Here is a 72089-nt window from a genome sequence, read left to right as displayed (position 1 = left end):
TACTCACCCTCCTGGCGGTCCCTGCTTCTCTGTTGGAGATCGCGGTGTGCGTTCACACCGCGGAGCGTCACTCTGTGAGGCCCACACTGCGCCGGCGCTTGCGCCTGCGCAGTCTATAAAGGCTTCGGACAGAGTGACGCTCCCAGCGTTATATTATAGATGAGCCTATACCCTGCTGTAAGTAAAAAAACAATAATGCATATAAATAACATAGGGCACTTAGGTTAGGACCGTCCCGATTGGGTACACCTTGTTGCTGGTTGGATGACTTTTACAATTTTTTAAATCAAAAACAGTGTTTACTATGTTATTTATATGCACTATTACTTTTTACTTGGTTTCAGCAGAATATATGTTCATTGTGTTTCTATAGTAGGTTTTATCTGTTTAATGGTCAGTGTGAACATGCTCCTAGATGTTGCATGCTGTATTCCAACTTATACTGCAATTCATTTCTTTTGGTTTTGCTATAGAGAATGCCAAATATTTTTTAAAGAGTACACCCAAAATACTTCCATTAGTACATACAGCTGACACGTAAAATTCACAATAGTCCTTATGTGCAGACATCTGCCTGTGACTGGTGACAATCTAAATTTAGCAGCACATAGCCAATGGTTTCTTATTCCTCCAATTCAATTTTGACTCATTTACAGATCTCAGCCAATTTTGACAGTTTCCTGTATCAGTAAGGATGTTTCCATTGAAGAATGAGGAAAGCTGATGTTCTTGACTACATGACACCAACTAATAGACACTCATTCTATTAATTATGCTAAAAGTGTTTATCACATTACTTAAATACGAACTATGTACATCCATCAAGTTGATAGTGTAAGGATATTTAGGTTAAGTGAGTATACACGTTGAGTATTTGCTTTGCTTTGCTTGCAGAAATTTCTGCATCTCTTGGCAGCAAAAACGCTGTGGAAAAATCTGCTGCATTTTTGGTGCGTTTTTGCATGCGTTTTTTTCCTGTGCATTCAATGGGTCAAAAATGCAGGCAAAAATGCACAAAGAATTGGCATGCTGCACATTTAGATGCACAGCAAATCCTGAAAGGAAAAATATTGATCATTTACAGCACTTCAGGATTCTCATTGACTTTGCTGGCATAAGGACTCCCTAGCAGTTTTTGGCCAATTCCGCAAGGAAAAAAAAACACATCAAAAACGCACTGTGTGCACATAGGCTTAGGGTAATTTCACATATGGCGGTTTTGCTGCGTTTTTTAAAGCTAATTTTCAGCTCCTTTTTTCAATACCAGCAAAGCCTATGAGATTTAAGAAATCTCATTCACACACATTGGTTTTTTGTGTGATCAGTAGTTTGTGCTTTGCAGCATTTTTTTGACATAGAGCAAAAACAAAAACAGAAAAAAACGCAGCTAAAACCCAGCAAAAACGCAGGTATCGTAATTTGCTGTTTTTTTTCTGCTGAAAATCCAAGGACATTAGCATGGACAAAGAGAAAAAAACGCACCAAAAAAAAAAAAACGCACCAAAAAAGGCACCAAATATGCAACAAAAAAGGCACCAAAAACGCAAATAAACCTGCATTTTTGACGCAGCTTCTTTCCTGCCAAGAAGACCAGGTTTTGCTGCAGAAAAAAAATGCCCTGTGTGAACTTACCCTAAAGTGTAATTGTTGTTTAAAGAGAACTTGTAGCAGAATGTTTCTATCTGTCTGTCTCTAGCTCCTCCCTCCTCATAGAACTTTATGAGCACCAAATGTCTTCTCCTATCTCAGTAATGGGAAAGTCTGAATTCAATGAATATAGATTTTAACAATAAATTGAAAATAAGGAAAAGGAAAGACCAGTCCAGAAGGAGAAATAAGCAGATTTCTCTGATAGGATATACTATATTACAAATGTTCTTATTTTGATGTGTACTTTTAATTTAAAAAGGTTAAATTTTTAGTAAAATGGTGGTGCTTCTTATAATCCATGTGCCTTAGTGCTTACCGGACGTGGTGGCTGCGGAGTCCCAGGGTCGCTGCTAGAGGAGGCAAGAGTGGAGCATTGCTGCAGGTCACAGGCTGGGATGAGGGTGTGTTTGGATGTGCACCACTGCGGGTCTTCGGTAGTGCAGGGGCTCTGCCGACATTTTGTGAAAGCCCAGAGCCCCCGCACTTACATGGCTTACTATATGGTGGACTCTGGGAAAATGGCTGCTGGGGAGGCGCATGCGCAGGTGGAGATCTCAGCACAAAAATCTCGGGAGATGAGATCTCAGCTCTCTTCTCAGCACTACTCTTGTCAACGTATGCCTGCTGTTGCTGATAACAGCGAGAGCGGGCACCGCTAATGGAAGTATTCATCAGCTGGCACCTCTGCTATAAATAAATAAATCATGATAATGCTCCTGTCTCAGTATGAGCTGGCTGGCGTGGCTAGCAGTTGCATCACTGATGTGGCCACTATCCAAGTTATCGGGATCTTCACGTCGGACAGGTGAGGGATATGGTTGTTTATTAGTATTCTTCTTTTACAGGGGACATGGGCGTGGGTGGATTAGACGTGAAGGTGAGCATTATGCTTGCTTATTATTTTCTGTATTTTACATGTGACATGGGCTTCGCTTTTTTTAGCTTCAAATTAAGCAGTCTGTGTCATTATTTCAATTAAAGGATTTTATTCTGGCTGTGTTTTTTTTTTACAATCTAACTATGAGGTTAGTAATGGGGGCATCTTATAGACATCAACCCCACGAATATTACCCCACTTACCACTGCACCAGGGACAGTGGGAAGAGTCAGGCAAAGATCCAGAATTTGCGCATCTAACTGCCATGCACAGTGTGGGAAGACTAAGTGCAACACGAGGGGATAAGGGACGAAGTTTAACCCCTTTCTGAAATCAGACGTAAGAGTAACACATGTTTTGAACAGCTGACATGTGCCCAGAACAGCTGCGAGTGGAATCGCGATCCACCCATGGCTATTAACTCGTTAAATGCCACTGTCAAATGCAGGCAGCGTCATTTAACATATGCTTCTGGCAATCACAGGTCGCCGATGGGTTGGCATGACAACCAGAGGTCTCCTGCAGACCCCTATGGTAGTCAATGCCGGATAGCTATGAGAGCCTCCCGATGGATGACGCTCATAGCAAGTAAGCAATTCTGCTACATACAGGCGATCTGATGATTGTCTGTATGTACCAGAGCCTATCGAGCTATGGCAGCTTCTGGTCTCCCATGGGGACTATTGAAGCATCCCAAGAGTAAAAAAATGTTTTTAAAAATATACAAAAAAAGCATATATATAAAAGTTCAGATCATCCCCCTTTCACCCCGTTCAAAGTAAAACAATAAAAAAAATCAAACACACGCAAATTAGGTATTTCCGCTTTCAGAATCGCACGATATAGCAATTAAAAAAAGATTAACCTGATCGTTAAACGGCAAAGTGAGAAAAAAAGTGAAAGAGCCTGAATGATGTTTTTTTGGTCGCCACGACATTGCATTAAAATGCAATAACAGGCGATCAAAAGATCGTATCTGCACCAAAATGGTATCATTAAAAACAGCAGCTTGGCATGCAAAAAAATAAGCCCTCACTAGGGTTGAGCGAAATGGGTCGTTCATTTTCAAAAGTCGCCGACTTTTGGCAAAGTCGGGTTTCATGAAACCCGATCCGACCCCTGTGCGGGGTCGGCCATGCGGTACGCGACTTTAGCGCCAAAGTCGCGTTTCAATGACGCGAAAAGCGCCATTTCTCAGCCAATGAAGGTAAACGCAGAGTGTGGGCAGCGTGATGACATAGATCCTGGTCCCCACCATCTTAGAGAAGGGCATTGCAGTGATTGGCTTGCTGTCTGCGGCGTCACAGGGGCTATAAAGGGGCGTTCCCGCCGACCGCCATGTTACTGCTGCTGATCTGAGCTTAGGGAGAGGTTGCTGCCGCTTCGTCAGAAGCAGGGATAGCGTTAGGCAGGGTCCATTAACCACCAAACCGCTTGTGCTGTAGCGATTTGCACTGTCCAACACCACCTTCGGTGTGCAGGGACAGTGGAAGCTACATTTTTTTTTTTTCCCTCAGCGCTGTAGCTCATTGGGCTGCCCTAGAAGGCTCCCTGATAGCTGCATTGCTGTGTGTACGCCGCTGTCCAAACCAACTGCTTTTTTCAAAGCACAAATCCTCTTGTTCCTTCCTTTCTGCACAGCTATCTTGTTTGTTTGTCCACACTTTTTATTTAATTTGTGCATCAGTCCACTCCTTATTGCTGCCTGCCATACCTGGCTGAGATTACTGCAGGGAGATAGTAATTGAAGGAAAGTTCCTTTTTTTTTTTTTTTTTTGTGGGAGATTAAGATTGGCATTTCTGCTAGAGTGCCATCCCTGTCTGTGCCATCTCTCACTCAGTGGGCCATAGAAAGCCTATTTATTTTTTTGCTTGATTTGGGTTCTAAAATCTACCTGAAAAAATCACTACATCAATCAGTGGGAGAAAAATATTGCCCTCAGGGCTTGTGTGCCACTCCTGACTCCTGTGTGTGCCATCTCTCAGTCAGTGGGCCATAGAAAGCCTATTTATTTTTTTGCTTGATTTGGGTTCCAAAATCTACCTGAAAAAATCAATAAATCAATCAGTGGGAGATTAATATTGGCCTTTGGGCTTGTGTGCCAGTCCTAAGCGTGCCATCTCTCTCACAAATAGTGGGCCATAGAAAGCCTATTTATTTTTTTTTTTTTTGGTTTTATAAATTCTCCCTGAAAAAAAAAAGGGAGATTAATATTGGCCTTTGGGCTTGTGTGCCAGTCCTAAGCGTGCCATCTCTCTCTCTCAGATAGTGGGCCATAGAAAGCCTATTTATTATTTTTTTTATTGGGTTTATAAATTTTCCCTGAAAAAAAAAAAAAAAAGTGGGAGATTAATATTGGCCTCTGGGCTTGTGTGCCACTCCTGACTCATGTGTGTGCCATCTCTCAGTCAGTGGGCCATAGAAAGCCTATTTTTTGTTTTATTTGTTTTCTAAATTCTCCCTGAAAAAATCATTTTATTTTATTTGGTTTCTAAATTCTTCCTGAAAAAATCATTTTTTTTTAATTATTTTTTTTTTCTAAAGTCTCCCTGAAAAAAAAAAAAAAATCAGTGGGAGATTAATATTGCCCTTTCTGCTTGTGTGCCAGTCTTGACTCCTGGGTGTGCCATCTCTCTCTCTCTCTCTCTCCAATTGTGGGCCATAGAAAGCCTATTATTTTTTTTGCTTGATTTGGGTTCCAAAATCTACCTGAAAAAATCACTACATCAATCAGTGGGAGATAAATATTGGCCTCTGGGCTTGTGTGCCACTCCTGACTCCTGTGTGCGTCATCTCTCACTCAGTGGGCCATAGAAAGCCTATTTTTTGTTTTATTTGTTTTCTAAATTCTCCCTGAAAAAATCATTTTATTTTATTTGGTTTCTAAATTCTTCCTGAAAAAAATCATTTTATTCTATTTTTTTTTTTTCTAAAGTCTCCCTGAAAAAAAAAAAAAAACAACAAATCAGTGGGAGATTAATATTGCCCTTTCTGCTTGTGTGCCAGTCTTGACTCCTGGGTGTGCCATCTCTCTCTCTCTCTCCAATTGTGGGCCATAGAAAACCTATTATTTTTTTAGCTTGATTTGGGTTCCTAAATCTACCTGAAAAAATCACTACATCAATCATTGGGAGAAAAATATTGGCCTCTGGGCTTGTGTGCCACTCCTGACTCCTGTGTGTGGCATCTCTCACTCAGTGGGGCATAGAAAGCCTTTTTTTTTTTTTTTTTTTAATTTCGTTTCTAAATTGTCATTGGAAAAATCATTTTATTTTATTTTGTTTCTAAAGTCTCCCTGAAAAAAATAAAATAAAATAAAAAAAACAGTGGGAGATTAATATTTACATTTGTGCTTCAGTGACAGTCCTGCGTGTGTGGCATCTCTCTCATTTGGTGCCACCAAAAACAGAGTGTGTAACATTGTGGCTGATTTTCGTTGTGGTCTCACCCACCTGTAAAGGGGTAGCTAAATCATACTGAAGTTATAGCTCACCGTGTAAGTTGTGTGACAGCAACAAATACCGTTAGTTTGGTTACGTTTTTAAAACAATGAGGAAGTCTGGTGGAAGAGGTCGTGGCCGGGGGCGTTCATTGTCAGCTGGTAATGAGGGTAGTGGTAGTGGTGGAGCATCAGGTGGTCGTGGGAAAAAAAATATTGCACCTAAGTCTGGAGCTGTGGAGCCAGGTTCGTCGTCTGGCTACACAAGGCCTCGAACGCTCCCTTTTCTGGGAGTAGGAAAACCGCTTTTAAAGCCGGAGCAGCAAGAGCAAGTTTTGGCTTATCTTGCTGACTCAGCCTCTAGCTCTTTTGCCTCCTCTCGTGAAACTGGTAAATGTAAAAGCAGCGCGTCGTTAGTGGATGTTCACGGTCAGGGACAAGTCGCTTCCTTGTCCTCTTCAGCAAAAACAACAACAGAGAAGAATGCAGCAGGCGACACAACGGGTTACTCCATGGAGCTCTTTACACATACCGTCCCTGGCTTAGAAAGTGAAGCAGTTAACATTCCATGCCCATTACAAGTTGAATCTGACATGGAGTGCACTGATGCACAGCCACAGCCAGACTACTATGCTGGTCCTTTGACTCAGACCACAACATTGCCCTCGCAGGGTAATGATCAAGAATCAGACCCTGATGAGACTATGTTGCCCCATCACGAACGCTATACCACCGACCGACACGGTGACACAGACGAAGTTGCACACGAGCTACAAGAAGAGGTAATAGATGACCCAGTTGTTGACCCCGATTGGCAGCCATTGGGGGAACAGGGTGCAGGCGGCAGCAGTTCTGAAGCGGAGGAGGAGGGGCCGCAGCAGGCATCAACATCGCAACAGGTTCCATCTGCCGGGCCCGTATCTTGCCCAAAACGCGTGGCAAAGCCAAAACCTGTTGGAGGACAGCGTGGCCATCTGGTTAAAGCTCAGTCTGCAATGCCTGAAAAGGTATCCGATGCTAGAAAGAGTGCAGTCTGGCATTTTTTTAAACAACATCCAATTGATCAGCGCAAAGTCATCTGTCAAAAATGTTCAACTACCTTAAGCAGAGGGCAGAATCTGAAAAGTCTCAATACAAGTTGCATGCATAGACATTTACCCACCATGCATTTGCAAGCTTGGACTAACTACCAAACGTCCCTTAAGGTTGTAGCACCCTCGGCCAATGAAGCTAGTCATCAACGCAACATCCCTTCCGGCAGTGTAGGGCCACCATTTTCCGCACCACCTGCAGTATCTGTGCAGGTTTCTTTGCCAGGCCAAAGCAGTCAGGGTCAGGGAATCACCAGTTTCGTAGTAGGAAACACTGCATCTAGGGCACCAGCGGCAACAATACCATCTCCCACCGTCTCTCAGTCTGCCATGTCCACCGGCACCCCCGCTAGTTCCACGATCTCCAGCTCTCCAGTCCAGCTCACCCTACATGAGACTATGGTTAGAAAAAGGAAGTACTTAGCCTCGCATCCGCGTACACAGGGTTTGAACGCCCACATAGCTAGACTAATCTCGTTAGAGATGATGCCCTACCGGTTAGTTGAAAGCGAAGCTTTCAAAGCCCTGATGGACTACGCTGTACCACGCTACGAGCTACCCAGTCGACACTTTTTTTCCAGAAAAGCCATCCCAGCCCTCCACCAGCATGTTAAAGAGCGCATCGTCCATGCACTCAGGCAATCTGTGAGCACAAAGGTGCACCTGACAACAGATGCATGGACCAGTAGGCATGGCCAGGGACGTTACGTGTCCATCACGGCACACTGGGTGAATGTTGTGGATGCAGGGTCCACAGGGGACAGCAAGTTCGGGACAGTTGTGCCTAGCCCACGGTCTAGGAAACAATTGGCTGTAGCCGTTCGCACCCCCTCCTCCTCCTCCTCGTCCTCCTGCAGAAGCGAGAGCTCGTCCACAGACCGCAGTCGCACAACCACTCCATCCACAGCTGCCACTGTTGCACACCAGGTCTCCCATTATGGGGCAGCTACTGGCAAACGTCAGCAGGCTGTATTGGCTATGAAGTGTTTGGGCGACAACAGACACACCGCGGAAGTTCTGTCCGAGTTCTTGCAGAAAGAAACGCAGTCGTGGCTGGGCACTGTAGATCTTGAGGCAGGCAAGGTAGTGAGTGATAACGGAAGGAATTTCATGGCTGCCATCTCCCTTTCCCAACTGAAACACATTCCTTGCCTGGCTCACACCTTAAACCTGGTGGTGCAGTGCTTCCTGAAAAGTTATCCGGGGTTATCCGACCTGCTCCTCAAAGTGCGTGGACTTTGCTCACATATCCGCCATTCGCCCGTACACTCCAGCCGTATGCAGACCTATCAGCGTTCTTTGAACCTTCCCCAGCATCGCCTAATCATAGACGTTGCAACAAGGTGGAACTCAACACTGCACATGCTTCAGAGACTGTGCGAACAGAGGCGGGCTGTTACATACACGGGCAGGCAGTAGGATGGCAGACATGGAGTTGTCAGGTGTGCAGTGGTCGAAGATTCAAGACATGTGTCAAGTCCTTCAGTGTTTTGAGGAATGCATACGGCTGGTTAGTGCAGACAACGCCATAATAAGCATGAGCATCCCCCTAATGCGTCTGCTGATGCAAAGTTTGACGCACATAAAGGATCAGGCGTCTGCAGCTGAGGAAGAGGAAAGCCTTGATGACAGTCAGCCATTGTCTGGCCAGGGCAGTGTACAGGACGAGGTAGCGGGCGAAGAGGAGGAGGAGGACGAAGAGGATGATGGGGATGATTATATTTTTAATGAGGAAGCTTTTTCTGGGCCACTGGAAATTGTTGGCGCGGCAAGGCCGGGTTCTGGTTTTTGGAGGGACACAAGTGACGTGGATTTGCCTGAAACTGCCCCTCAACCAAGCACAACCGCAGATTTGAGAACTGGAACTTTGGCCCACATGGCGGATTATGCCTTACGTATCCTCAAAAGGGACACACGCATTACTAAAATGATGAACGATGACGATTACTGGTTGGCCTGCCTCCTTGATCCTCGCTATAAAGGCAAATTGCAAAATATAATGCCACATGACAACTTGGAAATAATATTAGCAACCAAACAATCAACTCTTGTTGACCGTTTGCTTCTGGCATTCCCTGCACACAGCGCCCGTGATCGTTCTCACACGAGCTGCAGGGGCCAGCAGACCAGAGGTGTTAGAGGGGCAGAAATCAGAAGTGGCGTTGGCCAGAGGGGTTTTCTGACCAGGTTGTGGAGTGATTTTGCTATGACCGCAGACAGGACAGGTACTGCAGCATCAATTCAAAGTGACAGGAGACAACATTTGTCCAGTATGGTTACAAACTATTTTTCATCCCTTATCGATGTTCTCCCTCAACCGTCATTCCCATTTGATTACTGGGCATCCAAATTAGACACCTGGCCAGAATTGGCAGAATATGCATTGCAGGAGCTTGCTTGCCCGGCAGCTAGTGTCCTATCAGAAAGAGTATTCAGTGCTGCAGGTTCAATACTAACAGAAAAAAGGACTCGTCTGGCTACCCAAAATGTAGATGATCTAACTTTCATTAAAATGAACCACAACTGGATTTCGAAATCTTTTGCCCCACCTTGCCCAGCTGACACCTAGCTTTCCTATGAAAAGGTCTTGCCTGTGGACTATTCTGAATGACTTTTCCAAACTCGTAATTTTCTGCACCTGATTGTCCAGCATACGACATGTTTACACCTCACTAAATGGCCAAACTCCCCACATGGGGCCGTGGTATCGCCACTTGGCGCCAGCACTGGCACAGGGCCCCTCAAAGTACAGCGGTGTGTTTGCACGGCAGGGGCGCCTCCCACCGGCAGCAACACTTTTGCGTACTATGAGAGGCCCTGTGCCAGTGACGTCGCTTGCTCAGGATCACAGCACTTGCAAAGTTGAAATACTTACCTCTCCCTGCTCCACTGCCATGACGTGGTCCAGATTTACTGGGCCCACTAATTACTTGAACCAGCCCTACCCCCCACAACTTTAGCCAAATGACCCCCAATTTCAAATGCCTTCCAATTATTATAAGCTAAATTACGATTGACAAGCTTCTGTAACAAGAATGGATGTTTTTGCCATTAAAATGGGCAGTGTAGGTGTTTTCCTGGCCTCCACTCACTGCCGACTATGCTCCCCCATTGACTTGCATTGGGTTTCGTGTTTCGGGCGATACCCGACTTTTCGCCATAATCGGCCGATTCCACTCGACTCGACTTCTAAGATAGTTGGGTTTCGCGAAACACGACTCGACTCTAAAAAGGTCAAGGTCGCTCAACCCTAGCCCTCACCCAACCTGAGATCACGAAAAATGGAAACTCTATGGGTATCGGAATATGGCGCAATTTTGGAATTAACAAAGTTTGGAATTTTTTTTCACCACTTAGATAAAAGAGAACCTATACATTAAGGTGTCTATGAACTCGTAATAACCAGGAGAATCATAATGGCAGGTCAGTTTTAGCATTTAGTGAACATAGTAAAAAAGCAAAAGAAAAAACAGCTATGAGATTGCACTTTTTTTTTCAGTTTCACCACACTTACAATTTTTTTCCCATTTTCCAGGACACAATGTGTTAAAACCAATAGTGTCATACAAAAGTACAACTCGTCTCGCAAAAACAAGCCCTCACATGGCCATATTGATGGAAAAATAAAAAAAGTTATGGCTCTGGGAAGAAGGGGAGTAAAAAATGAAAAAGCAAAAATGAAAATACCTCTGGGGGTTAAAATACAGTTTGCAAGCTTCCTTGAACACAATAAACTTGTCCCTACCTCCTGAAAACCTGTCCAGGAGGGCAACTTTGAGTTTCAGCTGGATCGGCCTACCTGCAGAGACCCCAACATCAGCGACCTGCAGCCACTCGTGCTACTGCCGAACCTCATAGCAGAGGTCATTCACCTCCAGAGACAAACAGCGATCTGCAACCGGATCCATAACCAAGGGAGAAAAGAGAAAAAAAAACACCCATGGAAAAAAACACACAAATAAATAAAGCCACACATCAGTTTTTTTTTCTTTAAATATGCATGGCTGGTGATAATGTCACGCACAGTGTAGGAAGACTAAGTGCAACATGAGGGGATGATGGGAAGGAAGCCCAAACTCTAGGGAGAGAGGAGTGGAGACCCCTAGGCATATCTAATAGCACCCTACCATCCCTATATTGGTTCCACACCAATCACCAAGCAGGAAACTTAAGCCCTGTATATCCCTAGAGCTAGGCCCTGAATAGGGAAGGGGGATGGCACTGGTCAGTCCCCACTGTACACTAAAGACAAGAAGGGAGACAAGTAAGGGGGAAGTAACTTAGCTTGAGCATACTCCAGAAAAGTAACTCCAAACATCATTCAAGAGCACCAGAGAGGAAGTAAGCCAGCTGCTATAGCTCCAAGCCTTCACAAGGGAAAATGTGAATATCACAGGCGACTCCCTGAAGCAGATTGAGAGTCTATAAACACCCAGGTCCAGGTGTGTCCATTACAGCCACAGGGAGGTTGCCACTGGGTCCAAAAGTCAGAAGGATTTAGAAGGTGTCTGCAATGCCAAATGCAGAGACCTTCTGCAGCCAGATGCAGAGCGACTGTCTGTTGCCTCTGACACACCTGTGACACTAATAGATGTGCCTTTCAAAGGATGGCTGCTGGCTGCTATCTTTAGGCTGGGGGGCACACATGAGAAGTCCATTTTTGGGGTCTGTGCATGGACATTAAGTGTTCAGTACGGACCCTGAACTTTACAGTTCTGGTTCGCCCATCTCTACTCTTTCACAATAATATTTCAGTGTAAACAGTCTGCTAATGACCTGATGAAAAAGCAAAATGCTCATTCATTGGGTGAAATGATCTTTTGGTTTGTTTTCATTAAAGATCATCATTCTCAATGGTGCATCATCCTGCATAAACAGGACTCTCACTGCCGCAGCCGAGAATAATGGCAGCCTATAGACACTGAACGATCTATGTTGTGAATTCCGCTCTTGGGCTCCCTCCGGTGGTTGTAAGTGGAATGGCTGCTCCTTGGATTTAGCTGTCTGCAGCTGCTTCCACTGATTGTCTTTTCTGCTCGGCTATTTAGCCTGGCTCTTTCCTTCAGCTTGTGCCACTTGTCAATGGTTCCTGGTTGGATTCACATCTCTTTGGATTTCCCTGTTATCCTGACCAGTTCAGCAAAGCTAAGTCCTTGCTTGCTCTTTTCTGTCCACAGGTTGTGGACTTATCCGTTCTGTGCTTTCTTTGTTTGTCCAACTTGTCAGTATGAATTAATTCTGTGATGCTGGAAGCTCTGGGAAGCAGATTTACCCTCCACACCTTTAGTCAGGTGTGGAGATTTTTGTAAACTCTGTGTGGATTTTTTGTACTGTTTTATACTGACCGCACAGTATTCCATCCTGTCCTATCTATCTAGCTAGACTGGCCTCCTATGCTCATCCTAGTTTCATTCTGTGTATGTCTTTTCCCTCTCCACTCACAGTCATTATTTGTGGGGGGCTATCTATCCTTTGGGGATTTTCTCTGAGGCAAGATAGTTTTCCTGTTTCTATCTTTAGGGGTAGTTAGTTCTCATGCTCTGACGAGGTGCCTAGGGAGTGTTAGGAGCATCCCACGGCTACTTCTAGTGTTGTGTTGAGCTTAGGGACTGCGGTCAGTACAGATACCACTTCCTTCAGACCTCGTTCCATGTTGCTCCTAAACCACCAGATCATAACAGTACAAGTGGCCAAAAATGAATTAAATGCATCTCAAAAGAATGAAAAAATTCTGAGCCATTTTTTTTTCTGTGCTCTCTTTTGTCTTTTTTTTCCTCTTGATCTCTGGGTGGTTCAGGATTTATGCTCTGGCATGGATGTTCAGGGTTTGTTTTCTCGTGTGGATCAACTTGCTGCAAGAGTACAGAGTATCCAAGATTATGTTGTCCAGACTCCGGCTTTGGAGCCTAGAATTCCTACTCCTGATTTGTTTTTTGGAGACAGATCCAAGTTTTTGAACTTTAAAAATAACTGCAAATTGTGCTTTGAAACCCCATTCTTCTGGTGATCCCATTCAGCAAGTTAAAATCATCATATCCTTGCTGCGTGGTGACCCTCAAGACTGGGCATTCTCCCTTGAATCAGGGGATCCGGCATTGCTGAATGTAGACGCATTTTTTCAAGCGCTCGGATTATTGTATGACGAACCTAATTCTGTGGATCATGCAGAAAAAACCCTGTTGGCCTTGTGTCAAGGTCAGGAAGCGGCAGAATTACACTGCCAGAAATTTAGGAAATGGTCTGTGCTCACTAAATGGAATGAGGATGCTCTGGCTGCTATTTTCAGAAAAGGTCTTTCTGAAGCCCTTAAAGATGTTATGGTGGGCTTCCCTACGCCTACTGGTTTGAGCGAATCTATGTCTCTAGCCATTCAGATTGATCGGCGTTTGCGCGAGCGCAAAGCTATGCACCATATGGCAGTGTCCTCTGAGCAGAGTCCTGAACCTATGCAATGTGATAGGATTTTGACTAGAACAGAACGGCAGGAATTCAGACGTCAGAATAGGCTGTGTTTTTACTGTGGTGATTCTGCTCATGTTGTTTCTGATTGCCCTAAACGTACTAGGAGGGTCGCTAGGTCTGTTACCATTAGTACTGTACAGCCTAAATTTCTTTTATCTGTGACCCTGATTTGCTCATTGTCCTCCTTTTCTGTCATGGCATTTGTGGATTCAGGCGCTGCCCTGAACTTAATGGACTTAGAATTCGCCAGGCGCTGTGGTTTTTCCTTGCAGCCTTTGCAGAGCCCTATTCCTTTGAGGGGCATTGATGCTACTCCATTGGCCAAGGATAAACCTCAGTACTGGACGCAGATGACCATGTACATGGCTCCTGCACATCAGGAAAATTGCCGTTTTCTGGTGTTGCATAACCTGCATGATGTTGTTGTACTGGGTTTTCCATGGTTACAGGAACATAATCCAGTGCTGGATTGGAAAACTATGTCTGTGACTAGTTGGGGTTGTCAAGGGGTACATAGTGACGTTCCTTTGATGTCAATTTCCTCTTCCCCCTCTTCTGAGGTCCCTGAGTTTTTGTCGGATTTCCAGGATGTATTTGATGAGCCCAAGTCCAGTTCCCTTCCTCCACATAGGGACTGTGATTGTGCTATTAACTTGATTCCTGGTTGTAAGTTCCCTAAGGGCCAACTTTTCAATCTGTCTGTGCCAGAGCATGCCGCCATGCGGAGCTATGTTAAGGAATCTTTGGAGAAAGGGCATATTCAGCCGTCTTCGTCACCATTGGGAGCAGGTTTCTTTTTTGTTGCTAAGAAGGATGGCTCCTTGAGACCCTGTATAGATTATCGTCTTCTTATTAAGATCACGGTCAAATTCCAATACCCCTTGCCTTTGCTTTCTGATTTGTTTGCTCAGATTAAGGGGGCTAGTTGGTTTACTAAGATTGACCTCTGAGGGGTATATAATCTTGTTCATATTAAACAGGGTGACGAATGGAAAACTGCATTTAATACGCCCGAAGGCCATTTTAAATACCTTGTGATGCCATTCGGGCTCTCTAATGCTCCATCTGTGTTCCAATCCTTCATGCATGATATTTTCCGCAATTATCTTGATAAATTCATGGTTGTATATTTGGATGATATTTTGAATTTTTCCGATGATTGGGAGTCTCATGTGAAGCAGGTCAGGATGGTGTTCCAGATCCTTTGTGATAATGCTTTATTTGTGAAGGGGTCTAAGTGCCTATTCGGAGTTCAGAAGGTCTCTTTTTTGGGTTTTATTTTTTCTCTCTTGTCTATGGAAATGGATCCTGTTAAGGTCCAAGCTATTCATGACTGGATTCAACCCACATCTGTGAAGAGCCTTGAAAAAATTTTTGGGCTTTGCTAATTTCTATCGCCGTTTCATTGCCAACTTTTCCAGTGTGGTTAAGCCCCTTACTGATTTGACGAAGAAAGGCGCTGATGTGACAAATTGGTCCTCTGCGGCTGTTGAGGCCTTTCGGGAGCTTAAACGCCGATTTACTTCTGCCCCTGTGTTGCGTCAGCCGGATGTTTCTCTTCCTTTTCAGGTTGAGGTTGATGCTTCTGAGATTGGGGCAGGGGCCGTTTTGTCTCAGAGGGATTCTGATGGTTCTTTGATGAAACCGTGTGCTTTTTTTTCCAGAAAGTTTTCACCTGCGGAACGCAATTATGATGTCGGCAATCGGGAGTTGTTGGCTATGAAGTGGGCGTTTGAGGAGTGGCGACATTGGCTTGAGGGAGCTAAGCACTGCGTTGTGGTCTTGACTGATCATAAGAATCTGATTTACCTCGAGTCGGCCAAGCGGCTGAATCCTAGACAGGCTCGATGGTCCCTGTTTTTCTCCCGTTTTGATTTTGTGGTCTCGTATCTTCCGGGATCTAAGAATGTTAAGGCTGATGCCCTCTCTAGGAGTTTTTTGCCTGATTCTCCTGGAGTCCTTGAGCCGGTTGGCATTCTTAAGGAAGGGGTGATTCTTTCTGCCATCTCCCCTGATTTGCGGCGGGTGCTTTGGGAATTTCAGGCTGATAGGCCTGACCGCTGTCCAGTGGGGAAGCTGTTTGTTCCTGATGGATGGACAAGTAAGGTGATTTCTGAGGTTCATTGTTCAGTGTTGGCTGGTCATCCTGGGATTTTTGGTACCAGAGATTTGGTTGCTAGGTCCTTTTGGTGGCCTTCCTTGTCGCGCGATGTGCGTGCTTTTGTGCAGTCCTGTGGGATTTGCGCCCGAGCCAAGCCTTGCTGTTCCCGCGCTAGTGGGTTGCTTTTGCCTTTGCCGGTCCCTGAGAGGCCCTGGACGCATATTTCCATGGATTTTATTTCGGATCTTCCTGTTTCCCAGAAGATGTCTGTTATCTGGGTTGTTTGTGACCGGTTCTCTAAAACGGTCCATCTGGTACCTTTGCCTAAGTTGCCTTCCTCCTCAGATTTGGTTCCATTGTTTTTTCAGCATGTGGTTCGTTTGCATGGCATTCCGGAGAATATTGTGTCTGACAGAGGTTCTCAGTTTGTCTCTAGGTTTTGGCGGGCCTTTTGTGCTAGGATGGGCATTGATTTGTCTTTTTCTTCGGCGTTTCATCCTCAGACTAGTGGCCAAACTGAGCGAACTAATCAGACCTTGGAGACCTATTTGAGATGCTTTGTGTCTGCTGATCAGGATGATTGGGTGGCTTTCTTGCCGTTGGCCGAGTTTGCTCTTAATAATCGGGCTAGTTCGGCTACTTTGGTTTCACCTTTCTTTTGTAATTTTGGTTTTCATCCTCGTTTTTCTTCTGGGCAGGTTGAGCCTTCTGATTGTCCTGGTGTGGATTCTGTGGTGGACAGGCTGCAGCAGATTTGGAGTCATGTGGTGGACAATTTGACTTTGTCTCAGGAAAGGGCTCAACGTTTTGCTAACCGCCGTCGGTGTGTTGGTCCCCGGCTTCGTGTGGGGGATTTGGTTTGGTTGTCTTCTCGTCATGTTCCTATGAAGGTTTCTTCCCCTAAGTTTAAGCCTCGGTTTATTGGTCCTTATAAAATTTCTGAAATTATTAATCCGGTGTCTTTTCGTTTGGCTCTTCCAGCCTCTTTTGCCATTCATAATGTTTTCCATAGATCTTTGTTGCGGAGATATGTGGTGCCCGTTGTTCCCTCAGTTGATCCTCCTGCCCCGGTGTTGGTTGAGGGAGAGTTAGAATATGAAATTGAGAAAATTTTGGATTCTCGTTTTTTGAGGCGGAGGCTTCAGTATCTTGTCAAGTGGAAGGGTTATGGCCAGGAGGATAATTCTTGGGTTGTTGCCTCCGATGTCCATGCCACCGATTTGGTTTGTGCTTTTCACTTGGCTCGTCCTGATCGGCCTGGGGGCTCTGGTGAGGGTTTGGTGACCCCTCCTCAAGGGGGGGGGTACTGTTGTGAATTCCGCTCTTGGGCTCCCTCCGGTGGTTGTAAGTGGAATGGCTGCTCCTTGGATTTAGCTGTCTGCAGCTGCTTCCACTGATTGTCTTTTCTGCTCGGCTATTTAGCCTGGCTCTTTCCTTCAGCTTGTGCCACTTGTCAATGGTTCCTGGTTGGATTCACATCTCTTTGGATTTCGCTGTTATCCTGACCAGTTCAGCAAAGCTAAGTCCTTGCTTGCTCTTTTCTGTCCACAGGTTGTGGACTTATCCGTTCTGTGCTTTCTTTCTTTGTCCAACTTGTCAGTATGAATTAATTCTGTGATGCTGGAAGCTCTGGGAAGCAGATTTACCCTCCACACCTTTAGTCAGGTGTGGAGATTTTTGTAAACTCTGTGTGGATTTTTTGTAGTGTTTTATACTGACCGCTGTTGTGAATTCTGTGGCTGAGTTCACTTCTGTGGTCACAAGTGGTATTGCAGTCTCTGGGCTTCCTCCCTCAGGTGTTTTGGTGAGCTCGTTGGCTGCCTTGCTATTTAGCTCCACCTGAGTCTGTCTTCCTTGCTCCTTGTCAATGTTCCAGTGTTGGATCTGAGCTACTGCATCTTTCCTTGGGCCTGCTGCTCTGCTAGATAAGTGCTTCTAGTTTGTTTTCTGTTTTTTCTGTCCAGCTTGTTATTATCTTTTGCTGGAAGCTCTGAGAAGCAAAGGGGTGCACCGCCGTGCTGTTAGTTCGGCACGGTGGGTCTTTTTGCCCCTTCTGCGTGGTTTTCGTTTTAGGGTTTTTTGTAGACTGCATAGTTCTCTTTGCTATCCTCGCTCTGTCTAGAATATCGGGCCTCACTTTGCTGAATCTATTTCATTCCTACGTTTGTCTTTTCATCTTGCTCACAGTCATTATATGTGGGGGCTGCCTATTCCTTTGGGGTATTTCTCTGAGGTAAGTCAGGCTTGTATTTCTATCTTCAGGCTAGTCAGCTCCTCAGGCAGTGCCGAGTTGCATAGGTAGTTGATAGGCGCAATCCACTGCTGCTTCCAGTTGTGTGAGGATAGATCAGGTACTGCAGTCTACAGAGATTCCACGTCTCAGAGCTCATCCTATTGTTTTGGGTTATTGCCAGATCTCTGTATGTGCGCTGATTACTGCACGCTGTGTTGCCTGATTGCCAGCCATAACAGTACAAGGAGCCCTTCAATGATTTCCAATAGAGGGAAAAAAGAAATCCTGACATCATTTTTTTTTCTTAGCTCTGTCTTTAGTCTTTTTTTTCCCCTAGACATTAGAGTGCTTCAGGACACAGCTGTGGACATGGATATTCAGGCTCTGTGCTCCTCAATGGATAATCTCGTTGTAAATGTACAAAAGATTCAAGATACTATTGATCAGAAATCGATGCTAGAACCAAGAATTCCGATTCCTGATTTGTTTTTTGGTGATAGAACTAAGTTCCTGAGTTTCAGAAATAATTGTAAGCTATTTTTGGCCTTGAAACCTCATTCTTCTGGTAATCCTATTCAACAGGTTTTGATTATTATTTCTTTTTTGCGCGGCGACCCACAGGACTGGGCGTTTTCTCTTGCACCAGGAGATTCTGCATTGAGTAATGTTGATGCATTTTTCCAGGCGCTGGGATTGCTTTACGATGAGCCTAATTCAGTGGATCAAGCTGAGAAAAATCTGCTGGCTTTATGCCAGGGTCAGGATGATGTAGAAGTATATTGTCAGAAATTTAGAAAATGGTCAGTACTCACTCTGTGGAATGAATCTGCACTAGCGGCCTTGTTCAGAAAGGGTCTCTCTGAAGCTCTTAAGGATGTAATGGTGGGATTTCCTATGCCTGCTGGTTTGAATGAGTCTATGTCCTTGGCCATTCAGATCGGTCGTCGCTTGCGCGAGCGTAAATCTGTGCACCATCTGGCGGTATTGTCTGAGAGTAAGCCTGAGCCTATGCAGTGCGACAGGACTATGACTAAAGTAGAACGGCACGAACACAGACGTCTGAACAGACTGTGTTTCTATTGTGGTGATTCTACTCATGCTATTTCTAATTGTCCTAAACGCACTAGGCGGTTCGATAGCTCTGCCGTTATTGGTACTGTACAGTCCAAATTCCTTTTGTCCATTACCTTAATGTGCTCTTTGTCATCATATTCTGTCATGGCGTTTGTGGATTCAGGCGCTGCCCTGAATCTGATGGATTTGGATTATGCTAAACGTTGTGGATTTTTCTTGGAGCCTTTGCGGTGTCCTATTCCGTTGAGAGGAATTGATGCTACACCTCTGGCCAAGAATAAGCCTCAGTACTGGGCCCAGCTGACCATGTGCATGGCTCCTGCACATCAGGAAGTTATTCGCTTTTTGGTACTGCATAATTTGCATGATGTGGTCGTGTTGGGGTTGCCATGGCTACAAACCCATAATCCAGTATTGGATTGGAACTCTATGTCGGTAACCAGCTGGGGTTGTCAGGGAGTACATGGTGATGTTCCATTTTTGTCTATTTCGTCATCCATTCCTTCTGACATCCCAGAGTTCTTGTCGGACTTTCAGGATGTATTTGAAGAGTCCAAGTCTGATGCCCTTCCTCCGCATAGGAATTGTGATTGTGCTATCGATTTGATTCCTGGTAGTAAATTCCCTAAGGGTCGTTTATTTAATTTGTCCGTACCTGAACACACCGCTATGCGCAGTTATGTGAAGGAGTCCCTGGAGAAGGGACATATTCGCCCATCGTCGTCACCATTGGGAGCAGGGTTCTTTTTTGTAGCCAAGAAGGATGGTTCGCTAAGACCGTGTATTGATTACCGCCTTCTTAATAAGATCACTGTTAAGTTTCAGTATCCCTTGCCATTGATTTCTGACTTGTTTGCTCGGATTAAGGGGGCTAGTTGGTTTACTAAGATTGATCTTCGTGGTGCGTATAATCTGGTGAGAATCAGGCAGGGAGATGAATGGAAAACGGCATTTAATACGCCCGAGGGTCATTTTGAGTATCTGGTGATGCCGTTCGGACTTGCCAATGCTCCATCTGTTTTTCAGTCTTTTATGCATGACATTTTCCGTGAGTATCTGGATAAATTCTTGATTGTTTACTTGGATGACATTTTGATCTTCTCAGATGATTGGGAGTCTCATGTGAAGCAAGTCAGAATGGTTTTCCAGGTACTGCGTGCTAATTCCTTGTTCGTGAAGGGATCAAAGTGTCTCTTCGGTGTGCAGAAAGTTTCATTTTTGGGGTTCATCTTTTCCCCTTCTACTATCGAGATGGATCCGGTTAAGGTTCAGGCCATCCAGGATTGGACTCAGCCGACATCTCTAAAAAGTTTGCAGAAATTCCTGGGCTTTGCTAATTTTTATCGTCGCTTCATCTGTAATTTTTCTAGCATTGCCAGACCATTGACCGATTTGACCAAGAAGGGTGCTGATTTGGTTAATTGGTCTTCTGCTGCCGTGGAAGCTTTTCAGGAGTTGAAGCGTCGTTTTTGCTGTGCCCCTGTGTTGTGTCAACCTGATGTTTCTCTTCCGTTCCAGGTCGAGGTTGATGCTTCTGAGATTGGTGCAGGGGCGGTTTTGTCACAGAGAGGTTCTGGTTGCTCAGTGTTCAAACCATGTGCTTTCTTTTCCAGGAAATTTTCTGCTGCTGAGCGTAATTATGATGTGGGCAACCGAGAGTTGCTGGCCATGAAGTGGGCATTCGAGGAGTGGCGTCATTGGCTTGAGGGTGCTAAGCATCGCGTGGTGGTTTTGACTGATCATAAGAACCTTACTTATCTTGAGTCTGCCAAGCGCTTGAATCCTAGACAGGCCCGTTGGTCGTTGTTTTTTGCTCGTTTTGATTTTGTGATTTCATACCTTCCGGGCTCTAAAAATGTGAAGGCGGATGCTCTGTCTAGGAGTTTTGTGCCCGACTCTCCGGGGTTATCTGAGCCGGCGAGTATCCTCAAGGAAGGAGTCATTGTGTCTGCCATCTCCCCTGATTTGCGGAGAGTGTTGCAGAAATTTCAGGCTAATAAACCTGATCGTTGTCCGGCCGAGAAACTGTTCGTCCCTGATAGGTGGACTAGTAAAGTTATCTCTGAACTTCATTGTTCGGTGCTGGCCGGTCATCCAGGAATCTTTGGTACCAGGGAGTTGGTTGCTAGATCCTTCTGGTGGCCATCTCTGTCACGGGATGTGCGTGCTTTTGTGCAGTCCTGTGGAATTTGTGCTAGGGCTAAGCCCTACTGTTCACGTGCCAGTGGGTTGCTTTTGCCCTTGCCGGTCCCGAAGAGGCCTTGGACACATATTTCGATGGATTTCATTTCTGACCTTCCCGTTTCTCAAAAGATGTCTGTCATTTGGGTGGTCTGTGATCGCTTTTCTAAAATGGTCCATCTGGTGCCCTTGGTTAAATTGCCTTCCTCCTCTGATTTGGTGCCTTTGTTCTTCCAGCATGTGGTTCGTTTACATGGCATTCCTGAGAATATTGTTTCTGACAGAGGTTCCCAGTTTGTCTCGAGGTTCTGGCGAGCCTTTTGTGGTAGGATGGGCATTGACCTATCTTTTTCCTCGGCCTTCCATCCTCAGACTAATGGCCAGACCGAACGAACCAATCAGACCTTGGAAACATATCTGAGATGTTTTGTTTCCGCTGACCAGGATGATTGGGTGTCATTTTTGCCGTTGGCTGAGTTCGCCCTTAATAATCGGGCCAGCTCGGCTACCTTGGTCTCTCCATTTTTCTGCAATTCTGGGTTCCATCCTCGTTTCTCTTCAGGACAGGTTGAGTCTTCGGACTGTCCTGGTGTGGATTATGTGGTGGACAGGTTGCAGCAGATCTGGACTCAGGTAGTGGACAATTTGACCTTGTCCCAGGAGAAGGCTCAGCTTTTCGCTAATCGCAGACGCCGTGTGGGACCCCGACTTCGTGTTGGGGATCTGGTTTGGTTATCTTCTCGTCATATACCTATGAAGGTTTCCTCTCCTAAATTTAAACCTCGTTTTATTGGTCCGTATAGGATTTCTGAGATTCTCAATCCGGTGTCTTTTCGTCTGACCCTCCCAGACTCCTTTTCCATACATAATGTATTCCATAGGTCGTTGTTGAGGAGATACGTGGCACCTATGGTTCCATCTGTGGAGCCTCCTGCCCCTGTTTTGGTGGAGGGGGAATTGGAGTATATTGTGGAGAAGATTTTGGATTCTCGTGTCTCTAGACGGAAACTCCAGTATCTGGTCAAATGGAAGGGTTATGCTCAGGAAGATAATTCCTGGGTTTTTGCCTCTGATGTCCATGCCCCAGATCTTGTTCGTGCCTTTCATGTGGCTCATCCTGGTCGGCCTGGGGGTTCTGGTGAGGGTTCGGTGACCCCTCCTCAAGGGGGGGGTACTGTTGTGAATTCTGTGGCTGAGTTCACTTCTGTGGTCACAAGTGGTATTGCAGTCTCTGGGCTTCCTCCCTCAGGTGTTTTGGTGAGCTCGTTGGCTGCCTTGCTATTTAGCTCCACCTGAGTCTGTCTTCCTTGCTCCTTGTCAATGTTCCAGTGTTGGATCTGAGCTACTGCATCTTTCCTTGGGCCTGCTGCTCTGCTAGATAAGTGCTTCTAGTTTGTTTTCTGTTTTTTCTGTCCAGCTTGTTATTATCTTTTGCTGGAAGCTCTGAGAAGCAAAGGGGTGCACCGCCGTGCTGTTAGTTCGGCACGGTGGGTCTTTTTGCCCCTTCTGCGTGGTTTTCGTTTTAGGGTTTTTTGTAGACTGCATAGTTCTCTTTGCTATCCTCGCTCTGTCTAGAATATCGGGCCTCACTTTGCTGAATCTATTTCATTCCTACGTTTGTCTTTTCATCTTGCTCACAGTCATTATATGTGGGGGCTGCCTATTCCTTTGGGGTATTTCTCTGAGGTAAGTCAGGCTTGTATTTCTATCTTCAGGCTAGTCAGCTCCTCAGGCAGTGCCGAGTTGCATAGGTAGTTGATAGGCGCAATCCACTGCTGCTTCCAGTTGTGTGAGGATAGATCAGGTACTGCAGTCTACAGAGATTCCACGTCTCAGAGCTCGTCCTATTGTTTTGGGTTATTGCCAGATCTCTGTATGTGCGCTGATTACTGCACGCTGTGTTGCCTGATTGCCAGCCATAACAGACCGCACAGTATTCCATCCTGTCCTATGTATCTAGCTAGACTGGCCTCCTATGCTCATCCTAGTTTCATTCTGTGTATGTCTTTTCCCTCTCCACTCACAGTCATTACTTGTGGGGGGCTATCTATCCTTTGGGGATTTTCTCTGAGGCAAGATAGTTTTCCTGTTTCTATCTTTAGGGGTAGTTAGTTCTCAGGCTGTGACGAGGTGCCTAGGGAGTGTTAGGAGCATCCCACGGCTACTTCTAGTGTTGTGTTGAGCTTAGGGACTGCGGTCAGTACAGATACCACTTCCTTCAGAGCTCATTCCATGTTGCTCCTAAACCACCAGATCATAACAGATCTACATTTGTTTGTGCTTCTTCAAAAGTGCTTATATAGCAAACCTTAATACCCCTCCATCTTTTTTTAAATCTTTGCCTGGGAGAGACCTTGCTGATGCAGTATAACTACCTTGTGTCTTGTTGCTGTGCTCAGTCTTGCCATGGTGCATGACCTGTTACAGCCTTACTTTTGTAGCAAAGATTGGCTATTCTTCACCCAGTTTTAAGTCTCCTACACAGTAGTTTTTATTTCAGTTATTACCGTATATACTCGAGTATAAGCCGAGATTTTCAGCCCAAATTTTTGGGCTGAAAGTGCCCCCCTCGGCTTATACTCGAGTCACGGTAGCGGTGGGGTCGGCAGGTGAGGGGCTGAGGGCGTTGGGGTATACTTACCTAGTCCTGGCGATCCTCGCGCTGTCCCCTCCTGTCTTCGGTGCTGCAGTTTCTTCCTCTCTTCAGCGGTCACGTGGGACCGCTCATTACAGAAATGAATAAGCGGCTCCACCTCCCATAGGGGCGGAGCCGCTTATTCATTTCTCTAATCAGCGGTGCCGGTGACCGCTGATAGAGAAAGAAGCTGCGGCACCGAAGACAGGAGGGGACAGCGCGAGGATCGCCAGGACTAGGTGAGTATGTTATATTCACCTGTCCTCGTTCCAGCCGCCGGGCGCCGATCCATCTTCCCGGCCGGCGCCTCCATCTTCCCGGCGTCTCTGCTCTCTGACTGTTCAGGCAGAGGGCGCGATGACGCATACAGTGTGCGCGGCGTCCTCTGCCTGATCAGTCAGAGCAGAGACGCCGGGAAGATGGAGGCGCCGGAACGAGACGCCGGGAGCTGCTATCAAGGGAGGTGAGTATGTGTTTTTTTTTCTTTATTGCGGCAGCGGCGGCACAAATTTATGTGGAACATCTATGGGGCACAGTGAACGGTGCAGAGCACCGTATATGGCACAGCACAGCTATGGGGCACAGTGAACGGTGCAGAGCACCGTATATGGCACAGCACAGCTATGGGGCACAGTGAACGGTGCAGAGCACCGTATATGGCACAGCACAGCTATGGGGCACAGTGAACGGTGCAGAGCACCGTATATGGCACAGCACAGCTATGGGGCACAGTGAACGGTGCAGAGCACCGTATATGGCACAGCACAGCTATGGGGCACAGTGAACGGTGCAGAGCACCGTATATGGCACAGCACAGCTATGTATGGGGCACAGTGAACGGTGCAGAGCACCGTATATGGCACAGCACAGCTATGGGGCACAGTGAACGGTGCAGAGCACCGTATATGGCACAGCACAGCTATGGGGCACAGTGAACGGTGCAGAGCACCGTATATGGCACAGCACAGCTATGGGGCACAGTGAACGGTGCAGAGCACCGTATATGGCACAGCACAGCTATGGGGCACAGTGAACGGTGCAGAGCACCGTATATGGCACAGCACAGCTATGGGGCACAGTGAACGGTGCAGAGCACCGTATATGGCACAGCACAGCTATGGGGCACAGTGAACGGTGCAGAGCACCGTATATGGCACAGCACAGCTATGGGGCACAGTGAACGGTGCAGAGCACCGTATATGGCACAGCACAGCTATAGGGCACAGTGAACGGTGCAGAGCACCGTATATGGCACAGCACAGCTATGTATGGGGCACAGTGAACGGTGCAGAGCACCGTATATGGCACAGCACAGCTATGGGGCACAGTGAACGGTGCAGAGCACCGTATATGGCACAGCTATGGGGCACAGTGAACGGTGCAGAGCACCGTATATGGCACATCTATGGGGCACAATGAACGGTGCAGAGCACCGTATATGGCACAGCTAGGGGGCACAATGAACGGTGCAGAGCACTATATGGTTCACACCTATGGGGAAATATGAACGGTGCAGAGCACTATATGGCACAGCTATGGGGAAATAATGATCTATTTTTATTTTTGAAATTCACCGGTAAATGCTGCATTTCCACCCTAGGCTTATACTCGAGTCAATAAGTTTTCCCAGTTTTTTGTGGCAAAATTAGGGGGGTCGGCTTATACTCGGGTCGGCTTATACTCGAGTATATACGGTAATTGTGTTTTAATCTACATACAGTATGAAAATGATCATTATGACTAGGGTTGAGCGAAACGGGTCGGCCAGATTCAGAAGTCGCCGACTTTTGGCAAAGTCGGGTTTCATGAAACCTGATCCCTGTGTGGGGTCGGCCATGAGGTCGGCGATCTTCTGATCTGGAATCGGAATTCCGATACCGAGTTCCGATATGTTTAAGATATCGGGAATCGGTATCGGAATTCATATTTAAGTGTAAAATAAAGAATAATAAAAAAAAAAATATTGATATACTCACCCTTGGACGTGCCCTGGTTCTCACCGGCAGCCTTCCTTCCTTCCTAAGAATGAGCGCCTGAAGGGCCTTCGATGACGTCGCGGCTTGTGATTGGTCGCGTGAGCGGTCACATGGGCAGTCACGCGACCAATCACAAGCCGCGACGTCATCTAAGGTCCTTCAGGCGCTAATTCTTAGGAAGGAAGCGTCCGAGGGTGAGTATATTCCTAATAGTTATATACTCACCCTCGGACGTGCCCTGGTTCTAACCCGCAGCCTTCCTTCCTAAGAATCAGCACCTGAAGGACCTTAGATGACGTCGCGGCTTGTGATTGGCCGCGTGACGCCCATGTGACCGCTCACGCAACCAATCACAAGCCGCGATGTCATCAAAGGTCCTTCAGGCGCTCATTCTTAGGAAGGAAGGCTGCCGGTGAGAACCAGGGCGCGTCCGAGGGTAAGTATATCAATATTTTTTATTTTGATTCTTTATTTTACACTTAAATATGAATTCCGATACCGATTCCCGATATCTTAGTTTCCTCTCCTTCAGACCCTGGGAACCATTAGAAACCCAATGCACTGCATTGGGTTTCGTGTTTCGGCCGACCCCGACCCCGACTTTTCTATAGGATCGGCCGATTTCACTCGACCCGACTTTTGAAAAAGTCGGGTTTCGTGAAACCCGACCCGATCCTATAAAAAGAAAAGTCGCTCAACCCTAATTATGACATATTTGTTAGGAATATAAACCTAAAAAATCCCTGACTTTGTATGAGTGTACCACACTAAATATTAATTAGATTTAGATTTCTCTTTTCTTCATTCACTCTGCATTTTATTAATTGATAAAAATGAACACTTCTAGTTTTTAAAGCATTTTTAATGTGTCGCATTTTTCCACAACTACTTATAACTTTTGCACAATAGTGTACCATTATGGAGAGAGATCTAGAATCTCAATGTAGACAATGATTGATGCTCAGTGGTTAAATCTGTCTTCTAGTATTTTTTTCCCTATGCGATTAGAAGGAGAAGGAAACATATCACCTGGCCAAACACCGTAACGATCGTTAACAAAAATTGGAATGTTTGGAAATATGTAAAATATACATTTGAATCATTTGGTATTTGCAGGAGTAAGGCATCAGCAGTAAGAATCTAGTGACCAGGTTACAATATGAAATGTAGGAATTATTGGGTATTGGTTACTGTTTATGAGGATGTAATTAATACTACTACAAAGCTTTTCTGTCTACCTCTTCTACATGTATTATTATTATAATGCTCCGTACCTGACATAATCTAAGGTGAGCCTTAGGGGACATCTCTTTTAGTCCAAATTCCACCGGTAATCTAAGTAAACACACAAATTTACTGCTGTATCCCCCTAGTGCCCCTTTATTACAGGAACAATATATGATTAAACACAACATGCATATTCTATTTGTCTTGTTGCGGTTCATTAATTTTAATTTCAGACTGTCAGCACTATAGCAAGAGAGATGCAATTAATTCCACGACTGGGTAAAAGGAATATTTTCAAGCTCTGATACCCACCAATAGCTCAGTTGTTAGATCATGATCCAGGACTTGGTAATAGCATTCTTGACACAAGATATTATCAGGGAGCAGATGTGAAGTATCATTTTAATTTCATATCTGAGGTACTAATTAAACAGAACGCATGTCACAGAACAATTGGAAGCGACTCAGCTGATGATGTTTAGAACTGAGATGTCAGTAGAGGCAAAAAAATTACAGCTGATTGGAAGGTAGTGAAAACGAAAAATGCACACAGAAATAGATACAAAATAGATAGCTTTTTTTTACAGTTCTGTATCTTCCGCATGGCATCTCAATAGGTTTTATCAGTAAAAGTAAAAAATTGTATGGATCAAATAATATATTGGCGTATTTAGAGTATTTTCAACATTTTCCATTCATTTTTTAAAGCAATTTTTTTGCAAATTCATATTTTTCAAATTCTTATGAATACTTCCTTTATTGCCTGACTTTTCGAACCTTTCTCCTGATTTGTACAATAATTTGCCACTGATGTTATTGTTGTCATCAGATATGTAGAAGAATGTGATGAGATGCATAGAGATTTGATTAAAAAAAATGATATAATGGAGGCAAGATTGACTATAGCTTACCAAAACAAACCCCTATTAAAATATAACCTTTATTACATTTGGATACAAATCTCAAAAATGACTTCCTCTAGCTGAAAATGCCTCAATAGACCGGGCTGAGGAGAAAAAGCACCGATGCAACCCGTACATCAGTGGTCCCCAACTCCAGGCCTCGAGGGCCGCCAACAGTGCAGGTTTTCAGGATTTCCTTAGTATTGCACAGGGGTTGGAATCTTCACCTGTGTAGATGATCACATTACCACCGATGCAATACTAAAGAAATCCTGAAAACCTGCACTGTTGGAGGCCCTCGAGGCCTGGAGTTGGGGACCCCTGCCCTACATTCTATAACTGACTGGTAGACAATAGTATTAGGATAATAGAAAACTACCTCCATCAATGATGTATACATATACACAGAGGTACGCCCAGTATTAAACCTCATAGAACAAAGCTAATAGCACCATAAATAGTCATGACTCAAGTAGTGAAGATATAATAGTGCTACTATGTCACAACAGTCTTGCTCAGCGGATGTGTAGAAATGAGTGACCTGTCCCGAGATACCCACTCTAACTGAGCACCTACCTAGGTGCGGAGGTTGGCACCCTATGAAATACGAGAATGGCGCCCCCACTCGTGCGATGGCTGTCCCTTTTCTCCTACTTAACCCTATAAGACGGAAAGTCAGAAAAGAGGGCCAGATGGCCTGTAGTAACTGAAATGATTCAATGATATAATGGTACAAAAGTACAATTTATAACCAGCAGGGGGTAGGATAAATGGATGTAAATAGCAGAGACAGTCCAATCAATCTTAATCACTCATCGCTGATACATTTAAAGTATAATGATCAAAAATTGGTAACTAAGTACCATAACAGCACTATATTTTATACTAGTGATGCCCATCTAATATATTAAACAGGGATACCTTGGTGCTAACACACAATAACTCATATAGATATTCCAGCAGATATCAATAATACCAGCCTGCATGACACTGATAAATCAACAAATGTTACCACAGATGTAGATGCACATACCAGTACCAAAGATTATTAGATGATACACAAGGGGCACAGAAGGAATAAGTCCCCAGAATAGCCTATACTTATCTGCTACAATGTGGCACTGCATGCAGGCGGCTGAAGTGCATAATACTGTGAGGCAGCCTCATTTGTATCATAACTCTTCACTGCCAAGACATCATGAATCTCTCCTGATGAACCCGGTTGGGGGAAACGCGTCGAGAGTTTGCATCCTTCATCTAAGGAGTTGTAGCTTTTTCTCCTCATTTTCTCATAGCCCGATCTATTGAGGCATTTTCAGCTAGGGGAAGTCATTTTTGGGATTTTTATCCATATGTAATCAAGGTTATATTTTAATAGGGGTTTGTTTTGGTAAGATGTCACATATTCACCCTTGTGTATATATTAGTTTGTAACAGGATTGACTATACGCAACTTCCGGAATCATGAATAATTTCTTAAGAAGTCTGCTAATCTCCCCTTCTCATGTACAGCACCATGGAATTAATGGTGCTATATAAATAAATAATAATAATAATAATAATAATCTGACCACTCCTGACATGCCATAAGATAACATCAGTGAGAACACATTGCTCTATTCCATTCATGTGCCCAATTGCCTGCTGCTTTCCCAATCCATTTTAGCTAATCACTGGGTAATCCACTAGATGGAATCCTTGCAATCAGCTCCTCAGGGGGGGAGCTGCATCGTAAAAGGGGTTGTCCTGATGACAATACCTCTATAATGTCATGCACATAAAGTCTTGTGCTTGGTGCATCCACAGCTCCTTAGTATAGTCCTGTGCAACCTTTGTGCACTCTCGTAAACCCATCATTGGATTCTGGGGGGAATGACTTAAAAACAGCACCTGATTGAGCATGACATGATTTATCATTTATAGGTCAAATTCAGTATGAAAAAGGCCATTTTTGCAGCAAAATTAAAAATACACATGTATGACTGTAGAGGTCTCATAGACCTGTGCATCGGCATTCCCTGGCCCAGTGAAAAACAAAGCCATAATACAACCATGCACTCATTCATACACTTGAGTTCTGTATATGTTTAAAAGCATCCTAATAGCATATTCTTCAACCACAGGCAGCATGAATCAGACACTGTTAGTAATTTTATTGCATGAATGCAAGTTTGTCATCAAAAAATGTTTTTTTTCCATCAATTGAAAAAATGTAAAGAATTAATGTTTACATTTTCTTAAAAAATATTATCATTTGTTTATAATTTAGTAAAATATGAAAAATAATTTGAAAAGGTTTGGCATTTCCACTTTTAAACACTAGGGGGAGCAGCTGCTGAAATTTGACACAAACCTAGTGTACAACTAGCTCACATTACAGCACTGCAGTAAATATGGGCGGAGTCTGCTGATGTGTGTGATGTCTCCTCTCCTCCCCTTATGGGTGTTTGCTACGGGATAAGAGAGGATGATATTCCGGAACCCACTGAGCAGCCATTTTGTTGGTGATTGCAAAGTTATACTGACAAGTAGACAGTCACCGAGGATGGCAGGCAGCAAGGATTCTGGGAGATATGCGGTGGAGGGAGCAGGGTGACAGCAGCACAGAGTATTTCAGGAGAGCAGTATGCTGGTCTATGGGGGGCACCCTGTTTGGTGCACTGAGCAGCCAGGGATTGTACATAGAGCGCTGTCTTTTATACACATGGATGGACCGACTGCTTGTGTGCTCCACAGAAATCCAGGAAACATTTCTGTGGATTGATGGCCAGTTCTGATGCAGACTTTGCATGCAAAGACCCCATTCCCCTCCTCAGATACTGTCTTCTCCATCCTGTCCTGGCAATGTGTGAAAGCGAGGCGACAGGCGCAGTCCAGGGTGACGCTGGGAAGGAAATGTAGCCATATAGTAACGATAAAAATGAGACGCCTCTCTTCAGCTGCCTCACCAACCCTCCCCTGACTGCACCTAACTGGAGGTCATGCTGCCCCCTCTATTACCCCAGACCCGCGTGCAGGTGCTCAGCCAGGAACACCCTAGAATGAGTCCCCTTTTTGAAGATAATACTGCCATAGTGTTCTCACAAAATACCGCCATAGTGTTCTCACATAGTGCCGCCATATAGATCACATATAATGCCACCATATAGATCACACAGTGCCACCATATAGATCATACATAGTGCCACCAAATAGATCACACATAATACCGCCATATAGATCACACATAATGCCACCTCATACGTCTCACATAATACCGCCACATACGTCTCACACAATACCACCATATAATTTTCACATAATACTGCCACATATATCATACATAATCGCACAATGTAGTTCTCATATAATACCGTCGTATAGTTTTTACATCATTCCACAATACTGATCAAGCATAATACCTCCATATAGATCACATATAATACAGTCATATAGATCACACCTGATGCCATAATACAGTATGACCCCCGCAGCTCCTGTTATCGCACGCACTGAGCTGTGTGTGCAATGGGGAAAGACATGCAGGGGGGGAGAGGAGTGCATAGGAAAGGGTCAGATACACGGCTCAGTAGTCAGTATCACACAGGATAGAATTAGATACACGGGTCAGCAGTTGGTTTCACACAGTATAGGATTAGATACATGGGTCAGCAGACAGTATCGCACAGTGTAGGATTACATACACAGCTAAGCAGTGAGTATCACACAGGATAGGATTAGATACACAGCTCAGCAGACAGTATCACACAGGAGAGAATTAGATACACGGGCCAGCAGTCAGTATCACACAGGAGAGGATTAGATACACGGCTCAGCAGTCAGTATCACACAGGAGAGGATTAGATACACGGCTCAGCAGCAGGGCCGTATTTAGAGTTTATGCTGCCCTAGGCACTTTTCGTGCTGCCTCCCCCATTGGTGAGTATGACTAATACAGACACTTTTTTACCATTTGCAGCAGATCCGGCAGTTTTTCTGCATCTGCCACGTAACGCATCACTTATGGCAACACTGCTTTCGGCCTCATTCATTCCCTGTGGGACTTGCGAATATGTGCAGCACTTGCGGTTTTGCCGCGATCCGGTAAAAGCGGTACTTGCAGCAACGGAAAAAAAATGCTGCTAGCAGTGGTTTTTTTTGTCTCATCGTAAGTGCAAAACCGCAAGTGCTGCACATGTTCGCAAGTCCCATAGGGAGCTGCCTGTCTCGCCATCTTCCTCTTTTGACACTGCAGTGTGGTGGACAAGAGAGCATTAACTGGTTAACAACAAGAAGTATGGTGTCTGTGTACTAACTGAACTATAAACTCTCCCCATACCATGTCCAGCAGACACTGTAGGATTACTATATGCACTTTATCATTCTATTACTGATACTGTATAATAGCCACATATGATGCTCCATACTGTATAATGGCCACACAGTGCTCCATACTGTATAAAGGCAACGCTTGATGTTCCATACTGTATAATGACCGCACATGATGCCCCATACTGTATAATGGCCACACAGTGCTCCATACTGTATAAAGGCAACGCTTGATGTTCCATACTGTATAATGACCGCACATGATGCCCCATACTGTATAATGGCCACACAGTGCTCCATACTGTATAAAGGCAACACATGATGCTCCATCCTGTATAATGGCCACACATGATGCTCAATACTGTATAATAGCCACACATGATGCTCAATACTGTATAAAGGCAACACATGATGCTCCATACTGTATAATGGCCACACATGATGCTCCATACTGTATAATGGCCGCACATGATGCTCCATACTGTATAATGGCCACACAGTGCTCCATACTGTATAAAGGCAACACATGATGCTCCATACTGTATAATGGCCACACATGATGCTCCATACTGTATAATGGCCACACATGATGCTCCATACTGTATAATGGCCGCACATGATGCTCCATACTGTATAATGGCCACACAGTGCTCCATACAGTATAAAGGCAACACATGATGCTCCATCCTATATAATGGCCACACATGATGCTCAATACTGTATAATAGCCACACATGATGCTCAATACTGTATAATGACCACACATGATGCTACATACTGTATAATGGCCACACATGATGCTCCATACTGTATAATGGCCACACAGTGCTCCATACTGTATAATGGCCACACAGTGTTCCATACTGTATAATGGCCACACAGTGCTCCATACTGTATAATGACCACACATAATGCTCAATCCTGTATAATGGCCACACATGATGCTCAATACTGTATAATGGCCACACATGATGCTCAATACTGTATAATGGCCACACATGATGCTCAATATTGTATAATAGCACACATGATGCTACATACTGTATAATGACCACACGTGATGCTACATACTGTTTAATGGCCACACATAATGCTCCATACTGTATAATGGCCAAACAGTGCTCCATACTGTATAATGGCCACACAGTGCTCCATACTGTATAATGGCCAGTGCCACACATGATGCTCCATACTGTATAATGGCCCCACATGATGCTCCATACTGTATAATAGCCACACATGATGCTCAATACTGTATAATAGCCACACATGATGCTCAATACTGTATAATGTCCACACATGTTGCTACATACTGTAGAATGGCCACACATGATGCTCAATACTGTATAATAGTCACACATGATGCTCAATACTGTATAATAGCCACACATGATGCTCAATACTGTATAATGACCACACATGATGCTACATACTGTATAATGGCCACACATGATGTTCCATACTGTATAATGGCCACACATGATGCTCCATACTGTATAATAGCCACACAAGATGCTCAATACTGTATAATAGCCACACATGATGCTCAATACTGTATAATGGCCATACATGATGCTCCATACTGTATAATGGCCCCATATGATGCTCCATACTGTAAAATAGCTACACATGATGCTCAATACTGTATAATAGCCACACATGATGCTCAATACTGTATAATGACCACACATGATGCTCCATACTGTATAATGGCCACACATGAGGCTCCATACTGTATAATGACCCCACATGATGCTCCATACTGTATAACGGCCACATATGATGCTCCATGCATACTGTATAATGGCCCACCCCCCTCCCATCCTGTATGCTTGGCTCATCTCCCCCATATGCATGGCTCATCAGCTTCCTGCTCCCATCATGCATGGCTCATCTCTCTCCCCCTCCCTGTATGCATGCCTCATCTCCCCCCTCCCATCCTGTATGCATGGCTCATCTCCCCCTCCTCCCTGTATGCATGGCTCATCTCCCCCTCCTCTCTGTATGCATGGCTCATCAGCTCCCTGCTCCCATCATGCATGGCTCATCTCTCCCCCCTCCCTGTATGCATGGCTCATCTCCCCCCTCCCAACCTGTATGCATGGCTTACCTCCCCCTCCTCCATGTATGCATGGCTGATCTCCCCCTCCTCCCTGTATGCATGGATCATCTCCCCCTCCTCCCTGTATGCATGGCTCATTGGCTCCCCGCTCACATCATTGTAACATAGTAACATAGTTATTAAGGTTGAAGGAAGACTTTAAGTCCATCTAGTTCAACCCATAGCCTAACCTAACATGCCCTAACATGTTGATCCAGAGGAAGGCAAAAAAACCCATGTGGCAAATAGTAAGCTCCACTTTGGGGAAAAAATTCCTTCCCGACTCCACATACGGCAATCAGACTTGTTCCCTGGATCAACGCCCTATCAAGGAATCTAGTACATATACCCTGCAACATAGTAACATACATAGTAACATAGTAACATAGTAACATAGTAACATAGTAACATAGTAACATAGTTAGTAAGGCCGAAAAAAGACATTTGTCCATCCAGTTCAGCCTATATTCCATCATAATAAATACCCAGATCTACGTCCTTCTACAGAACCTAATAATTGTATGATACAATATTGTTCTGCTCCAGGAAGACATCCAGGCCTCTCTTGAACCCCTCGACTGAGTTCGCCATCACCACCTCCTCAGGCAAGCAATTCCAGATTCTCACTGCCCTAACAGTAAAGAATCCTCTTCTATGTTGGTGGAAAAACCTTCTCTCCTCCAGACGCAAAGAATGCCCCCTTGTGCCCGTCACCTTCCTTGGTATAAACAGATCCTCAGCGAGATATTTGTATTGTCCCCTTATATACTTATACATGGTTATTAGATCGCCCCTCAGTCGTCTTTTTTCTAGACTAAATAATCCTAATTTCGCTAATCTATCTGGGTATTGTAGTTCTCCCATCCCCTTTATTAATTTTGTTGCCCTCCTTTGTACTCTCTCTAGTTCCATTATATCCTTCCTGAGCACCGGTGCCCAAAACTGGACACAGTACTCCATGTGCGGTCTAACTAGGGATTTGTACAGAGGCAGTATAATGCTCTCATCATGTGTATCCAGACCTCTTTTAATGCACCCCATGATCCTGTTTGCCTTGGCAGCTGCTGCCTGGCACTGGCTGCTCCAGGTAAGTTTATCATTAACTAGGATCCCCAAGTCCTTCTCCCTGTCAGATTTACCCAGTGGTTTCCCGTTCAGTGTGTAATGGTGATATTGATTCCCTCTTCCCATGTGTATAACCTTACATTTATCATTGTTAAACCTCATCTGCCACCTTTCAGCCCAAGTTTCCAACTTATCCAGATCCATCTGTAGCAGAATACTATCTTCTCTTGTATTAACTGCTTTACATAGTTTTGTATCATCTGCAAATATCGATATTTTACTGTGTAAACCTTCTACCAGATCATTAATGAATATGTTGAAGAGAACAGGTCCCAATACTGACCCCTGCGGTACCCCACTGGTCACAGCAACCCAGTTAGAGACTATACCATTTATAACCACCCTCTGCTTTCTATCACTAAGCCAGTTACTAACCCATTTACACACATTTTCCCCCAGACCAAGCATTCTCATTTTGTGTACCAACCTCTTGTGCGGCACGGTATCAAACGCTTTGGAAAAATCGAGATATACCACGTCCAATGACTCACCGTGGTCCAGTCTATAGCTTACCTCTTCATAAAAACTGATTAGATTGGTTTGACAGGAGCGATTTCTCATAAACCCATGCTGATATGAAGTTAAACAGTTATTCTCATTGAGATAATCCAGAATAACATCCCTCAGAAACCCTTCAAATATTTTACCAACAATAGAGGTTAGACTTACTGGCCTATAATTTCCAGGTTCACTTTTAGAGCCCTTTTTGAATATTGGCACCACATTTGCTATGCGCCAGTCCTGCGGAACAGACCCTGTCGCTATAGAGTCACTAAAAATAAGAAATAATGGTTTATCTATTACATTACTTAGTTCTCTTAGTACTCGTGGGTGTATGCCATCCGGACCCGGAGATTTATCTATTTTAATCTTATTTAGCCGGTTTCGCACCTCTTCTTGGGTTAGATTGGTGACCCTTAATATAGGGTTTTCATTGTTTCTTGGGATTTCACCTAGCATTTCATTTTCCACCGTGAATACCGTGGAGAAGAAGGTGTTTAACATGTTAGCTTTTTCCTCGTCATCTACAACCATTCTTTCCTCACTATTTTTTAAGGGGCCTACATTTTCAGTTTTTATTCTTTTACTATTGATATAGTTGAAGAACAGTTTGGGATTAGTTTTACTCTCCTTAGCAATGTGCTTCTCTGTTTCCTTTTTGGCAGCTTTAATTAGTTTTTTAGATAAAGTATTTTTCTCCCTATAGTTTTTTAGAGCTTCAATGGTGCCATCCTGCTTTAGTAGTGCAAATGCTTTCTTTTTACTGTTAATTGCCTGTCTTACTTCTTTGTTTAGCCACATTGGGTTTTTCCTATTTCTAGTCCTTTTATTCCCACAAGGTATAAACCACTTACACTGCCTATTTAGGATGTTCTTAAACATTTCCCATTTATTATCTGTATTCTCATTTCTGAGGATATTGTCCCAGTCTACCAGATTAAGGGCATCTCTAAGCTGTTCAAACTTTGCCTTCCTAAAGTTCAATGTTTTTGTGACTCCCTGACAAGTCCCCCTAGTGAAAGACAGGTGAAACTGCACAATATTGTGGTCGCTATTTCCTAAATGCCCAACCACCTGCAGATTTGTTATTCTGTCAGGTCTATTAGATAGTATTAGGTCTAAAAGTGCTGCTCCTCTGGTTGGATTCTGCACCAATTGTGAAAGATAATTTTTCTTGGTTATTAGCAGAAACCTGTTGCCTTTATGGGTTTCACAGGTTTCTGTTTCCCAGTTAATATCCGGGTAGTTAAAGTCCCCCATAACCAGGACCTCATTATGGGTTGCAGCTTCATCTATCTGCTTTAGAAGTAGACTTTCCATGTTTTCTGTTATATTTGGGGGTTTGTAACAGACCCCAATGAGAATTTTGTTACCATTTTTCCCTCCATGAATTTCAACCCATATGGACTCGACATCCTCATTCCCTTCGCTAATATCCTCCCTTAAAGTGGACTTTAGACAAGACTTTACATAGAGACAAACCCCTCCTCCTCTCCGATTTTTACGATCCTTTCTAAACAGACTGTAACCCTGTAAGTTAACTGCCCAGTCATAGCTTTCATCTAACCATGTCTCGGTTATTCCCACTATGTCAAAGTTACCTGTAGATATTTCTGCTTCTAGTTCTTCCATCTTGTTTGTCAGGCTTCTGGCGTTTGCGAGCATGCAGTTTAGAGGATTTTGTTTTGTTCCAATCTCCTCACTGTGGATTGTTTTAGAAATGTTCTTACCTCCCTTCTGAGTATGTTTTCCTGGGTCGTCTTTGTTCGAGTCTAATGTTTTTCTTCCCGTCCCCTCTTCTTCTAGTTTAACGCCCTCCTGATGAGTGTAGCGAGTCTTCTGGCGAATGTGTGTTTCCCAGGTTTGTTGAGGTGTAGTCCGTCTCTGGCGAGGAGTCCATCATACCAGTAATTCACACCGTGGTCCAGGAATCCAAATCCTTGTTGTCTGCACCATCGTCTTAGCCAGTTGTTTGCATCAAGGATCCTGTTCCATCTCCTGGTGCCATGCCCGTCTACTGGAAGGATAGAAGAAAAAACTACCTGTGCATCCAGTTCCTTTACTTTCTTCCCCAACTCTTCAAAGTCCTTGCAGATTGTCGGTAGGTCCTTCCTTGCCGTGTCATTGGTGCCAACATGTATCAGAAGAAATGGGTGGACGTCCTTGGAGCTGAAGAGCTTTGGTATCCTATCGGTCACATCCTTGATCATCGCACCTGGAAGGCAGCATACTTCTCTTGCAGTTATGTCCGGTCTGCAGATGGCTGCTTCGGTGCCTCTCAGTAGTGAGTCTCCCACCACCACCACTCTTCGTTGCTTCTTGGCTGTACTTTTTGCTGTCACTTGTTGCTGTGTGCCCTTTTCTTTTTTGCTTGCTGGTATTGCTTCATTCTTAGGTGTGCCATCTTCATCCTCTACAAAGATTTGATATCGGTTCTTCAGTTGTGTGGTTGGTGATTTCTCCATGGTCTTCTTGCTTCTTTTGGTCACATGCTTCCACTCATCTGCTTTTGGAGGTTCTCTGACACTTTTTGCACCTTCTGTGACCAGTAGAGATGCTTCTGTTCTGTCTAGAAAGTCTTCATTCTCTTTGATGAGTTTCAAAGTTGCTATTCTTTCTTCCAGACCCCGCACCTTTTCTTCTAAAAGGGCCACTAGTCTACACTTCTGACAGGTGAAATTGGATTCTTCTTCTGGTCGATCTGTGAACATGTAGCACATGCTGCAGCTCACCATGTAGGTTGTCACATCTGCCATGTTGCTCCTAGATCCTGCTGACTTGCTGTGTGTTTTCCTTCTTGTGTAATCTACTCAGCCAAGCTCTCTTGCAATAATGTCCTACAGGCAAAAATTCGCGCGCCGTAAGGCGCGCGGTTTGGTGATGCTTTCGAAGCAGCTGGTCCCGGCTGTACCCAACGATCTTCTAGCTTAGGGAGACTTCGCTTCTCCCAGAAGGCACCTGGAATATGCAAATTAGCCTCCTGAAGCTTGAATCCCTGGTTTGGTGATGCTTTCGAAGCAGCTGGTCCCGGCTGTACCCAACGATCTTCTAGCTTAGGGAGACTTCGCTTCTCCCAGAAGGCACCTGGAATATGCAAATTAGCCTCCTGAAGCTTGAATCCCTGGTTTGGTGATGCTTTCGAAGCAGCTGGTCCCGGCTGTACCCAACGATCTTCTAGCTTAGGGAGACTTCGCTTCTCCCAGAAGGCACCTGGAATATGCAAATTAGCCTCCTGAAGCTTGAATCCCTGGTTTGGTGATGCTTTCGAAGCAGCTGGTCCCGGCTGTACCCAACGATCTTCTAGCTTAGGGAGACTTCGCTTCTCCCAGAAGGCACCTGGAATATGCAAATTAGCCTCCTGAAGCTTGAATCCCTGGTTTGGTGATGCTTTCGAAGCAGCTGGTCCCGGCTGTACCCAACGATCTTCTAGCTTAGGGAGACTTCGCTTCTCCCAGAAGGCACCTGGAATATGCAAATTAGCCTCCTGAAGCTTGAATCCCTGGTTTGGTGATGCTTTCGAAGCAGCTGGTCCCGGCTGTACCCAACGATCTTCTAGCTTAGGGAGACTTCGCTTCTCCCAGAAGGCACCTGGAATATGCAAATTAGCCTCCTGAAGCTTGAATCCCTGGTTTGGTGATGCTTTCGAAGCAGCTGGTCCCGGCTGTACCCAACGATCTTCTAGCTTAGGGAGACTTCGCTTCTCCCAGAAGGCACCTGGAATATGCAAATTAGCCTCCTGAAGCTTGAATCCCTGGTTTGGTGATGCTTTCGAAGCAGCTGGTCCCGGCTGTACCCAACGATCTTCTAGCTTAGGGAGACTTCGCTTCTCCCAGAAGGCACCTGGAATATGCAAATTAGCCTCCTGAAGCTTGAATCCCTGGTTTGGTGATGCTTTCGAAGCAGCTGGTCCCGGCTGTACCCAACGATCTTCTAGCTTAGGGAGACTTCGCTTCTCCCAGAAGGCACCTGGAATATGCAAATTAGCCTCCTGAAGCTTGAATCCCTGGTTTGGTGATGCTTTCGAAGCAGCTGGTCCCGGCTGTACCCAACGATCTTCTAGCTTAGGGAGACTTCGCTTCTCCCAGAAGGCACCTGGAATATGCAAATTAGCCTCCTGAAGCTTGAATCCCTGGTTTGGTGATGCTTTCGAAGCAGCTGGTCCCGGCTGTACCCAACGATCTTCTAGCTTAGGGAGACTTCGCTTCTCCCAGAAGGCACCTGGAATATGCAAATTAGCCTCCTGAAGCTTGAATCCCTGGTTTGGTGATGCTTTCGAAGCAGCTGGTCCCGGCTGTACCCAACGATCTTCTAGCTTAGGGAGACTTCGCTTCTCCCAGAAGGCACCTGGAATATGCAAATTAGCCTCCTGAAGCTTGAATCCCTGGTTTGGTGATGCTTTCGAAGCAGCTGGTCCCGGCTGTACCCAACGATCTTCTAGCTTAGGGAGACTTCGCTTCTCCCAGAAGGCACCTGGAATATGCAAATTAGCCTCCTGAAGCTTGAATCCCTGGTTTGGTGATGCTTTCGAAGCAGCTGGTCCCGGCTGTACCCAACGATCTTCTAGCTTAGGGAGACTTCGCTTCTCCCAGAAGGCACCTGGAATATGCAAATTAGCCTCCTGAAGCTTGAATCCCTGGTTTGGTGATGCTTTCGAAGCAGCTGGTCCCGGCTGTACCCAACGATCTTCTAGCTTAGGGAGACTTCGCTTCTCCCAGAAGGCACCTGGAATATGCAAATTAGCCTCCTGAAGCTTGAATCCCTGGTTTGGTGATGCTTTCGAAGCAGCTGGTCCCGGCTGTATCCAACGATCTTCTAGCTTAGGGAGACTTCGCTTCTCCCAGAAGGCACCTGGAATATGCAAATTAGCCTCCTGAAGCTTGAATCCCTGGTTTGGTGATGCTTTCGAAGCAGCTGGTCCCGGCTGTATCCAACGATCTTCTAGCTTAGGGAGACTTCGCTTCTCCCAGAAGGCACCTGGAATATGCAAATTAGCCTCCTGAAGCTTGAATCCCTGGTTTGGTGATGCTTTCGAAGCAGCTGGTCCCGGCTGTATCCAACGATCTTCTAGCTTAGGGAGACTTCGCTTCTCCCAGAAGGCACCTGGAATATGCAAATTAGCCTCCTGAAGCTTGAATCCCTGGTTTGGTGATGCTTTCGAAGCAGCTGGTCCCGGCTGTATCCAACGATCTTCTAGCTTAGGGAGACTTCGCTTCTCCCAGAAGGCACCTGGAATATGCAAATTAGCCTCCTGAAGCTTGAATCCCTGGTTTGGTGATGCTTTCGAAGCAGCTGGTCCCGGCTGTACCCAACGATCTTCTAGCTTAGGGAGACTTCGCTTCTCCCAGAAGGCACCTGGAATATGCAAATTAGCCTCCTGAAGCTTGAATCCCTGGTTTTGGTTGCAACATTATACTTTTCAAGAAAGGTATCCAATCCCCTCTTAAATTTAAGTAATGAATCACTCATTACAACATCACATGGCAGAGAGTTCCATAGTCTCACTGCTCTTACAGTAAAGAACCCGCGTCTGTTTTTATGCCTAAACCTTCTTTCCTCCAGACGTAGAGGATGCCCCCTTCTCCCTGTCTTAGGTCTATGATTAAAAAGATCATCAGAAAGGTCTTTGTACTGTCCCCTCATATATTTATACATTAAATTAAGATCACCCCTTAGTCTTCGTTTTTCCAAACTAAATAGCCCCAAGTGTAATAACCTATCTTGGTATTGGAGACCCCCCAGTCCTCTAATAACCTTGGTCCCTCTTCTCTGCACCCGCTCTAGTTCAGCTATGTCTTTCTTATACACCGGAGACCAGAACTGTGCACAGTATTCTAAGTGTGGTCAAACTAGTGACTTGTATAGAGGAAAAATGATGTTCTCCTCATGTGCATCTATGCCTCTTTTAATGCATCCCATTATTTTATTTGCCTTTGTAGCAGCTGCCTGACACTGGCCACTGAACATGAGTTTGTCATCCACCCATACTCCCAGGTCTTTTTCATTGACGGTTTTGCCCAGAGATTTAGAATTAAGCGCATAGTTTTACATCTTATTACTTCTACCCAAGTGCATGACCTTACATTTATTCCCATTAAAGCTCATTTGCCATTTATCAGCCCAAGCTTTTAGTTTACATAAATCATCCTGTAATATAAAATTGTCCTCCTCTGTATTGATTACCCTGCAGAGTTTAGTGTCATCTGCAAATATTGAAATTCTGCTCCGAATTCCCCCTACAAGGTCATTAATAAATATGTTAAAAAGAAGAGGGCGCAATACTGACCCCTGTGGTACCCCACTGCTAACCGTGACCCAGTCCGTGTGTGCTCCATTAATAACCACCCTTTGCTTCCTATCCCTGAGCCAGCTCTTAACCCACTTACACATATTTTCACCCATCCCCATTATTCTCATTTTATGTATCAACCTTTTGTGTGGCACCATATCAAAAGCTTTTGAAAAGTCCATATACACTACGTCCACTGGGCTCCCTAGGTCCAGTCCAGAACTTACCTTTTCATAGAAGCTGATCAGATTAGTCTGACACGAACGGTCCCTAGTAAACCCGTGCTGATACTGGGTCATGAGGTTATTCCTCTTCAGATACTCCAGTATAGCATCACTTAGAATGCCCTCCAGGATTTTACCCACAGTAGAGGTTACTGGCCTATAATTACCGAGTTCAGTTTTTGTCCCCTTTTTGAACATTGGCACCACATTTGCTATACGCCAGTCCTGTGGTACAGACCCTGTTATTATGGAGTCTTTAAAGATTAAAAATAATGGTCTATCAATGACTGTACTTAATTCCTGCAGTACTCGGGGGTGTATCCCATCCGGGCCCGGAGATTTGTCAATTTTAGTGATTTTTAGACGCCGACATACTTCCTGCTGGGTTAAGCAGGTGACATTTAATGGGGAATTTTTATCACTAGTCATTTTGTCCGCCATGGGAGTTTCTTGTGTAAATACTGATGAAAAAAAGTCATTTAGCATATTGGCTTTTTCCTCATCCTCATCCACCATTTCACCCAGACAGTTTTTAAGGGGGCCAACACTATCATTTTTAGTTCCTTACTATTTATGTAGTTAAAGAATATTTTGGGATTATTTTTACTCTTTCTGGCAATGAGTCTCTCTGTCTCAATCTTTGCAGCCTTGATTTGCTTTTTACAGAATTTATTTAATTTCCTGTATTTATTTAATGCCTCCTCACTACCTACTTCCTTTAATTCTCTAAATGCTTTCTTTTTGTCACTTATTGTGCCCCTTACAGCTCTATTTAGCCATATTGGTTTCCTCCTATTTCTAGTATGTTTATTCCCATATGGTATATACTGTGCACAGGTCCTATCCAGGATGCTAATAAATGTCTCCCATTTTCTTCGTGTATTTTTATGTCTCAGGATATCGTCCCAGTTAATTGCACCTAGATCCTCTCTCATCCATTGGAAATTTGCCCTCCTGAAGTTTAGTGTCCTTGTAGCCCCTCTACTATACATCTTATTAAAGGATAATATGGCTCATCTCTCCCGACTCCCCCCTCCTGTATGCATGGCTCATCTCCCCCCTCCTGTATGCATGGGTGGCTCATCTGCCCCTCCCTGTATGCATGGGTGGTTCAGTCATCTCCCCCCTACCTGTATACGTGGCTCATCTCCCTGTATGCATGGGTGGCTCTGGCTCATTTCCCCCCCTGTATGCATGGCTCATCAGCTCCCATCTTGCAGGGCTCATCTCTCCCCCTGGCCCCCTCCATGCATGGCTCATCGGCTCCCCGCTGCTCCCATCTTGCAGGGCTCATCTCTCCCCCCTGGCCCCCTCCATGCATGGCTCATCTGCTCCCCGCCGCTCCCATCTTGCAGGGCTCATCTCTCCCCCTGGCCCCCTCCATGCATGGCTCATCTGCTCCCCACCGCTCCCATCTTGCAGGGCTCATCTCTCCCCCCTGGCCACCTCCATGCATGGCTCATCTGCTCCCCGCTGCTCCCATCTTGCAGGGCTCATCTCTCCCCCTTGGCCCCCTCCATGCATGGCTCATCAGCTCCCTGCTGCTCCCTTCTTGCAGGGCTCATCTCTCCCCCCTGGCCCCCCTCCATGCATGGCTCATCGGCTCCCCGCCGCTCCCATCTTGTATGGTTCAACTCCCCATCCTCTTTCATCCTTCCTCCGTCCTTCCTGGCTGTCATACAGTCATACTCACCTTTTCAACACCGCCTCCACAGAACGGAATCCTCCACCTCTGTCCCGGCGGCCGGAGCAGCACCTTCTGCCTGCCTGAGCAATCACGTGGTACTGCTCATTAAGGTCATGAATATGCGTCCATATTCATCACCTTAATGAGCGGTACCACGTGACCGCTCACACAGCACAAGCTGCCGTCGCTGAGACCAGACCAGGTATCGCTGGAGTAGGTGAGTATGGCTCATACAGTATGATTCATACTGTATGATGTCTTCAGGGATGCAAGCGGGCGGGTGGGGGGGTATGGGGTAGTGGGGTTTAAGGTGACCCTGGCCCGGACTTTATAGAAAAAAAAAAACCTTGCTCAGTTGCCACCACCCACGCATTGTGCCGCCCTAGGCACCTGCCCTCAAGTGCCTAGTGGCAAATACAGCCCTACTCAGCAGTCAGTATCACACAGGAGAGAATTAGATACATGGCCAACAGTCAGTATCACACGGGATAGGATTAGATACACGGCTCAGCAGTCAGTATTACACAGGTTAGGATTAGATACACAGCTCAGCACAGTATCACACAGTATAGGATTACATACACAGCTCAGCAAACAGTATCACACAGGAGAGAATTAGATACACGGGCCAGCAGTCAGTATCACACAGGATAGGTTTAGATACACGGCTAAGCAGTCAGTATCACACAGGAGAGAATTAGCTACACAGGCCGGCAGTCAGTTTCACACAGGATAGGATTAGATGCATGGGTCAGCAGACAGTATCACACAGCAGAGGATTACATACACAGCTCAGCAGTCAGTATCACACAGTATAGCAATAGATATACCAGGGTCTGATGTCTTTGATCAGTGGCTGCAGTGAGAGGCAGGGTGGGAGCAGCACAGAGAGACTCTCCCCCTCCCCCGTGTTACCTCTCTGCATGATAAGGACAACAGACCGCAGCACTTCATCCTCTCTATGGATTCTAGAGATCACAGCCACACACCAGGCAGCATAGAAGAGGATAGGGAACGGCTGCTGACAGTGTGAAGGGGAGACAGATGGAGCTGCCCCTCCTATAACAGCGCAGCTCTCAAGTCACAGTGGAGCTCACAGGTACACTGTGGGCTGAAGAAAGATGGCGCCGACCTCCTGCCTCTGCTGTGATGTGGAGACAACCCAGGGGGTGTGGCCAGATCACAGCAGGGGGGCAGCCTAATGATATGGGTATGGGGTCGGCGCCCGACAGCAGATCTCTATGCCCAGGGCTGCCGTATTTGCAGAGTGTAAGTGTCGTGCAGGTACACTTACACTCCTGCAAAGCAATATGGCGGCGCCCAGTGGCTGCAAAAATAATTAATAATAAAAAAGATTTTAAAGTTAAAAAAATTAATTTTGTATTAAAAATAATTGTTTATATAAACAATAACTTTTAATGCAAAAACAAAATTGCTGCACCTCCCCTTTAAATGTTTAATATAACCGAACAAATTTAAATATTATACAAAGGTAACACAAGTAAGCACAAAATGCACTTTTTAAATGAAGGTCTTTATTATTAAGGGAAAAATAAATCAAAACCAAGGAGTCCTGTGTGAAAAAAAGTGAATGCCCCCATTTAAAACATAAATTAACTATGGTTTATCATATCTTTGGGAAGCTGAGTTTAAATTTCTTGTCCATGCCCAGGCTGCATTTTTGCCACACCTGTTCTCAATCAAGAGATCACTTAAATAGGACCTGCCTGACTAAGTGAAGTAGACTAAAAGATCCAAAAAAGCTAGGCATTATGCAGCAATCCAAAGAAATTCTGGAACAAATGAGAAACAATGTATTTGAGATCTATCAGTCTGGAAAAGGTATTAAAGCCATTTCTAAAGCTTTGGGACTCCAGCGAACCACAGTGAGAACCATTATCCACAAATGGCAAAAACATGAAACAGTTGTGAGCCTTCCCAAGAGTGGCCGGCCCACCAAAATTGCCCCAAGAGCGTAGCGATGACTCTTTTAAGAGGTCACAAAAGTCAAATGACCCCACAACAACATCCAAAGAACTGCAGATCTCACTTGCCTCAGTTAAGGTCAATGTTCATGACTCCACCATAAGAAAGAGACTGGGCAAAAATGGCATGCAATGGCATAGTTCCAAGACGAAAACCACTGCTGAGCAATAAGAACATAAAGGGCTATCTCCGGTTTGCTAGAAAACATCTTGATGATTCCCAAGACTTTTGGGAGAATACTCTGTGGACTGATGAGACAAAAGTTGAACTTTTTGGAAGGTGTGTGTCCCATTACATTTGACATAGAAGTAACACTTTTAGAATTGAGAGTCCTCAGTGGTTGATACCTTTTAATGGCTAACTGAAAAGATGGTAACAAAGCAGAATTCTGCTTCACGTCACCTGTCATATCCATGGTTTTTTTTTTTTTTTTTTCTGTGCTGTGTTGTGCATAAATATGTGATTCTTCAGAATTTCTATTAGTCTATGCCTGATGAAGTGATCGGAGTAGTCTCGAATGCATGCAATTTGTTACCATTTGTTAGCATCTTTTCAGTTAGCCATTAAAAGGTATCAACCACTGAGGACTCTCAATTCTAAATATTTAACTATCCACTGGCGAACACGGTACCAAGATATATATCTTTCCTGTATAGAAGTAACACACCATTTCAGAAAAGGAACAACAAGCCAACAGTGAAGTATGGTGGTGGTAGTGTGATGTTCTGGGGCTGTTTTGCTGCTTTAGGACCTGGAAGACTTGCTGTCATAAATGGGACCATGAATTCTGATTTATACTAAAAAATTCTGAAGGAGAATGTCGGGCCATCTTTTCATGACCTCAAGCTGAAGCACATTTTGGTTAAGCAGCAAGACAATAATCCAAAACACACCAGCAAGTCCACCAATTAAGACTTCGGAGTAGCCTAGTCAAAGTCTGGCCATTAATCCGATTTAGATGCTGTGGCATGACCTCAAAAAGGCCCTTGATTTTCCGAAACCCTCCAATGTGGCTGAATTACAATTCAGCAAAGATAAGTGGGCCAAAATTCCTCCAGAGAGTTGCAAAAGACTCATTGCCAGTTATCACAAACGGTTGATTACAGTTGTTGCTGCTAAGGATGGTCTAACCAGCTATTAGGTTTAGGGGGCAATCACTGTTTCATACAAGGCCCTGCAGGTTTGGATTTCTTTTTCCCTTAATAAAGACCTTCATTCAAAACTAAATTTTGTGTTTACTTGTGGAATCTTTGTCTAATATTTAAATTTGTTGGTGATATACTCACCTCTGTCTTGGCCCCATTCAAGTGATGTCGGCAACTGATCTCCCGGGGCTGGTGTGACATTGCTATATCATGCAAGCCCTGCAGCCATTCAGAAACCAATTCGCTCTCACATCCTTCTGACATAACTGATATTCAATTGAATCCAGAGAACAGCAGCAGCTCTCATTACCTGTGGGAGTCAGTTTCACTCAGAATAATGTCACGCAAGCCAGGAGCTAACATCGCTAGAACTGCACCAGAATCAGAGTTGAGTATAGCAATTGAGAAGGGTCAGTCCGATTAACGAACAACACCTTTAACTATTGCTAATCTTTGCACACTTAAATTATATTAATAAATACCTTTAGTTTGATTTGAATAGCAAAACCCATTATATATGAATTGGTGGAATGCAAATGTTCAGAGCCTTACCAAAATTTCAAATTTTTTTGAAACCTGTAATTTGAAAACCTTTACTATGACTCGTTATATCTTTATAAATGTGAAATGTTTATGATGTCTGTATCATTTATGCATAATATACTTGCTCAGTAACAGCTGTGAACAATTAACATTTCCGTCTTAGTCTAATTTTTTCTTACTTTATGGAGATTTCAGCTAGGAATGAGACAAATATGTGAAAGTGAAGAAAAACTGCGAGTTCTCAGAATTACTAGTCTTTAAATTTGTTTATATGGTATTATAAAAGTGTGACCTATCACCAGTATAACTAGTATTAATTCTTAAGAATGGTCAAAATAAAGACAGGAACCTTCTTTTCTTCTCCTTGGTTTTTAGTGACGCTGTTTTCAACCTTGCTGACTCAATTGGCTGCTATTGCATTGACACACTGGCAAATAACACCAAATAAAAGTATATCTGTCACCAAGTTTTGGAATGTGATCAAATTTAATGTGTATGATATTATCCTATGTGGACATTCAAGTAAATTGCATTTTTTACTTTTTTAGTTTCTTTCTGACATTTTCTAGTAACTTTGACTTAGAAGAAAATGAGATTGAATATCTAGCTGAATGGGTCTGAAGGCCAGAGCTAAATTGAGGACTCTAAGACAAACAGGAACTACGTGATAATTTAGTTGCATTGATTAGTTTCTGGTTCTTAAAAAAATAACTTCCGTATTTTATACAAAAAAAAAAACAGGAAGTAATATTATGAGGTGATGGAAAGTTAGAAAAGGAACCTACACCAACTGATAAGTACAGCAACCAAGATAAGCTTCACCAGGAATACTATGTGTATTTGTTAAATCAATATCTACCATACTCCTATTAGTATTAGTAGTAGCTGTAATCAGTCGTAATACAGTATTATCTTTTATTTGTACAGCTGTGAAATATTCTTCAATGTTAAATAGTGAATATTTTAATTCACCTCTGACTCAATGGAGCTTGCAATCTAAAAGAATTTAACGTGTATGTGAATTTTGAAAGTATTTGGTGCGTTCACTGGAAAATGCCTTTCATCTGCACCAAATGAATCAATAATTGCAATAATAAACATAACAAATGTAATAAGTGATTTCTCCAAATTAAATACAAAATGCAATTTTTAAATGACTACTAAAGTCTCAAAACTATTATTTTATAATTATTATTATTCAACCCCTTCATAACAGTGTTCTTCTTTGGTAATAAGAAGAGTACCTTTGTCGGTTATGACCTTTGGCAAGCAAAATTATTAGACAAATAGCTTCTGCTAGCCTTACTGGAGATTCTTTGTCCATTGCCGATGGACAATCACCTCCAGTTTTTTTATATTCTTGGTTTTGCATATGGCAGCAAACTTCCTCATTTTATAAGGGGTTCAAGTCAGGCAAACATGATGACCACTCCAAAATTGTCTAGGACTTCTGAAATCAAGCTATGGTGGACTTTGACAACTGTCCTGATAGAAGGACCAATGACACCCAAACTTCAACTTTCTCACACAAGGCTTTCTCTTCGGATTTCCTGATATATGATTGAAGTAAAGCAGAGCATCACCGAGTATTACTCACCTGTCCTGGCAATATCATTGGGACTTGTTCGCTTCTCCTGTGTTTTTTTGCAGTAGTCTATGCCATTCTTCTCAGGTAACCCAGTGAACTCATCAGACATCATCACCCTAGGCCTTTTAAGATTACAGGGTGGGCCTTCCTGTTTGTGGCACATTAGTATATGGGAGGAAGAAAACTTTTCAAGATGGGTGGTGACCATGGTGGCCATTTTGAAGTTGCCCATTTTGGATCCAACTTTATTTTTTCCAATGGAAAGAGGGTCATGTGACACATCAAACTTATTGAGAATTTCACAAGAAAAATTAAAGTAACTTTAGTTTTTCATGAGTTATTTACAAGTTTATGACCACTTATAAAATGTGTTCAAAGTACTGCCGATTGTGTTGGATTGTCAATGCAACCCTCTTCTCCCACTCTTGACACACTGATAGCAACACCGCAGAAGAAATGCTAGCACAGGCTTCCAGTATCCGTTGTTTCAGATGCTTCACATCTCAAATCTTTACAGCATAGACAATTGCCTTCAGATGACCCCAAAGATAAAAGTCTAAGGAGGTTAAATCGGGAGACCTTGGTGGCCATTCAACTGGCACACGATGACCAATCCACTTTCCTGGAAACTGTTCATGTGGGAATGCTCAGCTTGACACCCGTAATGTGGTGGTGCATCATCTTCACTGCATCAGCTTCACTGATTTTTTGTGGTTAACAATTTCTTTCCTAGAAACCGCAGCAAAAATGGCCACCACACAGCACCCACACCATTGTTGCTGTGGCTTTGTGCTGGTGGGGCTGCACATTCTGGAGTCACGGGAACTCAGTCTTTCAGCATGGGTGCTGTGGGGCACCAGGCCATCTGCCCTGCTTGTGAATTGCCGCTGTGGTGGTGATTGCCGCATGGCTATACTCCATTAGGGCGGTAGGACCCACTACGAGGTTTTCTGTGACGTGGCAGTGGGCTTCATACAGTCTGATCAGAATGTTAAACTAAGAACCTCATGTTTATTTATATAAATTTTTGCCTAGTGGCTTTAGATCAACGTATGATTTTTGGAGATGCGGTTCATGGTCTTTTTTTTCTTTTTGTGCAAAGCATGCTCTTGTCTCCTTCTTGGACCAGCACTCCTCCCATTTGGCAGAGATGATTGTAATTAGCAGGACATTGCATAGTAAGGGGTCTTGCCCATTTTGTCTCTCACTGAAGAGCTAGAAGAAGGTGAGTTTCAGTGCTCCTTTCATTTTGGTGTGCGTGCTGTGTGGTGGCCATTGTTTCTGTGGCTTTGTGCTGGTGGGGCGGTGTGGTCTGGAGTCATGGGGACTCAGTCTTGCAGCATGGGTGTTGTGGGGCAACAGGCCGTCTGCCCTGCTGGTTCATTGCCCATGTGGCGTTGATCGCCGCACATCTCCGCTCCATTAGGGCGGTAGGACCCACTACGAGGTTTGCCATGACGTAGCAGTGGGCTTCATACAGTCTGATCAGAATGTTAAACTAAGAACCTTATGTTTATTTATATACATTTTTGCCTAGTGGCTTTAGATCAATGTATGATTTTCGGAGGTGCGGTTCATGTTCTTTTTTTTCTTTTTGTGCAAAGCAGCAAATATTTGTGAAGTGTAAAGGAAATGATAGATGGTTTTTTAATTATTTTAACAATATAAATTTTAAAATGTTGATGTGGATTTGTATTCATCCCCTTACAGTTTGGTACTCGTGAATTCAATCCAGAGTGATTGCCTCCAGAAATGACATTGTTAGTAAATTGAGTCCACCTGTATGCAATTTATTTTCAGAAAAAGGCTGCCGTCACACTAGCAGTATTTGGTCAGTATTTTACATCAGTATTTGTAAGCCAAAACCAGGAGTGGGTGATAAATGCAGAAGTGGTGCATATGTTCCTGTTATACTTTTCCTCTCTTTGTTCCACTCCTGGTTTTGGCTTGCAAATACTGATGTAAAATACTGACCAAATACTGCTAGTGTGATGGCAGCCTAACTACGGCTGTTTTGTGAAGGCCTCATAGGTTTGTTTGAGAACAATAGGACTGAAACAGCATTATGAAAACCAAGGAACCCTCCAGACAAGTTAGGGATAAAGTTCTGGAGAAGAGTAAAGCAAGGTTAGGTTATAATATAGCTCCAACTCTGAACATCTGACAAAGTACTGTTCAATTTATCATCCAAAAAGACATATGGCACAACTGTAAATCTACCAAGACATGGTCCATGGTCACCCTGGAGGAACTGCAGACATCTACAGATCAGGTGAGAGAATCTGTCCACAGAACAATTATTAATCGTATACTCCACAAATCTGGTCTTTATGAAAAAGTAGCAAGAAGAAACCATTTTTGAAAGTAAGCCATAAGAAGTTTAATTTAAAGGTTTGCAAAAAAACATGTATGGGACACAGCTTTGTGTGGCAGAAAACTAACGCTGTACATCATCACCCTAAAAAAAAACACCGTGCCACTGTCAAACATGGTGATGACAGCATCATGCTATAGGGATGTTTTTCTTCAGCAGAGAAAGGGAAGCTGATGAGAAGATGGATGGAACTAAATGCAGAGAAATTGCAGAGGACAACTTGTTAGACGCTGCAAAACACTTGAGACTGTTGCATTCACTTTCCAGCAGGACAACGACCCTAAACAAACTGCCCTATCTACAATGGAATGGTTTAGCTCAAAGCATATGCATGTGTATGATTGGCCCAGTGAAAGTCCAGAACAAAATCCAGTTGAGAATCTGTGGCAAGACTTGAAAGTTGCTGTTCTCATATGCTCTCCATCCAATCACACAACACATCAGTTTTTTGCTATCAGTCGCAATCCGACAAATTTTGAAAAAAACGAATCTGGCGACTGATGCCACCGGATCCGTTTTTTCTCATAGACTTTTATTAGCGATGGATTGCGACGGATGGCTTCACCGTTCACCCGTCGTTCGCCCGATCCGTTGAAAATTGTTTGTCCAGTGGCTGTAGACAACTGACAAAGTAATGTTTTTTGTGTATGTTGAAAAAATGGACAGCAACAGATCCGTTGCCGTCCGTCATTTGCTCGAATGGAAGCCTATGGGCGCTGGATCCGTCAAATGACGAAATCCGACAACGGATTCCGTTTTTTTTTTTACTGAGCATGCTCTGAATTATTTAGCCAGATCCAATAGTCGGATCCGTCGAAAAAACAAATACATCGCATCAGTTTTTCACAATCTGTGACAAATCCGTCGATCGGTTGAGCCAACGGATTGTGACTGATGGCAATAAATTGAAGTGTGAAAGAGGCCTAAGCTAGAGCTAGTTTGCAAAGGAGAATGGAAAAAAAATCAGCCTCTAGATGTGCAAATTTGGTTGGAACTTACCAGAAGAGACTTGCAGTAAATAATTGCATTGAAAGTTGGTCCTACAATGTACTTACTTGGGGAGTTGAATATAAATGCACGTTACAATTTTCAGTTTTACACTTTTAAAATAATTAGAAAACCATGCATCATTTCCTTTAAAGTCCACAAATACTTGCTAATTTGTGTTGTATATCACATAAATTGCCATTAAAATACATTTTATTTCGTAGGTGTAAAGTGAAAAAAGGTGGAAAACTTCACGGGGTATAAATATTTTTTCAAGACACTGTACTTCTCCGTTACTCCTATTTTTAGCCATTGCTCTGCTGGAAGATATTAAATTAATGTGGTAAACTGTTTCCCTGCTTGAAGATTTCAGTGTCCCATACAGTTACTGTTCGCGTGTGATATTTGCACACCTGGCTCTACTTTATCCTTCCTACCTGCTGTGCTTGCTGTACTGCATACCCTGCAGTCTTGGTCCTTTGCTGATCCATGTGTCATCTGTCAAGACCCTCTTCTCTTCGCCATCATCTATGGTATTTGCTTGTCACCCAGATCTATGATTTAGAGAATCCACATTGCCAGAGGAGCCAATAACAGTGTGCATCACCATGCTGTAACAGTGTGTTCTTTCCAACTTAGTTTGAGTCAAAAGATGCATTGTTGGTCTAAGTATTGTGGTCCTTAAGCTGAATCCAACCTTAACTTGTTTGCACAAAGCAATGTTCTTTTCTTGCACCATTTTGTACCACTCACTTAAGGGTACCGTCACACTAAGCGACGCTGCAGCGATACCGACAACGATGTCGATCGATGCAGCGTCGCTGTTTGGTCGCTGGAGAGCTGTCACACAGACAGCTCTCCAGCGACCAACGATCCCGAGGTCCCCGGTAACCAGGGTAAACATCGGGTTACTAAGCGCAGGGCCGCGCTTAGTAACCCGATGTTTACCATGGTTACCAGCGTAAACGTTAAAAAAACAAACACTACATACTTACCTTCAGCTGTCTGTCCTCCGGCGCTCTGATTTCCTCTGCACTGTCAGTGCCGGTCAGCCGGAAAGCAGAGCGGTGACGTCACCACTGTGCTTTCCGGCTGGCCGGCGCTGACACAGGATGCAGGAGGAGTGCAGAGAAGCAGAGCGCCGGTGACAGACAGCTAAAGGTAAGTATGTAGTGTTTGTTTTTTTAACGTTTACGCTGGTAACCAGGGTAAACATCGGGTTACTAAGTGCGGCCCTGCACTTAATAACCCGATGTTTACCCTGGTTACCAGTGAAGACATCGCTGAATCGGCGTCACACACGCCGATCCAGCGATGTCAGCGGGAGATCCAGCGACAAAATAAAGTTCTGGACTTTCCTCAGTGACCAATGATCTCCCAGCAGGGGCCTGATCGTTGGTCGCTGTCACACATAACGATTTCCTTAACAATATCGTTGCTACGTCACAAAAAGCAACGATATCGTGAACGATATCGTTATGTGTGAAGGTACCTTAAGGCAACTCCTGATATGCAAATGTGTGCTCTTATGGGGGACTCTATTCATCGGGTTGAATCATCTTGAGGCTGCAGTTGTCATGAAATGTGGCACTTTGTGTTACGTTTAGAGAAACTAGATGTTCTAATTGTTATGTTGAGGTAATTAAATGGTTCTTGCTTGATTGGTTTTTTGAAAAGAGCTGAAAGTTTGTAAATTTTGCTAATAAACCTAATTTGCAATGGGGGCTGATTAATTTTGATAGCAGCAGTATAGCGTCCACTGCACTAAGCGTATTTCAAAAGTGTATCCTGATAACATATACTCGGCTGGTATCCATTACTATATATTTTCTTCTGCTGTATGTGAAAGTCTAGTCCGCTGTGCTTTCCTGTACAGTGGGACACAGCAAAAAACAACAGCAACATGTTTTAACAATACAAGTCAATGGGCGGCATATCTCACTGTATTCAGTTGCCTATAACAGAGTCTTCCATCAAAAGTATATGTAAACTCTTGAAATATACATCTAACAAAAGCATAAGTCAAATTGTGAGCTGAGAACCAATACTATATAGTGCAGTTATTGGAGTCTTCTCAATATTAATGTGGGGTCTATTTAGATGTTTCATATTAAAATACTCTCAGCACCTCCTCTGCTATTGTGGACAACAAAGGGTTCAAAGGGATCCCCATTAATGAACAGGGTGAAGACAACATGAGCTGCTTCTTTACAGAGAACCTGTCCTCCTGCAATCCAGCCTGCAGTGATCATGTTATTGAGCAGGAGGGAGCTGAGCAGATTGATATAGGGTATGTGCACACGTTGCAGATTTGCCTGCGGATTTTTCTGCACTGAATCCGCATCTCTTGGCAAAAAACGCAGGTGCATTTTTTATGTGTTTTTTGTGCATTTTTTATGCATTTTTGGATGCTTTTTTGATGTGTTTTTTTGCACGTTTTTATGCTTTTTTATGCTTTTTTATGCGTTTTTGTATGCATTTTTAAAAGCTAAATAAAGATGTATTATTGAACAAAAAAAGATTTGTGATGTTGTTCATTGTCCAACCTCCTCTTTTACATTTGTCCAACCCACACTCCATTACACACAGATAGGTAGATAGATAGATAGATAGATAGATAGATATAAATTTAGATAGATAATAGAGAGATAGATAAAAATATAGATACAATTGTGGCCAAAAGTATTGACACCCCTGCAATTCTGTCAGATAATACTCATTTTCTTCCTGAAAATGATTGCAAACACAAATTCTTTGTTATTATTATCTTCATTTAATTTATCTTAAATTAAAAAACACAAAAAGAATTGTACTAAAGCCAAATTGGATATCATTCCACACCAAACATAAAAAGGGGGAGGACAAAAGTATTGGCACTGTTCGAAAAATCATGTGATGCTTCTCTAATTTGGGTAATTAACAGCACTTGTAACTTACCTGTGGCATCTAACAGGTGTTGGCAATAACTAAATCACACTTGCAGCCAGTTGACATGGATTAAAGTTGACTCAACCTCTGTCCTGTGTCCTTGTGTGTACCACATTGAGCATGGAGAAAAGAAAGAAGACCAAAGAACTGTCTGAGGACTTGAGAAACCAAATTGTGAGGAAGCATGAGCAATCTCAAGGCTACAAGTCCATCTCCAAAGACCTGAATGTTCCTGTGTCTACCGTGCGCAGTGTCATCAAGAAGTTTAAAGCCCATGGCACTGTGGCTAACCTCCCTAGATGTGGACAGAAAAGAAAAATTGACAAGAGATTTCAACGCAAGATTGTGCAAATGTTGGATAAAGAACCTCGACTAACATCAAATCAAGTTCAAGCTGCCCTGCAGTCCGAGGGTACAACAGTGTCAACCCATACTATCCGTCGGCGTCTGAATGAAAAGGGACTGTATGGTAGGAGACCCAGGAAGACCCCACTTCTTACCCCAAGACATAAAAAAGCCAGGCTGGAGTTTGCCAAAACTTACCTGAAAAAGCCTAAAACGTTTTGGAAGAATGTCCTCTGGTCAGATGAGACAAAAGTAGAGGTTTTTGGGCAAAGGCATCAACGTAGAGTTTACAGGAGCAAAAAAGAGGCATTCAAAGAAAAGAACACGGTCCCTACAGTCAAATATGGCGGAGGTTCCCTGATGTTTTGGGGTTGCTTTGCTGCCTCTGGCACTGGACTGCTTGACCGTGTGCATGGCTTTATGAAGTCTAAAGACTACCAACAAATTTTTCAGCATAATGTAGGGCCCAGTGTGAGAAAGCTGGCTCTCCCTCAGAGGTCATGGGTCTTCCAGCAGGACAATGACCCAAAACACACTTCAAAAAGCACTAGAAAATGGTTGGAGAGAAAGCACTGGAGACTTCTAAGGTGGCCAGCAATGAGTCCAGACCTGAATCCCATAGAAGACCTGTGGAGAGATCTAAAAATGGCAGTTTGGAGAAGGCACCCTTCAAATATCAGGGACCTGGAGCAGTTTGTCAAAGAAGAATGGTCTAAAATTCCAACAGAGCATTGTAAGAAACTCATTGATGGTTACCGGAAGCGGTTGGTCGCAGTTATTTTGGCTTCATTCTCTTTTGTGTTTTTTCATTTAAGACAAATTAAATGAAGACAATAATACCAAATAATTTGTGTTTGCCATCATTTTCAGGAAGAAAATGAGTATCATCTGACAGAATTGCAGGGGTGTCAATACTTTTGGCCATGACTGTAACACAGTCCATGTAATATATAGCACAGCCCACGTAGTATATAACACAGGCCATGCAGTATATAACACTGCCCACGTAGTATATAGCAGCCAGGCAGTATATAACAGCCCACGTAATATATAGCACAGCTCACGTAGTATATAACACAGCCCATGTAGTATATAACACAGGCCACGCAGTATATAACACTGCCCACGTAGTATATAGCAGCCAGGCAGTATATAACACAATATATATAGTACAATATATAGCACAGCCCACAAAGTATATAACACAGCCCATGCAGTATATAACACAGCCCACGTAGTATATAACACAGCCAACGTAGTATATAACACAGCCCACGCGGTATATAACACTACCCACGTAGTATATAGCAGTGTGGGCACCATATCCCTGTTAAAAAAGAATTAAAATAAATGCTAGTTATATACTCACCCTCTGTCATCCACCGAAGCTGTCCCGATGCGCGCGATGTGGCCGCCAGCTTCCGTTCCCAGAGATGCATTGCAAAATTACCCAGATGACTTAGCGGTCTCACATTGGTGGACGTCGGAAGGTGAGAATAGCATATTTTTTTTTTATTATTATTTTTAACATTATATCTTTTTACTATTGGTGCTGCATAGGCAGCATCAATAGTAAAAAGTTGGTCCAGGATGGGGCGACTTATTGGCACTGACTGAAGGGGAGTAGGGAGGGGGCACTGACTGGAGGAGAGTAGGGAGGGGCCAATTCGCTGCTGGACTAAGCCTGTCGCTGATTGGCCACAGCCTGCCAGCCGCGACCAATCAGCGACACGGGATTTCCGTTACAGACAGACAGATAGACAAACAGATGGAAGTACCCCTTAGACGATTATATAGATAGATTTTTACAGGTGATCAATGGCTTCGGGATCAAGGTGATTGGTGAGTATGTACTCTATGTTGTATGTACTGTATGTAATGTATGTGTTGTTCATATGTACTGTATGTTGTATGTTGTATGCTTTGAATGTTGTATGTTGTATGTTCCGTATGTTATATGTTGTATGTACTGTATGTTTATGTTATATGTTGTATGTACTGTATGTGGTATGTACTGTATGTTATATGTTGTATGTACTGTATGTTGTATGTTATATGTAATGGATGTTATATGTTGTATGTACTATATGTTATATGTTGTATGTACTGTATGTTATATGTTGTATGCTGTATGTACAGATTGTTATATGTTGTATGCATTGTATGTTATATGTTGTATGTACTGTATGTTGTATGTTGTATGTACTGTATGCAGTATGTTGTGTGCACTGTATGTTATATGTTGTATGTTGTATGTTGTATGTACTGTAGGATATATGTTGTATGTACTGTATGTTGTATGGTGTATGTACTGTATGTTGTATGTACTGTATGTTATATGTTGTATGTACGGTATGTTGATAGATTTTTACAGGTGATCAATGGCTTCGGGATCAAGGTGATTGGTGAGTATGTACTCTATGTTGTATGTACTGTATGTAATGTATGTGTTGTTCATATGTACTGTATGTTGTATGCTTTGAATGTTGTATGTTGTATGTTCCGTATGTTATATGTTGTATGTACTGTATGTTTATGTTATATGTTGTATGTACTGTATGTGGTATGTACTGTATGTTATATGTTGTATGTACTGTATGTTGTATGTTATATGTAATGGATGTTATATGTTGTATGTACTGTATGTTATATGTTGTATGTACTGTATGTTATATGTTGTATGTCGTATGTACAGATTGTTATATGTTGTATGCATTGTATGTTATATGTTGTATGTACTGTAAGTTGTATGTACTGTATGCAGTATGTTGTGTGCACTGTATGTTATATGTTGTATGTTGTATGTACTGTAGGATATATGTTGTATGTACTGTATGTTGTATGGTGTATGTACTGTATGTTGTATGTACTGTATGTTATATGTTGCATGTACTGTATGTTGATAGATTTTTACAGGTGATCAATGGCTTCGGGATCAAGGTGATGGGTGAGTATGTACTCTATGTTGTATGTACTGTATGTAATGTATGTGTTGTTCATATGTACTGTATGTTGTATGTCGTATGCTTTGAATGTTGTATGTTCTGTATGTTATATGTTGTATGTACTGTATGTTTATGTTATATGTTGTATGTTGTATGTACTGTATGTGGTATGTACTGTATGTTATATGTTGTATGTACTGTATGTTGTATGTTATATGTAATGGATGTTATATGTTGTATGCATTGTATATTATATGTTGTATGTACTGTATGTTGTATGTACTGTATGCAGTATGTTGTATGTACTGTATGTTATATGTTGTATGTTGTATGTACTATAGGATATATGTTGTATGTACTGTATGTTGTATGGTGTATGTACTGTATGTTGTATGTACTGTATGTTATATGTTGTATGTACTGTATGTTGTATGTACTGTATGTGATGTATGTTGTATGTACTGTATGTTATATGTTGTATGTTGTACAGTACATACCAAAAATTTGGACACACCTTCTCATTTAAAGATTTTTCTGTAATTTCATGACTATGAAAATTGTACATTCACACTGAAGGCATCAAAACTATGAACTAACACATGTGGAATTATATACTTAACAAAAAAGTGTGAAACAACTAAAATTATATCTTATATTCTAGGTTCTTCAAAGTAGCAACCTTTTGCTTTGATGACTGCTTTGCACACTCTTGGCATTCTCTTGATGAGCTTTAAGAGGTAGTCACTGGGAATGGTCTTCCAACAATCTTGAAGGAGTTCCCAGAGATGCTTAGCACTTGTTGGCCCTTTTGCCTTCACTCTGCAGTCAAGCTCACCCCAAACCAACTCGATTGGGTTTAGGTCTGGTGACTGTGGAGGCCAGGTCATCTGGCGTAGCACCCCATCACTCTCCCTCTTGGTCAAATAGCCCTTACACAGCCTGGAGGTGTGTTTGGAGTCATTGTCCTGTTGAAAAATAAATGATGGTCCAACTAAACGCAAACCAGATGGAATAGCATGCCGCTGCAAGACGCTGTGGTAGCCATGCTGGTTCAGTATGCCTTCAATTTTGAATAAATCCCCAATAGTTTCACCAGCAAAGCCCCCCACACCATCACACCTCCTCCTCCATGCTTCACGGTGGGAACCAGGCATGTAGAGTCCATCCGTTCACCTTTTCTGCGTCGCACAAAGACACAGTGGTTGGAACCAAAGATCTTAAATTTGTACTCATCAGACCAAAGCACAGATTTCCACTGGTCTAATGACCATTCCTTGTGTTCTTTAGCCCAAAAAAGTCTCTTCTGCTTGTTGCCTGTCCTTAAAGTGGTTTCCTAGCAGCTATTTTGCCATGAAGGCCTGCTGCATAAAGTCTCCTCTTAACAGTTGTTGAAGAGATGTGTCTGCTGCTAGAACTCTTTGTGGCATTGACCTGGTCTCAAATCTGAGTTGCTGTTAACCTGCGATTTCTGAGGCTGGTGACTCGGATAAACTTATCCTCAGAAGCTGAGGTGACTCTTGGTCTTCATTTCCTGGGGCGGTCCTTGTGTAAACCAGTTTCTTTCTTTCTTTCTTTGTAGCGCTTGATGGTTTTTGCCAGTGCACTTGGGGGGGGGGAGCTGCATCGTAAAAGGGGTTGTCCTGATGACAATACCTCTATAATGTCATGCACATAAAGTCTTGTGCTTGGTGCATCCACAGCTCCTTAGTATAGTCCTGTGCAACCTTTGTGCACTCTCGTAAACCCATCATTGGATTCTGGGGGGAATGACTTAAAAACAGCACCTGATTGAGCATGACATGATTTATCATTTATAGGTCAAATTCAGTATGAAAAAGGCCATTTTTGCAGCAAAATTAAAAATACACATGTATGACTGTAGAGGTCTCATAGACCTGTGCATCGGCATTCCCTGGCCCAGTGAAAAACAAAGCCATAATACAACCATGCACTCATTCATACACTTGAGTTCTGTATATGTTTAAAAGCATCCTAATAGCATATTCTTCAACCACAGGCAGCATGAATCAGACACTGTTAGTAATTTTATTGCATGAATGCAAGTTTGTCATCAAAAAATGTTTTTTTTCCATCAATTGAAAAAATGTAAAGAATTAATGTTTACATTTTCTTAAAAAATATTATCATTTGTTTATAATTTAGTAAAATATGAAAAATAATTTGAAAAGGTTTGGCATTTCCACTTTTAAACACTAGGGGGAGCAGCTGCTGAAATTTGACACAAACCTAGTGTACAACTAGCTCACATTACAGCACTGCAGTAAATATGGGCGGAGTCTGCTGATGTGTGTGATGTCTCCTCTCCTCCCCTTATGGGTGTTTGCTACGGGATAAGAGAGGATGATATTCCGGAACCCACTGAGCAGCCATTTTGTTGGTGATTGCAAAGTTATACTGACAAGTAGACAGTCACCGAGGATGGCAGGCAGCAAGGATTCTGGGAGATATGCGGTGGAGGGAGCAGGGTGACAGCAGCACAGAGTATTTCAGGAGAGCAGTATGCTGGTCTATGGGGGGCACCCTGTTTGGTGCACTGAGCAGCCAGGGATTGTACATAGAGCGCTGTCTTTTATACACATGGATGGACCGACTGCTTGTGTGCTCCACAGAAATCCAGGAAACATTTCTGTGGATTGATGGCCAGTTCTGATGCAGACTTTGCATGCAAAGACCCCATTCCCCTCCTCAGATACTGTCTTCTCCATCCTGTCCTGGCAATGTGTGAAAGCGAGGCGACAGGCGCAGTCCAGGGTGACGCTGGGAAGGAAATGTAGCCATATAGTAACGATAAAAATGAGACGCCTCTCTTCAGCTGCCTCACCAACCCTCCCCTGACTGCACCTAACTGGAGGTCATGCTGCCCCCTCTATTACCCCAGACCCGCGTGCAGGTGCTCAGCCAGGAACACCCTAGAATGAGTCCCCTTTTTGAAGATAATACTGCCATAGTGTTCTCACAAAATACCGCCATAGTGTTCTCACATAGTGCCGCCATATAGATCACATATAATGCCACCATATAGATCACACAGTGCCACCATATAGATCATACATAGTGCCACCAAATAGATCACACATAATACCGCCATATAGATCACACATAATGCCACCTCATACGTCTCACATAATACCGCCACATACGTCTCACACAATACCACCATATAATTTTCACATAATACTGCCACATATATCATACATAATCGCACAATGTAGTTCTCATATAATACCGTCGTATAGTTTTTACATCATTCCACAATACTGATCAAGCATAATACCTCCATATAGATCACATATAATACAGTCATATAGATCACACCTGATGCCATAATACAGTATGACCCCCGCAGCTCCTGTTATCGCACGCACTGAGCTGTGTGTGCAATGGGGAAAGACATGCAGGGGGGGAGAGGAGTGCATAGGAAAGGGTCAGATACACGGCTCAGTAGTCAGTATCACACAGGATAGAATTAGATACACGGGTCAGCAGTTGGTTTCACACAGTATAGGATTAGATACATGGGTCAGCAGACAGTATCGCACAGTGTAGGATTACATACACAGCTAAGCAGTGAGTATCACACAGGATAGGATTAGATACACAGCTCAGCAGACAGTATCACACAGGAGAGAATTAGATACACGGGCCAGCAGTCAGTATCACACAGGAGAGGATTAGATACACGGCTCAGCAGTCAGTATCACACAGGAGAGGATTAGATACACGGCTCAGCAGCAGGGCCGTATTTAGAGTTTATGCTGCCCTAGGCACTTTTCGTGCTGCCTCCCCCATTGGTGAGTATGACTAATACAGACACTTTTTTACCATTTGCAGCAGATCCGGCAGTTTTTCTGCATCTGCCACGTAACGCATCACTTATGGCAACACTGCTTTCGGCCTCATTCATTCCCTGTGGGACTTGCGAATATGTGCAGCACTTGCGGTTTTGCCGCGATCCGGTAAAAGCGGTACTTGCAGCAACGGAAAAAAAATGCTGCTAGCAGTGGTTTTTTTTGTCTCATCGTAAGTGCAAAACCGCAAGTGCTGCACATGTTCGCAAGTCCCATAGGGAGCTGCCTGTCTCGCCATCTTCCTCTTTTGACACTGCAGTGTGGTGGACAAGAGAGCATTAACTGGTTAACAACAAGAAGTATGGTGTCTGTGTACTAACTGAACTATAAACTCTCCCCATACCATGTCCAGCAGACACTGTAGGATTACTATATGCACTTTATCATTCTATTACTGATACTGTATAATAGCCACATATGATGCTCCATACTGTATAATGGCCACACAGTGCTCCATACTGTATAAAGGCAACGCTTGATGTTCCATACTGTATAATGACCGCACATGATGCCCCATACTGTATAATGGCCACACAGTGCTCCATACTGTATAAAGGCAACGCTTGATGTTCCATACTGTATAATGACCGCACATGATGCCCCATACTGTATAATGGCCACACAGTGCTCCATACTGTATAAAGGCAACACATGATGCTCCATCCTGTATAATGGCCACACATGATGCTCAATACTGTATAATAGCCACACATGATGCTCAATACTGTATAAAGGCAACACATGATGCTCCATACTGTATAATGGCCACACATGATGCTCCATACTGTATAATGGCCGCACATGATGCTCCATACTGTATAATGGCCACACAGTGCTCCATACTGTATAAAGGCAACACATGATGCTCCATACTGTATAATGGCCACACATGATGCTCCATACTGTATAATGGCCACACATGATGCTCCATACTGTATAATGGCCGCACATGATGCTCCATACTGTATAATGGCCACACAGTGCTCCATACAGTATAAAGGCAACACATGATGCTCCATCCTATATAATGGCCACACATGATGCTCAATACTGTATAATAGCCACACATGATGCTCAATACTGTATAATGACCACACATGATGCTACATACTGTATAATGGCCACACATGATGCTCCATACTGTATAATGGCCACACAGTGCTCCATACTGTATAATGGCCACACAGTGTTCCATACTGTATAATGGCCACACAGTGCTCCATACTGTATAATGACCACACATAATGCTCAATCCTGTATAATGGCCACACATGATGCTCAATACTGTATAATGGCCACACATGATGCTCAATACTGTATAATGGCCACACATGATGCTCAATATTGTATAATAGCACACATGATGCTACATACTGTATAATGACCACACGTGATGCTACATACTGTTTAATGGCCACACATAATGCTCCATACTGTATAATGGCCAAACAGTGCTCCATACTGTATAATGGCCACACAGTGCTCCATACTGTATAATGGCCAGTGCCACACATGATGCTCCATACTGTATAATGGCCCCACATGATGCTCCATACTGTATAATAGCCACACATGATGCTCAATACTGTATAATAGCCACACATGATGCTCAATACTGTATAATGTCCACACATGTTGCTACATACTGTAGAATGGCCACACATGATGCTCAATACTGTATAATAGTCACACATGATGCTCAATACTGTATAATAGCCACACATGATGCTCAATACTGTATAATGACCACACATGATGCTACATACTGTATAATGGCCACACATGATGTTCCATACTGTATAATGGCCACACATGATGCTCCATACTGTATAATAGCCACACAAGATGCTCAATACTGTATAATAGCCACACATGATGCTCAATACTGTATAATGGCCATACATGATGCTCCATACTGTATAATGGCCCCATATGATGCTCCATACTGTAAAATAGCTACACATGATGCTCAATACTGTATAATAGCCACACATGATGCTCAATACTGTATAATGACCACACATGATGCTCCATACTGTATAATGGCCACACATGAGGCTCCATACTGTATAATGACCCCACATGATGCTCCATACTGTATAACGGCCACATATGATGCTCCATGCATACTGTATAATGGCCCACCCCCCTCCCATCCTGTATGCTTGGCTCATCTCCCCCATATGCATGGCTCATCAGCTTCCTGCTCCCATCATGCATGGCTCATCTCTCTCCCCCTCCCTGTATGCATGCCTCATCTCCCCCCTCCCATCCTGTATGCATGGCTCATCTCCCCCTCCTCCCTGTATGCATGGCTCATCTCCCCCTCCTCTCTGTATGCATGGCTCATCAGCTCCCTGCTCCCATCATGCATGGCTCATCTCTCCCCCCTCCCTGTATGCATGGCTCATCTCCCCCCTCCCAACCTGTATGCATGGCTTACCTCCCCCTCCTCCATGTATGCATGGCTGATCTCCCCCTCCTCCCTGTATGCATGGATCATCTCCCCCTCCTCCCTGTATGCATGGCTCATTGGCTCCCCGCTCACATCATTGTAACATAGTAACATAGTTATTAAGGTTGAAGGAAGACTTTAAGTCCATCTAGTTCAACCCATAGCCTAACCTAACATGCCCTAACATGTTGATCCAGAGGAAGGCAAAAAAACCCATGTGGCAAATAGTAAGCTCCACTTTGGGGAAAAAATTCCTTCCCGACTCCACATACGGCAATCAGACTTGTTCCCTGGATCAACGCCCTATCAAGGAATCTAGTACATATACCCTGCAACATAGTAACATACATAGTAACATAGTAACATAGTAACATAGTAACATAGTAACATAGTAACATAGTTAGTAAGGCCGAAAAAAGACATTTGTCCATCCAGTTCAGCCTATATTCCATCATAATAAATACCCAGATCTACGTCCTTCTACAGAACCTAATAATTGTATGATACAATATTGTTCTGCTCCAGGAAGACATCCAGGCCTCTCTTGAACCCCTCGACTGAGTTCGCCATCACCACCTCCTCAGGCAAGCAATTCCAGATTCTCACTGCCCTAACAGTAAAGAATCCTCTTCTATGTTGGTGGAAAAACCTTCTCTCCTCCAGACGCAAAGAATGCCCCCTTGTGCCCGTCACCTTCCTTGGTATAAACAGATCCTCAGCGAGATATTTGTATTGTCCCCTTATATACTTATACATGGTTATTAGATCGCCCCTCAGTCGTCTTTTTTCTAGACTAAATAATCCTAATTTCGCTAATCTATCTGGGTATTGTAGTTCTCCCATCCCCTTTATTAATTTTGTTGCCCTCCTTTGTACTCTCTCTAGTTCCATTATATCCTTCCTGAGCACCGGTGCCCAAAACTGGACACAGTACTCCATGTGCGGTCTAACTAGGGATTTGTACAGAGGCAGTATAATGCTCTCATCATGTGTATCCAGACCTCTTTTAATGCACCCCATGATCCTGTTTGCCTTGGCAGCTGCTGCCTGGCACTGGCTGCTCCAGGTAAGTTTATCATTAACTAGGATCCCCAAGTCCTTCTCCCTGTCAGATTTACCCAGTGGTTTCCCGTTCAGTGTGTAATGGTGATATTGATTCCCTCTTCCCATGTGTATAACCTTACATTTATCATTGTTAAACCTCATCTGCCACCTTTCAGCCCAAGTTTCCAACTTATCCAGATCCATCTGTAGCAGAATACTATCTTCTCTTGTATTAACTGCTTTACATAGTTTTGTATCATCTGCAAATATCGATATTTTACTGTGTAAACCTTCTACCAGATCATTAATGAATATGTTGAAGAGAACAGGTCCCAATACTGACCCCTGCGGTACCCCACTGGTCACAGCAACCCAGTTAGAGACTATACCATTTATAACCACCCTCTGCTTTCTATCACTAAGCCAGTTACTAACCCATTTACACACATTTTCCCCCAGACCAAGCATTCTCATTTTGTGTACCAACCTCTTGTGCGGCACGGTATCAAACGCTTTGGAAAAATCGAGATATACCACGTCCAATGACTCACCGTGGTCCAGTCTATAGCTTACCTCTTCATAAAAACTGATTAGATTGGTTTGACAGGAGCGATTTCTCATAAACCCATGCTGATATGGAGTTAAACAGTTATTCTCATTGAGATAATCCAGAATAACATCCCTCAGAAACCCTTCAAATATTTTACCAACAATAGAGGTTAGACTTACTGGCCTATAATTTCCAGGTTCACTTTTAGAGCCCTTTTTGAATATTGGCACCACATTTGCTATGCGCCAGTCCTGCGGAACAGACCCTGTCGCTATAGAGTCACTAAAAATAAGAAATAATGGTTTATCTATTACATTACTTAGTTCTCTTAGTACTCGTGGGTGTATGCCATCCGGACCCGGAGATTTATCTATTTTAATCTTATTTAGCCGGTTTCGCACCTCTTCTTGGGTTAGATTGGTGACCCTTAATATAGGGTTTTCATTGTTTCTTGGGATTTCACCTAGCATTTCATTTTCCACCGTGAATACCGTGGAGAAGAAGGTGTTTAACATGTTAGCTTTTTCCTCGTCATCTACAACCATTCTTTCCTCACTATTTTTTAAGGGGCCTACATTTTCAGTTTTTATTCTTTTACTATTGATATAGTTGAAGAACAGTTTGGGATTAGTTTTACTCTCCTTAGCAATGTGCTTCTCTGTTTCCTTTTTGGCAGCTTTAATTAGTTTTTTAGATAAAGTATTTTTCTCCCTATAGTTTTTTAGAGCTTCAATGGTGCCATCCTGCTTTAGTAGTGCAAATGCTTTCTTTTTACTGTTAATTGCCTGTCTTACTTCTTTGTTTAGCCACATTGGGTTTTTCCTATTTCTAGTCCTTTTATTCCCACAAGGTATAAACCACTTACACTGCCTATTTAGGATGTTCTTAAACATTTCCCATTTATTATCTGTATTCTCATTTCTGAGGATATTGTCCCAGTCTACCAGATTAAGGGCATCTCTAAGCTGTTCAAACTTTGCCTTCCTAAAGTTCAATGTTTTTGTGACTCCCTGACAAGTCCCCCTAGTGAAAGACAGGTGAAACTGCACAATATTGTGGTCGCTATTTCCTAAATGCCCAACCACCTGCAGATTTGTTATTCTGTCAGGTCTATTAGATAGTATTAGGTCTAAAAGTGCTGCTCCTCTGGTTGGATTCTGCACCAATTGTGAAAGATAATTTTTCTTGGTTATTAGCAGAAACCTGTTGCCTTTATGGGTTTCACAGGTTTCTGTTTCCCAGTTAATATCCGGGTAGTTAAAGTCCCCCATAACCAGGACCTCATTATGGGTTGCAGCTTCATCTATCTGCTTTAGAAGTAGACTTTCCATGTTTTCTGTTATATTTGGGGGTTTGTAACAGACCCCAATGAGAATTTTGTTACCATTTTTCCCTCCATGAATTTCAACCCATATGGACTCGACATCCTCATTCCCTTCGCTAATATCCTCCCTTAAAGTGGACTTTAGACAAGACTTTACATAGAGACAAACCCCTCCTCCTCTCCGATTTTTACGATCCTTTCTAAACAGACTGTAACCCTGTAAGTTAACTGCCCAGTCATAGCTTTCATCTAACCATGTCTCGGTTATTCCCACTATGTCAAAGTTACCTGTAGATATTTCTGCTTCTAGTTCTTCCATCTTGTTTGTCAGGCTTCTGGCGTTTGCGAGCATGCAGTTTAGAGGATTTTGTTTTGTTCCAATCTCCTCACTGTGGATTGTTTTAGAAATGTTCTTACCTCCCTTCTGAGTATGTTTTCCTGGGTCGTCTTTGTTCGAGTCTAATGTTTTTCTTCCCGTCCCCTCTTCTTCTAGTTTAACGCCCTCCTGATGAGTGTAGCGAGTCTTCTGGCGAATGTGTGTTTCCCAGGTTTGTTGAGGTGTAGTCCGTCTCTGGCGAGGAGTCCATCATACCAGTAATTCACACCGTGGTCCAGGAATCCAAATCCTTGTTGTCTGCACCATCGTCTTAGCCAGTTGTTTGCATCAAGGATCCTGTTCCATCTCCTGGTGCCATGCCCGTCTACTGGAAGGATAGAAGAAAAAACTACCTGTGCATCCAGTTCCTTTACTTTCTTCCCCAACTCTTCAAAGTCCTTGCAGATTGTCGGTAGGTCCTTCCTTGCCGTGTCATTGGTGCCAACATGTATCAGAAGAAATGGGTGGACGTCCTTGGAGCTGAAGAGCTTTGGTATCCTATCGGTCACATCCTTGATCATCGCACCTGGAAGGCAGCATACTTCTCTTGCAGTTATGTCCGGTCTGCAGATGGCTGCTTCGGTGCCTCTCAGTAGTGAGTCTCCCACCACCACCACTCTTCGTTGCTTCTTGGCTGTACTTTTTGCTGTCACTTGTTGCTGTGTGCCCTTTTCTTTTTTGCTTGCTGGTATTGCTTCATTCTTAGGTGTGCCATCTTCATCCTCTACAAAGATTTGATATCGGTTCTTCAGTTGTGTGGTTGGTGATTTCTCCATGGTCTTCTTGCTTCTTTTGGTCACATGCTTCCACTCATCTGCTTTTGGAGGTTCTCTGACACTTTTTGCACCTTCTGTGACCAGTAGAGATGCTTCTGTTCTGTCTAGAAAGTCTTCATTCTCTTTGATGAGTTTCAAAGTTGCTATTCTTTCTTCCAGACCCCGCACCTTTTCTTCTAAAAGGGCCACTAGTCTACACTTCTGACAGGTGAAATTGGATTCTTCTTCTGGTCGATCTGTGAACATGTAGCACATGCTGCAGCTCACCATGTAGGTTGTCACATCTGCCATGTTGCTCCTAGATCCTGCTGACTTGCTGTGTGTTTTCCTTCTTGTGTAATCTACTCAGCCAAGCTCTCTTGCAATAATGTCCTACAGGCAAAAATTCGCGCGCCGTAAGGCGCGCGGTTTGGTGATGCTTTCGAAGCAGCTGGTCCCGGCTGTACCCAACGATCTTCTAGCTTAGGGAGACTTCGCTTCTCCCAGAAGGCACCTGGAATATGCAAATTAGCCTCCTGAAGCTTGAATCCCTGGTTTGGTGATGCTTTCGAAGCAGCTGGTCCCGGCTGTACCCAACGATCTTCTAGCTTAGGGAGACTTCGCTTCTCCCAGAAGGCACCTGGAATATGCAAATTAGCCTCCTGAAGCTTGAATCCCTGGTTTGGTGATGCTTTCGAAGCAGCTGGTCCCGGCTGTACCCAACGATCTTCTAGCTTAGGGAGACTTCGCTTCTCCCAGAAGGCACCTGGAATATGCAAATTAGCCTCCTGAAGCTTGAATCCCTGGTTTGGTGATGCTTTCGAAGCAGCTGGTCCCGGCTGTACCCAACGATCTTCTAGCTTAGGGAGACTTCGCTTCTCCCAGAAGGCACCTGGAATATGCAAATTAGCCTCCTGAAGCTTGAATCCCTGGTTTGGTGATGCTTTCGAAGCAGCTGGTCCCGGCTGTACCCAACGATCTTCTAGCTTAGGGAGACTTCGCTTCTCCCAGAAGGCACCTGGAATATGCAAATTAGCCTCCTGAAGCTTGAATCCCTGGTTTGGTGATGCTTTCGAAGCAGCTGGTCCCGGCTGTACCCAACGATCTTCTAGCTTAGGGAGACTTCGCTTCTCCCAGAAGGCACCTGGAATATGCAAATTAGCCTCCTGAAGCTTGAATCCCTGGTTTGGTGATGCTTTCGAAGCAGCTGGTCCCGGCTGTACCCAACGATCTTCTAGCTTAGGGAGACTTCGCTTCTCCCAGAAGGCACCTGGAATATGCAAATTAGCCTCCTGAAGCTTGAATCCCTGGTTTGGTGATGCTTTCGAAGCAGCTGGTCCCGGCTGTACCCAACGATCTTCTAGCTTAGGGAGACTTCGCTTCTCCCAGAAGGCACCTGGAATATGCAAATTAGCCTCCTGAAGCTTGAATCCCTGGTTTGGTGATGCTTTCGAAGCAGCTGGTCCCGGCTGTACCCAACGATCTTCTAGCTTAGGGAGACTTCGCTTCTCCCAGAAGGCACCTGGAATATGCAAATTAGCCTCCTGAAGCTTGAATCCCTGGTTTGGTGATGCTTTCGAAGCAGCTGGTCCCGGCTGTACCCAACGATCTTCTAGCTTAGGGAGACTTCGCTTCTCCCAGAAGGCACCTGGAATATGCAAATTAGCCTCCTGAAGCTTGAATCCCTGGTTTGGTGATGCTTTCGAAGCAGCTGGTCCCGGCTGTACCCAACGATCTTCTAGCTTAGGGAGACTTCGCTTCTCCCAGAAGGCACCTGGAATATGCAAATTAGCCTCCTGAAGCTTGAATCCCTGGTTTGGTGATGCTTTCGAAGCAGCTGGTCCCGGCTGTACCCAACGATCTTCTAGCTTAGGGAGACTTCGCTTCTCCCAGAAGGCACCTGGAATATGCAAATTAGCCTCCTGAAGCTTGAATCCCTGGTTTGGTGATGCTTTCGAAGCAGCTGGTCCCGGCTGTACCCAACGATCTTCTAGCTTAGGGAGACTTCGCTTCTCCCAGAAGGCACCTGGAATATGCAAATTAGCCTCCTGAAGCTTGAATCCCTGGTTTGGTGATGCTTTCGAAGCAGCTGGTCCCGGCTGTACCCAACGATCTTCTAGCTTAGGGAGACTTCGCTTCTCCCAGAAGGCACCTGGAATATGCAAATTAGCCTCCTGAAGCTTGAATCCCTGGTTTGGTGATGCTTTCGAAGCAGCTGGTCCCGGCTGTACCCAACGATCTTCTAGCTTAGGGAGACTTCGCTTCTCCCAGAAGGCACCTGGAATATGCAAATTAGCCTCCTGAAGCTTGAATCCCTGGTTTGGTGATGCTTTCGAAGCAGCTGGTCCCGGCTGTATCCAACGATCTTCTAGCTTAGGGAGACTTCGCTTCTCCCAGAAGGCACCTGGAATATGCAAATTAGCCTCCTGAAGCTTGAATCCCTGGTTTGGTGATGCTTTCGAAGCAGCTGGTCCCGGCTGTATCCAACGATCTTCTAGCTTAGGGAGACTTCGCTTCTCCCAGAAGGCACCTGGAATATGCAAATTAGCCTCCTGAAGCTTGAATCCCTGGTTTGGTGATGCTTTCGAAGCAGCTGGTCCCGGCTGTATCCAACGATCTTCTAGCTTAGGGAGACTTCGCTTCTCCCAGAAGGCACCTGGAATATGCAAATTAGCCTCCTGAAGCTTGAATCCCTGGTTTGGTGATGCTTTCGAAGCAGCTGGTCCCGGCTGTATCCAACGATCTTCTAGCTTAGGGAGACTTCGCTTCTCCCAGAAGGCACCTGGAATATGCA

This window comes from Ranitomeya imitator, chromosome 3, assembly GCF_032444005.1.
Source record: "Ranitomeya imitator isolate aRanImi1 chromosome 3, aRanImi1.pri, whole genome shotgun sequence".
In the NCBI taxonomy this organism is placed as follows: Eukaryota; Metazoa; Chordata; class Amphibia; order Anura; family Dendrobatidae; genus Ranitomeya; species Ranitomeya imitator.
This window is presented reverse-complemented; position numbering follows the sequence as displayed.